The sequence below is a fragment of the Ammodytes marinus genome (genome assembly GCF_949987685.1).
Source record: "Ammodytes marinus genome assembly, chromosome: 6".
Classification (NCBI taxonomy): Eukaryota; Metazoa; Chordata; class Actinopteri; order Uranoscopiformes; family Ammodytidae; genus Ammodytes; species Ammodytes marinus.
In genome coordinates this window covers 32,201,518-32,264,679 of record NC_137235.1, presented here as the reverse complement: position 1 = coordinate 32,264,679, position 63,162 = coordinate 32,201,518, and the positions used below count along the sequence as shown (strand labels likewise).

General features: G+C 39.9%; 2 protein-coding genes across 2 annotated transcripts in view; one reads left to right on the top strand and one right to left on the bottom strand.

The window, feature by feature from the left end:
- Positions 1-11,459: 11,459 nt before the first annotated feature.
- LOC307251898 (neuronal membrane glycoprotein M6-a-like) lies at positions 11,460-47,203 on the top strand (the record flags this gene model as incomplete). Its single annotated transcript, XM_080029344.1, has 7 exons — positions 11,460-11,496; positions 29,964-30,156; positions 34,794-34,950; positions 35,772-35,925; positions 41,866-41,942; positions 42,067-42,132; positions 47,051-47,203. The coding sequence occupies 7 exons, from the start codon at positions 11,460-11,462 to the stop codon at positions 47,201-47,203; spliced, it is 837 nt and encodes a 278-aa protein (XP_079885470.1).
- An 8,714-nt stretch (positions 47,204-55,917) lies between these two features.
- The window catches only part of LOC307252428 (docking protein 1-like), a 12,736-nt gene continuing 5,491 nt past the window's right edge, over positions 55,918-63,162 (bottom strand). The window contains exons 6-7 of the mRNA XM_080030093.1: positions 62,105-62,277; positions 55,918-59,983 (exon numbers count right to left, since the gene is read on the bottom strand). Of these exons, the coding sequence (XP_079886219.1) occupies positions 59,042-59,983; positions 62,105-62,277 (1,115 nt within the window). The 3' untranslated portion in view covers positions 55,918-59,041. The remainder of the gene's footprint in view (positions 59,984-62,104; positions 62,278-63,162) is intronic.

Genomic DNA, 63,162 nt, shown 5'->3' with positions numbered 1-63,162 from the left:
ATTTAATAACTAAGAATCTACCTTCTGAGTCTGCGTATTCTGATGTTAGGTTAAAGGGAATATTCTTACTTATAAGTATGCCAACACCTCTGCTACTAGAAGTGAAGGTAGACTCAAACACCTCCCCCACCCACTGTCTCTTAAGAAATTGTATTTCCCCGGGTTTGAAATGGAGCTCTTGAAGAAAGACTATGTCAGAGGATTTTTTTTTTAACTGACCTAGAACTTTATGTTTTTTTGCACCCTCTTTTAACCCGTTAATGTTCCAGGTACAAATGGTAAATTTGTTGGGTATGGTTTCTAAAGATTTATTTAGTACCATTTCTACTTGTAATCTTACTTGTGACACATAGCTGCTTCAAAGCGAGGGGAAACCACCGTGGAGATCACAGAGCACAGACACATTTGACACAGACAATAAAAGACATATACATGAAAAAAAAGTAAAAAATACACCTACCCTTGAGGACTTCTCATCTGTAAACATGCTTTCCTGAGCTCTCCTGGGGCCTGTTGCATAAAACTAAGATAAGGGATTAACCTAGGATATTGCGGTTATCCTGGCTTGCGTTAGCCATGATCCGGTTGCATAAAAGCAGAGGGACATAAATTACCATGGAGATTTATCCTTTACGTTTAGCCTAGTCGGGACCAGGCTAAACGTAAAGGATAAACTTATTCTGTTGCCTGACTGGTTCAGTCAGCTGTCACTCCGATCTGAAATCAAGGTGTTTAACAGTTATTCCATGATCTTCTTTATACTGCTTTATTTTTATTAGCCTGTTTTAAAGTACCACATAAAGTACTACATTTAGTTAAATAGTTCTTCTTTTTTTTAACCTGGACCATTTATAATGAACTTAATTATAATTAGATTAAGATGAAATGATATAAATTATAATAATGTATGTGATAGTCTGTTCATATTGCAGGCTACGGTATATTTATACAATTGATTATCGATAGCAGTTGCAAATGTGGGTCAAATAAATCCACTTTGTAGTCTATTTATAACCATATACAGGAATCAATGAAAAGTTCCTTTTTTCTGTAGCCTAATTTAATTTGAAAAGTGAAACTTAAATATATTCTAGATTCATTACACATGAAGTGAAATGTATCTAGAATAAACATACTTTCCAGAAGGTCGACATTTCTGTAGTAGAAATCCTTTTTCTGATTGGTTCTATGTAATATTCTAATATTTTGAGAAACTGGATTTTTTATTCCATGATCAATCAATCATCCAAAAAAAAGGCCATACATATTTCACTTTGTGTAATGAATCTAGGGAAGTTTCACTTTTTGAATGGACTTTCCATGATATTCTATTTTTAAGATGCACCTGCAGACTGCTCACTGCAGACTGTCAACTATTTTATAATTAATCAATGCAGGGGCATCGAGATCATTTGGCAGAGAATACAGTTGCTCTATGAAATGAACTGACCCCTCACTTACGGGTTAAACTAGCAACTTGCATTGTGGGAAAATGGGCCGTCTTTTCCATTTTTACATCAGCAAATCTGTGTTCGATCTCTGGGTCTACTTCTGAAAGCTGTGGGCTGGCACTTAACAGAATAACTTACACCTGTCTTGACAAAGCGGCCCCTTTTCATCCTGGATTGGCATTTATGCAATTGACTAATCCAAAGTGCCCAGGCTAGACTTTGTCAAGGCTGGCTTTATCAATCATCCTGGATATCTTAATTCCACTTTTATGCAACAGGCCCCTGGTGTATAGCAATGGTCATAAAGAATAACAATGTTTTCACTTTAACAAAGTAATATTGTACCTCCTCGGCCATATCATCATATTTTGATAAATAATCCAAACAAATATTGGTATCAAGGAGAGAAGGGAAGAGGAAAGAAGAGTGGAGAAGATGCAGCAGCGGGCCTGAAAGGAGGATGCAAATTGGTTACAGAGAGGAAAGGAAAGGAGAGCAAAAAATAAAAATAAAATAAAAAAATACTATGTAGGGGAGAACGGGGTAAATTGTCACACGGGTTGGTTGTCACAATCGTTATATCTCGGAACCAGAAGGCGCTGTCTGTGAAATTTTGGTATGTAAATATCCACAATTGGGGTTAGAGGTCAACTACATAGTCTTCCTTGGAGTTAGACTGCTGAATTTGAGGTGAGAGGACTGTTTGTGTTTTTCATGTCAAATTGAAAATATTTAGCTCCTCAGTATTTTTCTTCTAGGCTTTTACACAATGGGTTTATAACAAAACACTTGTTACCCATAAAAAGTGTGAAGGGTAAACTATAGTTTAGATTGTGGTTAGCAAGCTAATTAGTAGTCAGATGGTTGTTGGCCTTGATGCTAGCAAGAAATTCAAGTTGGGGTTGGTCGTCACATTTTTTGGGGGGTTGGTTGTCACATGTTATCCAAAGGCTGCAGCCAGAAAAGGAACACAATAACGAAATAAATTGTCAAGCTGTGTCCTCACTGACACCCCAGAGAAGGAGAGAATAGAGCAGGAAAAGGCAGCTAGCATGCAAAAGAAAAAAGGGCAACAAAATCAAAATAACCCAGTGCATCCCAAACTAGACCAGCTGCCAAGGCTACAGTAAGTTATGTAGGCCTATTTGTCAACTTGACAATGCAATTACACGTTCAAATTATGTTCTGCTTTCTCGTCTTCTTTTTAAGATTATTCCCATTAAGATAACATTGTGACAAACAACCCCATAGTGTGTGACAACCGACCCCATGATGGGGTTGGTTGTCACAATGTGTAAGGGTGTCTTTGACGATTAATTTCTTCTTTATTACAATAAGATAGAAAAAGTGAGGGGTACACATTTCAAGCCAACACCTTAAGCTTCAATTTAATGTAGGAATGACTATTGAAAGATGTTTAGGTGATGAGCAAGAGTGTGCCTACTTACCCCGTAGGCTAGAGTGTGCCTACTTACCCCGTTCTCCCCTAATTCCTTCAATATTCCTCAAAGATAGGCCTACAAGAGGATGCACATAGGTTTAAAGGATAAGAGTAGAGAAAAAGAAAAAACACAACTCCCCTTATACATCATTCAAACCTCCTCGAACTAAGATTTACAAATGCCCATAGCCTCTTTTATTTCCCCACACGTTACCTCAGCGTCCTCACGCATCCGCCACGTCATCCACTCCTACACACGTTCCCATTCATACCCCTAGCACACACTTCCATCCCTACACACGTTCCCATCCACCCAGTAAACACAGCAAGAACAAATAAAGTAAATTACTCTAGACCTGAAAAACAAATAAAGCAGTTAGTCTACTTTACAATAAATTAGGCATATTTAATTAATTAATTCCACACTTTACACGCGAAAGAAAAAGAAAGGTCCAGAGTTGACTTATAGGCTTTTTACTTTACCCCACTAATTGTCTTTGAGTAATTTCTTCATCTTACGTGTAGCCTACTCTTATGAAAGAGAAGGATGTTTCTTGCGGAGCTCCAGCAGGGCCTCCTGTGGTGTAGCGTCGTTCATCGTTTTCTCACCGTCTTGCACTTGCAGAGATGAAGGGAAACGGAGTTGGGTTTTAATATCCAGTTTGTGCAATTGTTCTCACAGCAGCCAAAAGGCAGTAGCGGCCTTAGCTATGTTTCAACCCATTCAATTGAATGGGGCCCCGCCCTCTTGAGCAGGCTACCGGGCCCTAGGCCTCATAGTAACTTTTCATGTTGCATTGTCAAAGAGCTCAGTCACTCATGTCAATAACAGGGTCCAAAAAGGAATAAGCCTAAATATAAGGAAATAAATCCTTATATTTAAATGGGCCCCTCAACTAGTAGGGGAGAAATACAAAAGCATAAGAAAACAGCATTAGTAGCTCTGTCTAAGGGGCTTCATGATGAGCCTTTAGGGCCCCCACACACATACAGGAATACGATTTATATGTGTAAATTCTATGCTGTTCATAAAAAGTAGCTATCCACCCTGTATCTGTTGAAATGAGTCTCTCCATCATAGAACATGGGTCTGCAGACCAATCTGCTGTTTTTACAGTAGCAGAGTAAAGAGTGCTGCCTGATTAAGACAAATCTGAAAAATAATGTTCCTGCTGCATCTCAGGATTTGATATAGCCTCTAAATTTTCCCCTCAAAGTGCACCAGATTGATGCATTTTAATTCAAAAGGCACACATTTTCTTCCGGGGGGGATGCCCACGGACCCCCCAACAAGGACCAGGGTCCCTCCCACAGTATCCCTAAATCCTGTGAGAAAAACTGACTTCATTAATATGTTTTTACCATTAATTGTATATGTGCTGAAAAGTCAGTGTACCTGACTGGATAGGTAGGAGTGGGGGGGCCCTTTAAGAATCTGCACCCAGTGGCCCATCATCTCATAAAACTCTACAATCTGTTTTCTTTTTGCGGGAAGCATGCACAAGCATGCACAAGAAATATGTATTAAAAAAATAAATAAATAAAATTACGATTTTTTTTTCAAGAAAATACAAAAAAAGTGGGGGGCCCCACACTAGGTCTTGAATGGGGCCCCCAGATCGTTAAGGCCGCCTCTGCCAAAACGCCTCCCTTTTCTTGCGTAGTTGTGTCGAGATATCCGCGGTGATTCTGTAGTCGGTGTTGTCTAGCACAGAACTTTGTCTCCTTTCCCTCGCAGCTCTTAAAGCGGACCTATGATGCTTTTTGACTTTTATGACCTATAAACGTTGTCATGATGATTCATAGTCATGCTTAACCATACTAAATTATCAAATAATGACTTACATGCATTTCGACGTATTCCCTGCTGACCGTCTGGGGTGTCTGTGCAGAGCACTAAACACTATTCTAGCCAGTCGAGAAGTCACGTGTTCAAAGCGGTCTACCCTTTGAAAATTCGTGACGTCGCATGAAACTTCGTGACGTCACCACGCGGATGTTTCCATGTATGGTAATGCTGTCACTTCCCTGTTCGCGTCTGCCTCGCGCCCTTATAGGTCCATGCTCGTGTTGCAGGCTTACAGAAACGTAGACAGAGGCTGTACTTGCGTTGGAGTAACACTCTTTTATTTTACCGAAAACAAGAAGAATATGTTCCAATACAGTGTGCCAGCGTCCTACTCTCTCATGCTGTATGCATGGCTGCAAGCATCTACTCCGTTAACCCAAAAACTTCTTCTTCTACGACAGTAATAAAAACACATCAACAACAGAGTTTTCTTCTTCTACTCAAAACCTCCTCAGTAAATCAATAGATTCGCCTAGTGGCGGAACTTGACATTACACCTTAATAAAGAATATTAACCGGCATGAAACAGTAACACAATCATGCATTTATAGAACATATATTAAATAACTTGAGCTCTGCTTTAACTGTATAGAATGCCCACAATAACTAAATGAATACTCTTTTGACCATGTAAACCTATACCTCTACACTCGCGCTTCCCGCCACTGAAAGTGTTCCGGAAGGAAGGTAACCAATCACAACGGAGTGGGGTTTGCAGGAGGGGGGAGGGGGGAGGGGGGGAGGGGAGCGGAGATGGCCGAAGCACAGACGGAGGGAGCGGAGATGGCCGAAGCACACACACTCAAGTGTTGACAGGACGTGCTGGATCGCCAAAATAAGAGAAAGAGCTTCCCGAAAATCTACATCGTTTTTTGTGATGTGATTCGTGTCAGGTTGCTCTATAGCAGTGTAAAACAAGAAATTAAGACCAGAAAAGTAGTATAATAGGTCCTCTTTAAGATCAGTATTTTCTTCTGAAGGTGATGCAGTTTGAATATAATGGTGCGGGGGAAACGCGTCTCTCTGAAAGGGCCAAGGCGGTGTGCGCTTTCGAAATCTTTTTCCTTCAGTTTTACGTTCCACTCTCGGTCTATGAGTCTAACCAGGAAGATGTTCATTCCCAAATTATCTTCCAGCCGTTCAGGCACATTTAGAAGCCTCAGATTGTTTTGGCTCTGGCGATTTTCAAGTTGGTCAATGTAATCCATTGCGAGTTTTCAAGCTCCTTTGTTCGGCATTGCTGCGCGCCCTGATTGACCACCTGCTCGTGCATTTCTCCTGTTAACTTTTCAATTTTCCCGTCCATGGTATCAACTCTTTTTACAACCGTTGACAAAAGCGTGTTGGTAGCCGTGTGGAGGTCTAAAAGTTTGTCAAGTTTGCTTTCCAGTTCATCAAACCTTGCGTATGCTCCAGCTCAGGCCCGGCCCTGGGCATAGGCAGTATAGGCAAATGCTAGGGGCGCATCCATCCGCGGGGGGCGCCGCTAACAAAAAAAAAAAAAAAGGGCTACCAAAACTTTATTTTTATTTTTATTAATACTGTTAATACCATAATTTCAAAATATGAGTTAAGCTTAAAATATGACAACTACTGAGGATAGACAAACTATAAAAAAAAATTTAAGCGCTTATGGTTATTAGAAAGCTATTCCTGTTCCACTATAATTAATGGTTGTCAACCTTGTGTTAGTTTACATCAGTGTTAAAAGTGCATAGTGGGCTATAATAACTGTTAATATTGCATACCTGAGGCAAGTCAAGTTTATTTGTGAGGCACTTTTCAACACAAGGTAAATCAAAGTGCTGATACATAAAGCCATGAGATATCATCAGAAGGCTTGATTCTGATTTAATAAAAAGCAGGAGCAAACTTTTCCGTTTGATTGTACCTTAGCTTTCCATTAGGTACTGCTTCTCTTCACTCTGGTTGGATGCTAAACTGCATTTCATTTTAATGACAAGAGTTTAATCTTATCTCATTTCCATTTTAAAGCTTTTCACCATGTATCAATATAAATAATGTAACAACATGTATACCTCTCTTTTCTCTTCAGGTTTTCATTTGAAATACTTTGAACCACCTGTCCTGCTGACATCTTCTCCACCTTAGCACAGCCCAGTGACGCAGCATGAGGAATAAAGGCTTCACCAATAGACCCAAAGGCAAGAGTAGTCAGGCTGTAGCAAGGTGAGGTGAGCTTGTTGAGATATGAAGATGAGGTCTTAAAATCTAAATGTACACAGCTCTCTGTTGGAATCAAGTTAAATAGCAGTACAAACCAGAGGTCTCTGTCATTTAATTTTGTAATATAGCTTTTAGGGATGCACCGAAATGAAAATTCTTGGCCGAAACCGAAACCGAATAAAATGAAACAGTTGGCCGAAACCGAATACCGAAAGAGGCTTTTGCAGTTTTGTTTATTTATTTTGCCACTTCTTTCAACATTGCATACATGAACTCCCAAATGTTCTCCTCAAACACAGCCTACAATTAAAAATCAACCCTAAATAAATAAACAGTAAAACCTTAAAATCTAAGAGTAAAATTAACATTTTACTAGGAATGTGATTGTGAACCACTCATTGATTTGTACCTTGACTTATATGAGGAAGAATCTACAAAAAGATCGACTTATTGCCATTTTTTTCTTTTCTTTTTTTGCAATGCAGTGCAGGTTGAGTTGCTCTAAAAAAACTGCACCACAACTCCCACCGTAATGATCAGACTTCAGAATGTGCATCAAAGCCTAATGATCATAACAATGAGAGGCTTTAAACGATGTCCATGCTTAGGAGGTGATTGTAACTTTTTCGGCTGTAGACTGAAACTAACGGGGGGAGGCGGCTCACTGGACATATATTTAGTTACGCTGTCAGTTTGCCGAGATGGCTCTGTATTCCATGGACATATAAAGAAATGTATTCAGGCTCGAGCAATGCAATCAGATCGCAGTACCCCCCCTCTCTCCCACAGCGCTAACGGACAATATGATTATCATTTTCGCCGTCAAACCAGATTTTTTTTGCGCTGCGGCTCTCACCGGCGAGGTGTCAGTGAATGACACCGTTACCAACCGTTAGTTTCACTGGGTGAATCGCTGCTTCGCTCGCGCAAGGCTTTTGTGTTTCTAATGTGATAAAACATCAGTCTTGGACGAGCGTTTTATATTAATGCTGCTTAAAGCATTGCAATGCGCCGTGTTTCATCCAGTTTGAAAACATGCTCCCACACTGGACTCTGACATTTTCATGCACGCAGCCTACAGACTGCTCCTGCTGCGCGCTCCCGACCAGACGTGGACTCGCATACACGGTTACGTCTATCTTTACTTCCTGGTTTGCAAGCGCGCAGCTCTTTTAAAAAAATATTTCCTTATTGTCATTTAGTTTTTTTTTTTATTTTGTTCGGCCTTTTAACTGTTTCGGGCCGAAACCGAAAATGACTTATTTTGCCATTTTCGGCCGAACATTTTCGGTGGCCGAATGTTCGGTGCATCCCTAATAGCTTTTGTGTGGAATTATATTCAATGCAAAGTTATGAATTATTTAAACTATACTTGTAATAGATTATCATTTTAAATTTTAACGTCTGCATTTTTCTGTGCAAATCGTAATATTGTATTAATTTTTTAATGTTATGTCACTTGTTTTGTAATATGGTTTTTATTTTGTGGGTTATTTTCTATCTAAAATAAAATGAAATGTCAAAGACAAAGCTATACAGTTCTGTGTGAGTGTATGAACAGTGGTGGACCTGACTGCAATGCAATGGGGGGCGCCAGCTAAAATCTTGCCTAGGGCGCCAAATTGGTCAGGGCCGGCCCTGCTCCAGCTGGTATGTCGGCAGATGCGGCCTCGGCCACCTGTGATCTTGTTTGGTTTGGCATCGCGGAAGATTCCAATGGTCGCCTTTTCCTTTTCCCCTTTTCTTTCTTTTCACCACAGGTCCAGTTAATGTGGAACTTCCTCTTATACATATTTGGTACTGATGGAGTTTAATGTCTTGATTTACACTTTATTTGACCATTGCACACCACGTTGCGAGGAGACTCTAGCCCTTCCGCCCTCTCACGCCGCGCATGCTCAGGCTCATTAGTCATTTGTGACTTGCGATTCCATGAAATACTCATTTATACATCTTTTTCATTTATTTATGCCAACTGTTGTATCCTGCTGTATTAAAATTCAACTGTGAAAAGGTCTACTGTTAGACATGACCACACAGTGGCAGTAATACGCAGGCAGTAGACAATTTAGTCACAACATACAGCATAGAAACCAATGGGACCTGGGGCCAGTTTCACTAAGCAGGGTTCCTACGCAGTAGTATGGAATTTAATTTGAGTCATTTCCAGGTCTGGATAAGTATGGAAAATATAAAAGAGTATGGAAGATGATATGTGTTTCCAGACTTTTGCCCCAACTCTCCAAAAAATATTTAAAAAATACTTATCAAACCAGCCGGTCAACACTATTGGCGCTTTTCTACTGCGTGGTATCAGCTCGACTCGACTCGACTCAACTCGCATTTTTGCCGTTTCCACCGCTAAAGCATGGTACCTGGGGCCACATTTATAAAGCTTGCTGCACACAAAAACCTTGCGTAGACAGGCAGAAATGTGCGGTCAAATTTGCAGTGGCAAACGTTGGTATTTATAGAAAAGTTCTTTGCGGAGAAGTGTGCGTATTCCCACGCCAACTTTCGACCATGCGTAGAGCTCCACGCAAGGTTTTCCAGACTCGGGGAATCAGCGACACTCAATGGCATCACCACGAAATAAAGCTCAGTCATCAGAAAAACACAGACAAATGACTGTGAAATGCTTGGCACCCAATATATTTAGTCAATAAAAATGTTGGATGGAAGGATTTGGTGATTGACTGTGTTAAAAGGCAGCAGAATGGTCCAGAAGGATGGCCACAGAGGAGAGGGAAGCTGCTCTAGCAGTGTGAAGTCGCTCGGTGACAGCAAGGAGGACAGTTTCAGTTGAGTGACTAGCTGAGAAACCGGGCATCAAAAAGGTTGTTCTGGTGAAGAAAGGAAAATAGCTGATTAAAAATAGCACACTCAAGTGTTTTGGAGAGAAATGGAAGGAGAGAGACAGGTCTGTAGTTGTTTACTTCAGAAGGGTAGAGGGTGGGTTTTTGAGTGTTTCCCAAACCCTTTTTAAGAGTGTTTGGGAAACAGCCAGTTGACAAAGAAGTGTTAATAAGAAGAAGTGATAAAAAAGGAGAAAGGCGGGAGCAATAGACTAGAAAAGATGAGTATGAATGGGGTCAAGGGGGCAGGTGGTTTGTCGGGCGGAGGTGACAAGAGTAAGAACTTGATTAGGAGAAAGGGAGACAGTCTAATGGATGAAGATGTGTTTGATGGAATTTCATTTCAGAAGCTTTATTCTTTATTTGGGTCTCCATCAGCTTCCACAAAGTGGTCGCTAGTCTTCCTAGAGCAGTTAAAACAAGTCACCCTATATCAATAAAAACCCAAACAAACAATAAAACAAAACAAACTACAATAAACGACAAAATCAGCTAAATAAAATAACAGTGAATGAGCTGGGTTGGAAAACGAAGAGTGTATGTCATCTATTGTTTCTGTAAAGTAGGTGACAAAGTGGCTTGGTAGAAGAGAGGACGTAAGAGGGGGACAGTGGAGGGTCAAGGAGATTAGAGAAGATGCAGAATATTAGATATTAAATATTAAATAGAATTTTGGGGGGCTGAGAGAAGGAGGGCTGAATTTTGGTCTATAAGTAAAGAATCCACAACCAGCAGCCACAGATCAATATGAGCATTTTATTGGAATTGGGCTACTGACCAGCAAGACAAATATTGAACTTGTCAGGTGGGCATACAGTGGGTATTTAGAGCCGTTTAGTTTGAACAGCTGCAAGCCCCCGAACACTTGTACGATGACTTAAAGGACTAAACACATTTAATAAAGTTGCAGGTGTATCCTTGACAATCAGTGACCTTTAAGGGACATAGCCCAGCTATTTGATCCATTCTTGTAAATATTGACATCTACATGTCAAACGATACCACTTGATAATTTGCTATTTTCAGAAATGTTGGAAGGTGTATTTTTGGCTCGCAGGCTATTCCGAGTCATTATGCTTCATGCTAAGCTAACCGACTCGTGGCTGAATAGCTCAATCTTATCATCAATCTCTAAGCAAATAAGCATATTTTAAGAGTCACTTCACCTCATTAATAAAAGTATTTATTTATTTCCTAAGAACAGGGGGCAGAATATACAGTATTTCTTATTATGATATATTCATGCAGACAGTTTTTTCTCTCATTGTCCAGGTTTGAAAAACATCTGAAATTTGTACCGCCACAATACAGTTTGTTGTAGAGTGTCAGCCTGCATATACCTTTTGTATAATCTGATGGAATAATGATTCAAATGAAAATCAAATACGTCCTTTCCTATTATTGATCCATTCTATAGTTAAAGAAATATGTTTATAGAAATATATATCTGGAGAATGATAAGCAAAGATATGATGGTGAGAGCAGATAGGCAGAGTGAAGAGAGGGAGAAGGACTTCCCTGAGCCTCCATCATCTGCAGGGAGGGAAAAACACAGTCACATACACACAGCCTCCAACACACTCACACACACACACACACTGTGCTGAGAGCCAGCGAGGGACTTTTAACCAGCGTCACATTTAAAAAAACAGACAAAGGGACTATAAATTGCCACAATGGAGGAAAACATGGATGATTCGCAAAGCCAGAAAGGTAGGACGAGAAGAGCAATTTGTTGATTTTTATCTCTCTCCATCAGACGTGCCATTGTTCTGTTCATCCATCCTCGGTGTCATGGGATTCCTTTGTGTGTGTGTTGAAAGAAGACAGCATACATGTCCCGCGTAAAAAAAAACATTGATTTTCTTGTCCGTCTGTATGTCATTTTTTACATTTTCTTGGCCCAATTCACATTTTTCCCCTCTTTGTTCTTCCCAGCAGCGACTGAAAAGATAGGCGCAAAATTTTCATCACGCCATCTATACGTCTTATGCTTATGATAATTGCACGGATTATACAACCCCCTTTTGATGTCGCCTCGTTCGATGAATAGATTGATAAATGAGCAGATTGTTTGGGCTGATACGTGAGGGGGGAGACAGCAGACATTGGTGTTGTTTTTTGGGAGCAGGACGGACAGATGGACGGACAGATGGATGGATGGATGGAGGAGGTGGGAGTGGCAGTGGGGGGTGGGTAGTGGAGGGCGATAGAAAGAGGGAGCACAGTGCAAAAACCCCTTTGCAAATAAAGCCTAAAAAATCCAAGGGAGGAAGGCTAAGTGGGGCAGTGATTGATGCCTCCATTGGGATTTTTCTTTTGTTTAGCGTCCATTGTTGATGCTTCACGCTTGTCTGAACGGCTTTCCCTCTCTCCGCTCTCCCTCTCCTTTTTTTTTCAGCTCCCTTGCCGTTTCCCTCCATTTTCTGTATACCTCTATCGTCAGAACCTCTCTCTCTCACTCTGTGTATGTGTGTCTTTGGTTCATTCTGATTTCATATATTCCAAACTGCATTTTTTATGGATCTGTAAGTTTGTCTCTTTGCCTGTGCAGGAATCTTGTCTTTTGTTCTCCTTGTCTGTCTTATTCTCTCTCTCTCTCTCTCTCTCTCTCTCTCTCTCTCTCTCTTGTGACTGTCGCTCACCTCCAACTCACTCTGTCAATTACCGCCCTCTTGTCCCCATTCATTAACAGCATTTTTTTTTGCCTATAACTAATATTGCACATTTAATTTAAATCATAGCCAATCTCTCGCTCTTTGTTTTTCTTTGGTAGATGTTGCATACCTTTCTTTTATTGCATCCTCCCATATTATTGTTTTCGTTTGTAAAAAAAAAATGGGCGTGTCCACTTTCCTCATCCCACCTTCAGTCTGAAATCAGACATAGGCAGTGCAAAATTCAGTGCCGATCCAGAAATACAGTATGAACGACGATGGAGGTGTTTCTCATGATAAATAAACCATTATTTGCATTATTTCTATTTAAACACTGTATACAAGCATTATGGAATGGTCTTTTGTTTTCTGATAGGGTGGATTCATGTGTTTGATGTGGCAGGGACCTGTTTTTAGCAGAAGGCTGACTGGGGCAGCGTGATGTTTTCAAGCAAACAAGATCTTTCATTACAGCCATTTTTTATTTTTTTGTATTACTTTGGCTATCACCCCCACTCCTTCTGTTCATCCATTCAACTGCTCTCTAGCCCACAATATTCGTTCCATCTTCACTGCTTTCCACCCTATGTCTGCCTCTCCTTCTAGTTTTTAATAAATGGGATACACACAGTTGACACAATACAGGTGTGTGATGTGCCAGGACAGTGGGAGAAGGAGAGATGGAGTAAAATGTGAATTTATTAGACTGTAAGATGTACATGGACTTTGTTATGCAATATTTTCACAACCCCAATTCGGAAAAAAATGGGAGGTTACTGTATGTAAAACGTGACTATAACAGATTGTGATCAGTACTCTTTCCTTTTCGACGTGTATTCAATAAAAAACTGTACAAATACATCATATGTCATTTGTTTAAACTGATAAACTTCATTGTTTTTGTAAATATAAACACATTTTTACGGAAGAGTATTAGTGCCAGAAAAAGGAAAGAAAAATCATTAGGAGGAAGTTTTTTCATTTTCTTTAGGAGGAAGCCATACGACATTGGCATCAATGGCTGTGTTGATGGTTTGAGTCGCTAAGTAGTGTGGATGGTGGCCTACAAAACTAATTATGATCCCAAAGTAATAGCAGACTACTTCATCACATCCATTGTGCGCTTGGAGGGATGACTGGAGCGATTGCGCACTGACAGAGGCACAGAAAATGGGCACGTCAAACATGCTTTTCTTTATACGCAGCAACCACACAGATAGTTTTGCTGCAGTCCCGAGTTTCATCTTTTAAAGTTTCTTTACAAAAAGACAAGCATGTTTTCGACGTGCCCATTTTCTGTGCCTCTGTCAGAACTGAGGACATTAATTGTTGACATTTTGAAAGCAAAATTATTTCCCATTCTTGCTTGAAATACAACTTCAGATGGGGTCAACATTCCTGGGTCTCCATTGTGATATGTTGGGCTTCATAATGCACCACATTATTTCAATGGGAGACAGGTATGAACTGCAGACAGGCCATTCTAATACCGGCAATCTGTTCCTACGAAGCCAAGCTGTATTACGATGTGCAGAATGTGGCTCTGTATTGTCTTGCTTAAATAAGAAGGGACGTCCCTGAAATAGACATCTGGATGGCAGCATGTTGCTCCAAAAACCTGTGTGTACTTTTCAGCATGACATGGGCACTAACCCACCCCCATACCATCACAAACGCTGGCTTTTCAACTTTGTATTGGTAACAATCTGGATGGTCCTTTTCCTCTGGAGCCCGGAGGACACAACGTCCATGATTTACAAAAACTATTTGAAATGTAGACTCGTCAGACCACAGCACACTGTTCCACTTTGAGTCAGTCCATCTCAGATGAGCCCAGGCCCAGAGAAGTCTGCTGCATTGTGGATATACTGTATATGGCTTTCACTTTGCATGGTAGAGTCTACAAAGTAGCAATAAACCGACAAAGTGTTCTCTGAAGTGTTCAAGGCCCATGTAGTGATATCCTTTATAAAATCATGTTATTTTTTAAAGCAGTGCAACCTGAGGTCATTTTTTAACCTTTCTCCTTAAGGGTGGAGATTTCTCCGGATTCTCTTAATATGTTAAATATATTATAGATTGTAGATGGTTAAATCCTTACATTATTTGCAGGAATGTTGTTTTTAAACTGTTGGACTGTTTTCCTCTGCAGTTCTTCCCAAAGTGGTGAGCCTCACCCCGTTATTGATTGTGAAGACTGAACCTTTACTGGATGAATGCCCCTTTATATCCATTCATGATAATATCCCCCGTTACCAGTTAACATGTTTATGTGAGTAATGTTCAATTTTTATTTAATTTTTTTAACATTCTTTAGCAATCTTTTAAAGCCGCTGTCCCAATTTTTAATGAAACGTGTTGTTGGCATCAAATTCAGAATAAGCATATATTTACGAAAAACAATGAAATAAATAGGTTAAACATAAAATGTATTGCCTTTGTATTGTTTTCAACTTGATTGTATATGACAAAAACAATTAACAAATTATCACTTTCTCTTTTATATACATATAACATATCGTCCCAATTTTTTCGGAATTGGGATGTAATGTATTATGGATAGGATGATGAATTTTTTGAACTGCTTGTTGCAAATACTTTGGGCAATTGTCTGTTAACACTGATTGTTTTGCTGAAACAGTTCCTGGCTAATGTTATGAAGGATATTCAATTGAGCTGTGCAAAACTGCAACATTTCTAAATTCTGGATAATATTAATATTTACCATTTATTACAGTAAGCAGCATACATTCTATTATACAAGTCTAGTCACTTGAATCAGTAGAATTGATTCAATTAATGATCTTAAATTGGTTAATTGGTTACGAATGAAACACTAATCCGAGCCAGAGAATTGAATTTGTCACATGATATGGCTGATTGGTGTCGTGCAATGGAAGAGTATAGTGTGAATAATGAAAGCCAGACATTACCTCCACCTTCATACTGTCTGGATGCTGCACCATTGCTATTCCTGCGCAAAATAATTTACACATCCACATACTGGATATTTGCTGAACAACTTTTGCTAGTTGCCCAACTTTGCCCATCATGTGGTAAGAAGTGTTATCATGGAAGAAGTTTCATTGATGTTCTGATTTTAACGTTAACATAGATTGCTGAAGTAAACATTGATCTTGCAAGACGTTAAAGGTGCTTTCAGTTAGGCTAAGTAATGGGTAAATATTGAAAGGGCAGGTGGGGGAATGAAATATTAACTGTGCTGCTCTGTAGTTAAAGTCCTTTTTCCCAGCCGGAATTCTAACCATGGGGAAATGACAGGATGTAGTTTATGATAGACATGGACATTTAAAACATGGCAAAGCCAAAAGAGAAAAACACAAAGGCTGACAGTTAAGGTGAGGCACAGAGACTGAATGAGCTGCATTTGAGTCACTTCTTTCTCATTCAAAAGTCAACACAAACACACGCACACACACACACACAACACATATGGCTATCATGCAGCATGACTTCAACTTGACATGGATGTCAATATCTCTGATTCAAAATTCTCTGAATAATAATGATAACACCTTTATTTATAAAGTGCTTTTCTAAAACAAGTTACAAAGTGCTTAACATGCATTCAAAAGACAATAATAAAACAGTAACAATATTAACGCTTAAAGTTCACAGTTGTGCCTTTCTATTGCTACTTCAACTCCTTTCTAGTCCATATAGGGCTTTTTACATCTGTACTTTTAAAATCTCTGGAGGATTTTCTAATTCTTCTTCTTCTTCTTCTTCTTCTTCTTCTTCTTCTTCTTCTTCTTCTTCTTCTTCTTCTTCTTCTTCTTCTTCTTCTTTTTATTTTCTCGGTGTAAAAGTGAGTCCACAGCACAAACCGTAGGTCTGCGCGACAAACCAAGCAGGGCTAGTTCAGGCCCCTGCCCTCTCAGCATACAAAAATATTCAGACATGCTGGCCAATAACTCCCACACCAAACATCCCACAGTCAAAAATGTTACATCCCCAGATTCTGTGAAGTGAGCGGCCGTCGCCGCAGTCGACGATGCTCGGGTCCCGAGTTGCGTTGGAGGCATGGCCCCCGTTCATAACTGCTTGCAGTTCTAGTTATTATTATTATTTATTATTTGAAATCTACTTTCATGTGCAATATTTCTTCAGTGCAATAATTTTACTGTACACATCACTAATTATTACATCGCTGTTTCAGTAGTATTGATATGATGCCAACATATCTCATTAACATAAAGTTATTTCCATTACTTACACTGTATCACTTTTCTGATCTAAGTATTGTACATATTACATTTCTAATATACTTCAGTTACTTCCAGTACTTGCATTTGAACATATTGTATAATAATGTTCATACTAACTTTCTTATTTACAACGTATTCTTGTGTTATATTGTTAGATTTCTATTGTTGGTTTAACCTAGTGGCCTTGAGCACATATTCTTTACACTTATTTATTTTACATGTTTCTATTCTACAACCCCAATTCCGAAAAAGTCGGGACGTTATGTATAACGTATATATAACAGAATGTTATAATTTGTTAATCCTTTTCACATACAATTAGTTGTAAACAATACAAAGGCAACATATTGTACGTGTTACTATCTATTTCATTATTTTTTCTAAATATATGCTTATTCTGAATTTGATGCCAGCAACACATTTCAAAAAAAGTTAAAAAAAGTTAAAAAAAATACTTGTTTGGAACATTACACACATAAACATGTTGACTGGTAACAGGTGATATTATCGTATAGTATATAACGGAGCATCCCGTAAAGGTTCAGTCTTCACAAGCAGTAATGGGGTGAGGCTCAACACTTTTGTGAAGAACTGCAGAGGAAAACTGTCCAACAGTTTAAAGACAACATTCCTGCAAATAATTTAAGGTTTACACCATCTACAATCCATTATATAATTTAAATATTTAGAGAATCTGGAGAAATCTCTGCACATAAGGGGCAAGCTCAAATGTAATGCCCATGACCTCAGGTGGCACTGCACTAAAAAAGAACATGATTTTATAAAGTTATCACTACATGGGTCATGGAACACTTCAGAAAACCATTGTCAGTAAACACAGTTCATCACTACATCCACAAATGCAAGATAAGACTCCACCATGCAAAGTGAAAGCCATTTATCAACAACATCCACAAATGCAGCAGACTTCTCTGGGCCTGGGCTCATCTGAGATGGACTGACTCAAAGTGGAACAGTGTGCTGTGGTCTGACGACTCTACATTTCAATGTTCTTTTGTAAATTATGGACTTTTTGTCCTCTGGGCTCCAGAGGAAAAGGACCAGCCAAATTGTTACCAATATAACGTTTAAAAGCAAGCGCTGGTGATGGTATGGGGGTGGGTTAGTGCCCATGGCATGGGTAACTCTCACATCTATGAAGGCACATTAATGCTGAAAAGTACACACAGGTTCAGACAACGTCTACTTCAGGGACGTCCCTTCTTATTGAAGCAAGACAATACAGAGCCACATTCTGCACGTCTTAATACAGCTTGGCTTCATAGGAACACAGTGCAAGTACTAGACTGGCCTGTCTGCAGTCCATACCTGTCTCCCATTGAAAAAAATGTGGTGCATTATGAAGCTTAAAATATCACAATGGAGACCCAGGAATGTTGAGCAACTAAAATTATATTTCAAGAAAGAATGCGAAATAATTTTGCTTTCAAAATGTCAACAATTAATATCCTCAGTTCCCAAACGCTTACTCATAGTTTTTAAACAAAAGGGTGATGTAAAACAATGGTAAACATGACCTATATCCCAACTTTTTTGGAACTTGTTGCATGCACCAAAACAAATCAGTTTAAACAAATACATGATGTTTTTGTGTTGTTTTTTATTGAATACACGTCAAAAGGGATTAGGATATTATCACATTCTGTTTCATTCACATTTTACATAACGTCCCAACTTTTTTCGGAATTGGGGTTGTAAATTGGAGCAACTGTAACAAATGGAATTTACCCAGGGATCAATACAATATTCCTGATTCTGATGATGCACTGCCCTCTGGGGCTTGTGTGTATGAATATATTAACCACAGAGTGTAGCCTACCGTTGCTCAACTGTCTGTTAGCCTAATAAAAACATAAAGTAAAAAAATGATGTGCCGCCCTGAAAAGAAGTAGAAAACCACTGACCCCGGCCCCTATATGTCCATGGTTTTTAATTAGGTATAATTTAAAACCGCCAGCGAAAATCCTGCTTTCTGTTAGCGCGTCAATCACGTTTCCATTTTCCATTCATAAGTTAGCATTAAGCTAGCAGACTTTTTTTCTTCTTTTTTTAGCACTCGTTATTTGGCATGTGATTGTAGTAGTTAAGATAGCTATGCAGGGCATTATTTTGGCTTCTATGACACTGTATTGTGCAAATATTTATGAACTGAAATAGGCTATGGGTTTCTTATTTGGGATGTCTGGTTCATCCGACTGAGCAACGGAGGCTATTCACATATAGCTAGAGGGTCAGGGGTCACTGATTGATGACACTGATTCGTTTTGGAGGCGGAGCCGACGCACTTTGTCCTTACTCAAAAGTAGATCCATCCTGAGCGCGGCTCGGCATGGCTCGGTTCAGTCAAAGTGGTTATAGAAAACTGATTTTGTTTCAAGCCAGTGTGGGAACGAGATAATTATGCCGTGTCCACACATTTTCTTTGCTTGGCAAAAGAAAATGCAAGATAGCCAGGTAATCGGAATGTTAAAATCATCCCACTTCCACCGGAGAAATAAATCGGATTTCGGATTTGATCAAAATTACACTTCTGAAAAATACAAATATTGATGGAATTCTATGATCAGTGGGATGTGTAGTTCTGTTAGTACTTGCTGCAATAACAAACACCAAAAGTGGCCACAGAGATCATTAAAGTTTCATGTTCTGTATTGATTCTAATCTCAAAATGTGAAACACACACACTGAGAAATTTGGATGGGTTTTTTCTGTAGCAGTTCAGAGGATTTGAAGGGTTACACTGGAAATCCCAGGTTCTTTATCTATAGTATATCAGAATGTTTGTTTGGTTGAGGTTTCCACTGTAAACTTCAGATTGTCCGTCTATATTTCTTTAGTCCAGTGCTTCTCAAACGGTGGGGTTTGAGTTGTCAGGGGGGGGGGTGGCCTTGATTTCCAACTGACCAAAAAATATATATATAATAAAAAAATTAAAAATAAATACAATGTTGTGCTAGCGAGCGCGATGTGTGCTTGTGTATGGTCATAACCGCGGGAAAGGCCGCGATTTGCAGTAAATACATGTCCACATGTGTCTCCAAGTGTCTCTGTAGGCTATTTAAAAAGAAATCAAGCAAGTACACTAATAATTACATTAATGAATTATAGGTTATCACATCACAAAAGGCATATTGGCCTATAATAATAATAAAACACCACCTTCACTATGTTTACAGTTTAAAAATGTTTTGAATGAAATGCAAACCTCAGTTAATCATTTGCTCTTGTTTCTCTGTCCTGAGATTCACACAGACTGAGCAGTCTTGTTTAAATGTTACAAATTGAGCTAATAAACTGAACTTTGAATTTGTTTTAAGTTGCTGCAGAAGTTATCTCAGCTAATTTTATAATCTAACTTTTATTTTGATAATAAGGTGACTGTATGCAGAATGCTCATGCCAGAAACTCATACAGTGGGTTTGTACAGATAAGTAAATAAATAAATATTAGCATGTTCTCAACAGTATTTCAATTTAGGGGGGGGGGGGCGCAAAAAAAATCTGTCCCCTAGGGGAGGCATGACAGAAAATAATTGAGAACCACTGCTCTAGTCAATGATTTGGTCTCGAGTCATTTTCATTAGTACAGTGTTTACGTTTACATGCACAGCAATACTCCGCTATTAACCCATTAAGGTCATATCCAGAATAAGACATTGCCATGTAAATATCAGTTCCTCTCACCTTAATCAGAATAAACTCATAGTCAGAATAAACCATAATCGGAATAACTCACATGGAGTATTTCAATCTTAATCCCATTATTGTGGAATGTACACACCTTAATCTGATAAACATTCCAACCTGAGCATTTGCCGCAGTTCATGACCCATGCCCTGGTTTATGGCTGTTAAGCTAGAGTTTGTAACCAAGCAACAAGGCACATTAAAAGAAGCAGTGTCTTTTTTGGCTGACAAAACAATGCACAACAACGATAATGACATTAAGAATGTTCATTTTCCTTGGATGGGACGGGAATTGTTACCGGAAAAATATGCGCTGACGTCATGCAGCTTCTACCATGTCACTGGCTTATTCCAAATATGCTGATTGACATGTAAACAGCAATATCCCCACAACTGCTGACCATGGAAACACCTTTTATGGAATATTGTCTTAACATGAGTATGCACCTTATTCAGAATATGCTGTGCATGTAAATGCAGTCAGTGAGTGCTAATCAGTAGTTTAGCTTCAGCAAGGTCGGCTGTAGTTGTTCATTGTTTTCTGATGACGACAGATAGGGTTGTGTCATTTATGTAAAAACTGTCTTCACAGCCCAAATCACTTGGATAGTAGCCAAAGTCCTGACCTCACACTGCTAATAACCATTCACTTTTGAATGGTAATTGCTCCTTAAACAATGTATCACTTAAAGAAGGTATACTGTCTGTTTATAGACCCAGGTGAACAGACTTCAGCATCAATCTGCTCATCATTTACATCATGTATTTGTTCTTTTAGATTTCAGAATCCATCACAATGATGCTTTGATGAATATGAATTTGACTCCATGTTGACTGTGGAGAGTTGACTATGACGTTGTCATAACTCTAAAGTCAAATGCAACTCAGAATGAGGAGTAGAAGAATGCTTTTTTTATTGCAGTAACATGGTAATTGTTCTGTAAAGGCATCATTTTTTTTTGCTTCATAATAATGCTGCTGTTGAGCTCGGAGTTAGTACATATTTGTTTATGTTATGACACTATAATTATGCTAGATGTTTGTGTTATTAAACCTTTAGGTTACGCTGTAATCACAAAAGAACATTCTCGTTCAGTCATTCTCATGTGTGAGTGAAGAAAGTAAATACAGGGTCGGTTGATATTTACATGTCATTGTTACCGGCCTCCTCGTGGAAAACAATCTATAGGTGAACCAATCACACAAACTTACCTGAAAAAGGCAATTCAACCTCCATTCATAGTTTTTTGTCTAACAATGGATGGATGGCATTAACGTCAGCTGTCTGTATAAGAAGGGGGCCTCGGCTTTTCCACCATGCTGGTAGAGATATATCCTTGAATAAATAAAACTTGTAACAATTAACACTTAGGATACATTAATGAACTGTTAATAAATACTTAGTTTGTACCAATAATGGTTAGTTAATGCTTATTAAGCATCAACTAAATCTTAATACTTAGTTATAAGCGGCTATTTAATGATTATTTAGGCATGAACTATGCTTAGTTAACTAATGCTTAGCTAAGCATTAACTAAGCATATCAGTTAGTTCATGTTTACCGAAGCATTTATTAACGGTTGGTTAATGACGAGTTAGTTTAGTATACATTTAGTAAGCGTTAACTAACAGTTCATTAACTCCATATTATAAAGTGTTACTATCAAACACGTCCGTCTTATAAGATATAAATTCTATATACCACCCTACAAACTGTAAGAAATGGCCTGATGCTGAACACAGTGGATAGACTGAATATGTGGTGCACGCATGAAAGTTTACCATTTAGACCTCACTTAAGATTCCAAAGATACTCTCACAGATACCTAATGGCTTGTGACAGGGGGAGAATGATCGCAAAAATATTGGTTATTGAACATGCAAAAACATTTAAAAGTACTTTGAGAACAAACAGAAGAAACACAATCCTTTAGAACCATGTGCTGGTGTCTGTAAGTCATTTGTTTAAACTGTTGTTCCTTTTTATTTTTTGTTTGTCAGATATTAGTTTGAAGTTCTCTATTCTCTTCTCTTGTCCAAACAAGGTGCACATCACTGATGCTAGTTATCCATCCATTGCTTAATTTATCTTAAATTAACCAAATAGGGGAAAAACACCTTGCCTCATAATTATTTCAAGGAAGACCTTTTGCAGTTATGTTTACGTCTCGTAGTAGCGGTGTTTTTAGTTGGTCCCTGGCCTCTGACGTAAGCTGTTCGCAGTTCCAGACCAGCTCAAAACTGGAGCCACTCTGAACCAGTTTTTCAGCCCAGGAACCGGCTCTCTGGTTCCTCACCAGTTCTTCCCGACTGGACACCAGCTCCGAACCAGTCCCGATTTTGCATCGGTGGGAAAGGGGATAATGGAAAAGCAATGATGCATGTGCTCATCATGGTGGTGTATCTAAGGATACCTTATGTAGCTACTTCCTAAACCTGCAGAGAAAGGCTATAATTACTTGCTGAGGACAATTAGAAAAAGTAATTTCTAATGTATTTGAGCCAATGGGTAAACTGACGGGAGTCATACAGCTGTAAGAGGACCTTTTGTATATGCCTCATAGCCATTTTATTATTATGACCACTAATAGAAAGGAACTTAATGGAGTGAGGAATAAGTCAATATAAATTGATTTAGCAGGTCCACAGCGGAGGGAAAGCAGCAGCAGAGGAGGGAGCCTTTGAGATGGAGGATTCTCCTTCTATCCTCTCTGTAGGTCTGTAGGTAATGTCATTACCTTTCAAATCCAAGCTGAGCACAAGGTCAATTCTGCTACATTACATTTAGCTGATGCTTTTATCCAAAAGAGACTTGAAATAAGTGTATTCAACCATGTGGCTTCAACCTAAGAGTTGCAAGAATCATGCAAGTACATGAGTTTCTGCTTATTTTGAAACATTAAAGAGATTTTTTCTTTTCTCTCCATTTGTATTGTCATCATGGGCCAAGGTGAGGTCTGATGAGATAAGGTTTCCTTCTGTGACAGAGATATGTAGAGTTCCTGCTGGCCTGATGGTCAGAGACGGAGCGTTGGCTCCGCCTCATAGTCAGGTCTGATCTTGTGAGCTTCGTATTATTTGTTTCTTTCCCAGCGATCAGCCTGGACAGAAGACTGGACCGATCAGAGCCTATGTTCAGATGTCACGTTCGTACCTCAGTGGAAGGAAGCTTCTGATTGGTTCATGTAGTTGTTGATGGCAGGTCGCAGGAAGCTAAAATGAACAGCTACTGTATATGAACCAATCAGGGGCTGTCAACTAAAAGACCAACATGAGGTCTAAACACCCTTTTGACTGGGCTCCTCCTAGAATGGAGAAAGTCCAGACTGATCTGCGGGAGATAAACAAATGTAAAGCTGGGGAGATCAAGCTGGTCTCACCAGGTTAGTAGTGAGGAAGCAGCAAGGTGTTCATCTGTAGCGGAGCACAGTGAATGTGTGAGAGGCAGGTTGAAGGCCATCTGGGCTCCTGCTTTCGGGACATTCAGTATTTAAGATGCTCAAATGGACCTTATTTATGGTTAAATTGTAGCGTATGTTGGCCGATTTTCGTCAAAAGGATCCGGGAGAGCTTTTTTCATTGCAACCTGTTTAAAAAATTAATTATAAAAGGAAAAAAAAATCTATATAATATCTCTTTGCTTTAAACAAACATATGCATTTCAATCAGACCTACTTCTACGCTGTTAGTACAGAGGTTTTCAATTGTAGTCTAGACACAACATCACAACATGAATTACTCTGCCAACCACCTGTGATCCAGATATTAGCAGTTTCTTGACAGGCTGACATGATATCATATTTGGAACAATGTCAGCCCCAAAAGTTGCACTAAAAGACATGTTAAAATCTACTGTCCACATTCAAGCTCCCCAGAGAATGAACATGTTCTATATTGAATGCCCAGTGACTTTTTTCTCCCAGTAGCACCCTCAAGTCAGAGTATGATCTTTGTGCATTTCAAAATCTGATAAACAGATATGCTGAGCATGTTCATCTTTCAAATGGGATGAACATGGGATGAACCTTTTGTATTGTAGTGATTGCATGGCCCTACTATTAGCACTGTGTTGGAATGGCTCAATAGCTGTTTCTACAGCGAAAAAAAGTCCAAGTTATGAGGCATTGTTCCATGTAGGATGGGAGATGACAAGAATGTTCATCCCAGGCTGGCTGCATGTGGTTTGCTTTTTTAAGATGATCTTTTTTTAGACATTCTTAATTATTTATCAAAGCACAGAGGAACATGCACTCCATAATCACCAACACAAATATCAAGGTGTGGTCGAGGGACACTCTCTATAGACAGTAGATGTGACACATTAGCGGTTGTATACAGTATATGGGCTCTCTGTGTATTGGATGTTGACTTATTTTACATGTGTAAATCTAAAAATCCCTCATCACAGAAATGTCACAGAGGCTAATGTTATGGAGTCATGGCAGCGTTTCCATTTTCCACTGTGTATGGTGCGGCACCAGTATCAGACTCTAGATGACATCATCACTACGGTCTGTCTTTCAGCTCAAGCCCCTATCTCACTGGGCTGCGACAGTTTCCGACAAGTTGGAGACATAAAATTGCGAGAAAATATGCGAATGAGCGACAATTTTCACTTGCAGTCTCACTGAGTTGGTTCCTCACGACGCGTTTGCGAATGTCCCTGCCCAAACTTGCCAGGAGCTCGCATTTATGTCTTGCGAACGTCTGGCGAGCATCGCACCAAAGGAATGTCAGTCTCATTTTTGCCTCAAATCAGTCGCCATTTAGTTTCATATGTCGCCAAACCGTCGCAAAGTTTTCTCACATTTCTCACACTTTCTGACTCGCGCAAACTAAATTGAGAAGGGTTTGCGGCGCGTTCGAGAAACCTGCAACGACTCTTCGACTATTTTGAGAGAAGATTTGTCACAAACATTTTTTGAACATGTTCAAAAATCAAGCGACAGGATTGCGAGGCTCTGCGACTCATGCGAGGAAAGTGAGACCCCCGCAAAAGTTTCAAGACAGTTTAGAGACTCCCTCGCGAATGCCAGTGAGATAGGGGCTTTAGGGAGGGACTGGTTCATATTCTCAATTTACCTAAAATAATATTTTTGTAGGTTTTGTTTTCTCTTAACTGAATTAACTATAAATATCATATAATGAATCCTTGGTCTAATGGGCTTTTGTGTTTTATATCGGTGGTGTTGAATTGGTGTGATTAAAGAGCTGTTTAATTGGAAGCTGTCAGTGTTCTGTCGTGGTCTAAAATTGGCCAGAAGCTTTTCCGCCTGCTAGAGTGCTGGTCTGCAGAGGATTTTTTAATGTTAGTTAAAACAAGAACGGAAAATACAAATAAATACAAAAAAAAAACCCCGGTGTGTATATTTGGCTCATGAAGTTGGCGTCTGTACATTGCAATGGGATTCTATTGGAATTGTTTATGCATGCCAACTTCATTATTGACAAATATTGTGCACTTAACATTTTGGTGCACAATTTGTTGCATTTAACAATTTTAACTATATCAGAACGCCAAACACACAACACAAACGTAATCATACTCCAAACTTCTCTTAGTTAAAAAAGGAAAATTGGGATTTGAATTTAAATCAAACACTGTAAGCTTATTTCATAACATATTTAGTCAACGCCTGAACTATAGAAGAAAATCATCTGACTCCCGGTAACAAGGCAAACACTTAGATATCCTCAAATGACTGACTAGTTAGCACTTTGGCTTTAATAAATATAGAATATAGAAGTAATAAAGTTAAAGATGCAGTATCTGTCTGTGTGGCATCCCATTACTGGAACTCAGCTCAGGGACTCTGGGAGGATAGGAGGGATGTATGGATGAACTGACAATTTGACTGGCGGCTAGAGGAATCAGAGGCGTCTACGCTTAACTGTGTGTGGGTGTGTGTGTGTGTGTGTGTGTGTGTGTGCTTGCGTGTTTCACAAAGAACCCAATCTAATTCATGTGAAAAAGGATCTTCTGTAAATCTGCTTCAGAACAAAACAAAGGGCATCTGCACCTTGTTTTAAATCAATACAACCTGAAAAGATATCATTGATTCCCCTCACTGTACCGATACATTTGATTGAATCTGGGTTATTCTCCACTGTCCTGGACTGCATGTTGTTCTAAATGGTGCAGTAGGGCTGAACTTGTCATTTCCCATTAGAAGAGGGTTTTTGACTATTGAGTGCATCTTCAGGCCACTGAGTATCTGAGTGTCTCTCTCTCTGTCTCTCTCTGTCTCTCTCTCTCTCTGTGTCTCTCTGTATGGACGTGCCTGTGTGAGAGATCCTCTGTAATCCTCACAGTGATCCAGACACACAAACACGCATTCAGCAGCAGCTATGTTGTCTGCTAGAGACAATCTGGCTAAATGAAACCATCCAAATTGCTGCCTAATGAGCAGCCAGACCTTTTGTCAAAGTATGACGCTGTGTTTGTGTGTGTGTGTGTGTGTGTGTGTCCCAGTCATAAATCGCACAGATACACAAACATATGTATGTATGTAAGTACAAATACAAATATGTATTTGGATGACTAAAATCCAAAAGATGTATCCACTTGAATGCACTCTGACAGTCTCATCACAATGGGATGTTCGTGTGAATATATACGGTAATTTGTATATCCTACTAGATTAGAGTTTGAACTAGAACAACAACCATGAAAACAAATGTATCATCATTCATAATTAACTTATTGTATATAATGTTTACCAAATTTGATCAAGACATGGACTTACAATAAACTTTAAAAAAAGATTATTGTCTTATATTTTATTTTCCATTATTTAGGATACCTATGCCCTTTTACGGGAAGGCTATATTTTAAACATTTCCAAATATAATGAAGTATAATGTGTACACCTCACCTCTGCTAATATTATTTCCTTATAGACAAAGAAAACAAGCACACATACACAGCCGTTTGTGTTCAGCCTGTCCCTGTTTCTGCCAGGTCACTGGGTCTTTCCTGCATTTAAAGCCTAAATATGGAAATATTACAAGGATTATAACATGGCTGACATCCAGGACAAACACACACAGACATTTGCACATGCACAATGTCAGAAATACAACTGCACGGTCATACACATTCAGGTATTTGCAAATATGAAAACATTTTGAGACAAGACCCTGCATAGAAAGCCTCTCTCAGAAACACCTTCACACATGCTCATCACACATTTATGTCAGACTTCTCTCTGTGCCTGTCCATCTGCTTCAGAGCTGTCATATGTGGTCTGAATCTTACGCTTATGTGAGGGCCCAATGGATGTGTCATGTGTGTATAAATAACTAAAATGAGCATATAGCACATTAGCGTAGAACCTTTTATTGTAGTTAGTCAGTGAAACATGGCACTACATAGCAGCCATTTTTGTTTCTTCTGTTACTAGCTCATATTTGGCTGAGAAACACATCAAGAGTGTGCGTTGATCATGTCCACAAACTAAGGCAATAATGAGCATGAGAACAAGCTTTGTGTCTATGCAAATGGCTGATGCGGGTGAGGGTTACTGTTGAGTGTGTGTGTGTGTGTGTGTGTGTGTGTGTGTGTGTGTGTGTGTGTGTGTGTGTGTGTGTGTGTGTGTGTGTGTGTGTGTGTGTGTGTGTGTGTGTGTGTGTGTGTGTGTGTGTGTGTGTGAAAATGTGCATTAATGTGGCTGTAGCCCTCGCAGAGCGCGCTGTTGCCTTGACAACGCTACAGGCAAAGTGGGTCACCAGGCTCCTGCCACACCCCTGTTGGCATGGCAACAATGCTGGTCAATTAAACCTGAGCACCAGGAGGACTCACACACACACACACACACACACACACACACACACACACACACACACACACACACACACACACACACACACACACACAAACACACACACACACACACACACACACACACACACACACACACACAAACAAACTTTCCGTTGAGCACGGAGGTGAACAAGGGTAGTGATGTGTGTGATTCTCTTCAGCTCTCTCTCTCTTGCTCTCTGTAGGAGTGTTGCTCTGTCTGCATGTAGGCATCAGTAACTCAATGTGGTTGGGTGTGTGTGTGTGTGTGTGTGTGTGTGTGTGTGTGTGTGTGTGTGTGTGTGTGTGTGTGTGTGTGTGTGTGTGTGTTTGCGTGCGTGCGTGTGGGCGTGTTAGGCTGCTAGAATTGAAGTCCAAATGCAAACTATAAACTGCTGGAGTTATTATTTTATTTTATTATAGTTTTTCAGAAAGATGATGGTTGTTTATTTCTCCCACTTTGGGAGTCTCTAGACATACCAGAGGCCTGTTTCAGGTAGCTGGTTTTGAGGCAACCCAGAGTTTGTTCGCTCTGAGTTAGTGGAAACTCTCGGTTTGCCGTTTCAAGAAGCAGGTTCAGCGCAACCGAGAGTCAGATACTGCGGCAACATACGCCGTGGGTCTAACCTGTTGGATAGGTGGTTAGACCTACCCTGAGTTTGTTTTCACTTTACGCTGCAGCTCCGACTGAAGAAAGAGTCACTGTCACAACGCGACCCTGTACAGTTTAAAGCAAAATCACTCCGTTTTAATCAATTCCTGATGATTTTACGTTTGATTCCTTGCATGTTTGTTTCTCCTGTTTCCATGGTGAATCATGTTATCAGCGATCCATTGACGATGGCTTTTACGCACGCGATCAACCCAGAGTGAACACGCTCAGAGCTGATTGACCCAACGCTGATCCACTGTTCTAAAACCGAAAACCCAGAGTTGCTCGTCAACCCTGTTGACCAACTCAGAGCGCAGGATTAAACTCAGAGTATGTAAAACCAGCTACCTGAAACAGGCCTCTGGGCCCTGAGCCTGTACTCACAATATTGTCATTTTTCTGTTACATATTCAGGTCTGCAAGCCACATCAAGAAATGCAAAAATGTATGATATGACAATCCACACTAAATATGATTTTTTTTCTTACTGCGCGCCTATTTGCACTATTCCAGTTATACTAGAGACAAAGGTAAAGTGTGCTTATGTTTAATAATGGATGTGCAGGAGGAAAATATTTGCATCTCTCTGTACCCTGTCCATTTAAGATGTTAGTGTTACCTGGCCATTGATGGGTTTCACATTGAGGAACACATTGTCAGGCAGAGCGCTGTGTATTGTTTTCCCCCACGATGGGCGTGGCCTCCGATTATGACGCGTTCCGCACTGTCTCTATGGCTCCCGTTCAGAGAAGCAACAGAAATTCTTCATGAACATTCCAACTGGTAGTTCTGATGGACACAGTGTGGCCAACTGTTCCATTCTGTGCTTCTCTAGACCTGATGGCATTCCAACTATGACGCTTCCAAAATGGTGGCGCCAATTCCTTGATCAATGGTATGGAGAAAGGGAAAAAAAAAATTCAGCTATTATGCACTAAATTAAACTTACTTGTGGATATTATAATTATTTTCTACCAAGTCTGCTATGAAAAAAAGAATCTACACACTGCAGGTTTAACCATTTTCCCTTCAGCTTTCTGAGTAGGACAGGAACATTCTGTTGACTATCACCATGCTGAATATGTTAAAGATACCGTCTCAGCACTAAAGTTGTGTCTATGTGTTTGTGTGCAGGCTGTAAAGAGTGCTGTGAGCGCTGTGTGGGCAGCCTGCCCTGGGCCTCCCTCATAGCCACCGTCCTGCTGTACATGGGCGTGGCCTTGTTCTGTGGCTGTGGCCATGAGGCGCTGAGTGGCACCGTCACCATCCTACAGAACTACTTTGAAGTCATCAGAGCCCCGGGAGAAACACTGGACGTATTCACCATGTGAGTCACTGCTTTTCACTGTCGTTTTTCACAAAGATTAACAGATCGATCGATCTATCTATCTATCTATCTATCTATCTATCTATCTATCTATCTATCTATCTATCTATCTATCTATCTATCTATCTATCTATCTATCTATCTATCTATCTATCTATCTATCTCAATATGTCCATCCATCCATCTATCCATCTACCTATCGGTAACACTTTATATTTAAAGCTCCCATATTATACACTTTTCGGTACTATTATACACCATATTATATGGTCTTAGTGGTCCCTAATACGTTTTTCTTTAATTGTTTGCTGAAAAAAACTTTCAGATAATTTATTATACTATGCTGATGTCAGCTAATCTCACAATGGCCTATTTTTTAAAAAGAGCTGCAGCTCCCCTCGTAAATATACAATCTTTGAGCTCCCCCCGCCACCTGTCCGGAAGCGAAGCCAGATACGCTTCGCTCTCTGTCTGTCAGGGCCGTGGACCAATAAGAAATAGGGGTGTGGGCTGCACAGTGGAAGCTTCTGGCTTTCCAGTTTGTGAGGTCAGAAACGAGGAGAATTCTGACTGGAGTATATTGGGGGGTGGGGTGGGGGTTTCAGAAAGGGGGAGAGTGAGAAAAGGAGTGATTGTTATTTTTATATTTTGGCAGTCTCTAGGCACACCGTGGACCCATGGATATGTTAGAACACATTTAAAAAGTGCATTTAGCATAATATGTGACCTTTAAGTCCTTGTAATAAGCATTAGTTAATAGATAATAAGTCCCTTAATATATGCTTATTAACATTCATTTGTGTTAATAAGACTATCTATAAGTGTTAATTATAACATAATAAACTCATTATTGTGAGATTACAAACCATGTATAAGCACTTATTGATTGCTTACTAACATAAATAAAAGTCTTATTAGTTTCCTATACTTCCTCCTCCTGGGCGGGGAATAAGGGTGGCTGGTAGCCCAGAGAGCACTCGAAAGGGGACATGCCGGTGGGTGCACAGGACATAGAGTTGTGAGCGTACTCTATCCACGCAAGATGGTCGCTCCAAGACGAGGGGTTGCGCGCAGCCACGCAGCGCAGTGCGGTTCCCAGGTCCTGGTTCGCCCTCTCAGCCTGCCCATTGGTCTGAGGGTGGTAACCCGACGACAGACTGACCGAGGCTCCCAGCGCCCGGCAGAAAGCCTTCCACACTTGGGAAATGAACTGCGGACCCCGGTCCGAGACGAGGTCAGTGGGAATCCCACGGAGGCGCACCACATGAAGAACGAGCTGCTGGGCAGTTTCGGTGGCAGAGGGGAGCTTGGGGAGAGCAATGAAGTGCACTGCCTTAGAGAACCTGTCCACGATGGTGAGGATGACTGTGTGGCCATTGGAGAGGGGAAGACCAGTCACAAAGTCAAGGCCAATGTGAGACCAGGGCCGGCCAGGAACAGGCAGGGGGCGAAGCAGGCCAGCAGAGGGTTGATGGGAGGACTTGGCCCGAGCACAAACCGTGCAGGCAAGAACGAATGCCCGGGTGTCAGCGTCCATAGTAGGCCACCAAAAATGCCTCATCAGGAGTGACAGGGTGCGACCCACTCCAGGGTGACAGGCAAAGCGCGATGTGTGGACCCACACCAGCACATGAGAGCGCACCGAACTGGGGACAAAAAGGCGGTTGGGATGGCCGTTTCCCGGGTCCGGTTCGATGGCTTGGGCCTCCCGGACGAAGGACTCTATCTCCCAGGTGACAGCAGCCACCCTGAGGCAGGAAGGAGAGAGGATAGTGTCAGGGGGGGCCGGAGTGTTCATAGTGGTAAACTGACGAGAGAGGACATAAGGCTTAACATTACGGGACCCGGGACGGTAAGTGAGGGTGAAATTGAAACGTCCAAAAAACAAGGCCCACCGGGCCTGACGGGAATTTAGGCGCTTGGCCGTCTGAATGTAAGACAAATTCTTGTGGTCGGTCCAAACCACGAACGGCTGTTCTGACCCCTCAAGCCAGTGCCGCCATTCCTCCAACGCCAGTTTCACAGCCAGCAGCTCTCTGTTACCCACATCATAGTTCCGCTCAGCAGGAACCAGCCGGCGAGAGAAAAAAGCGCAGGGGTGAATCTTCTCATCAGTGGCAGAGCGCTGGGACAGGACCGCCCCCATCCCAGTGTCAGATGCATCAACCTCCACAAGGAACTTCCTGGAGGGATCCGGTTGGATAAGAATGGGGGCAGACGAGAAAAGCCTTTTAAGCCCAGAGAAGGCAGCGTCCGCCTCAGGCGTCCAGGCAAATGGGCGGGCAGGAGAGGTGAGACGGGTGAGAGGGGCTGCAACCCTACTGTAATCCCGGATGAATCTCCGGTAAAAATTGGCAAACCCCAGAAACTGCTGCAGTTTCTTGCGGGAATCGGGGATGGGCCAGTCAGTCACTGCACTGACCTTCTCGGGGCAGGTCTTCACTTGCCCGCTCTCAATGATGAACCCCAGGAAGGATACAGAGGTGACACTGAACTCACACTTCTCGGCCTTCACATATAATTTGTTCTCCAACAGCCGCTGAAGAACTTGCCGGACATGCTGAATGTGTTCCTCCTGGTTGCGGGAAAAAATCAGGATGTCGTCTAAATAGACAAAAACTGAGCGGCTGAGAAAGTCCCGGAGGACGTCGTTAACCAGGTTCTGGAACACAGCAGGGGCATTAGTGAGGCCGAAAGGCATGACGAGGTACTCAAAATGGCCGAGGGGGGTGTTATAGGCCGTCTTCCACTCATCGCCTTCACAGATGCGCACCAGATGGTAGGCATTGCGTAGGTCCAATTTAGAGAAGACTGTGGCGCCCTGCAGTGGCTCGAATGTGGAACTGATGAGGGGCAAGGTATACTTGTTCTTCACTGTAATGTTATTAAGTCCCCTGAAATCAATACATGGATGCAGTGACTTGTCCTTTTTGGCCACAAAAAAGAAACCTGCACCAACAGGAGAAGAGGAGGGTCTCATGAGGCCAGCCGAAAGAGAATCCTTAATGTACTTCTCCATGGCCTCCCTCTCAGGACGGGACAAGTTATAAAGGCGACTACTCGGCAAAGGGGCGCCGGGGAGGAGATCAATGGCACAGTCATAGGGGCGATGAGGAGGCAGGGTGATGCTGGAGAGCGTGGTCCGGGTAACACGGTGAGGAGTAGTACGATCTGGCGACGACAGCAGGGAAGCCAGAGGTGAAGTAGGTGAGTTGATTGGTAATGCAGACCAGGTGTGAGGCAGACAGGAGGAGTGGGAGTGGCAGAAGGAGGAGGAGGAACGCACAGCAGCCAGCTGATCACAACATTTTTTGTTGCTTTATTATTAATTTATCAGCAGTAAACTATGTACTTATTAAACTGCTAATTATGCATTTTGCAGGTACCTGATCTAAAGCAGGAACATGCTCATTAAGGTTACTAAATCCTTCATTATACACTTATTAATGAACAGTTAATAAGTACTTTATGTGGTCAAGGTTAATAAAATGTGAATTTAAAACTACTTTACAATGTTTTAGCTGTGATGCATTAATGGAATAGTTACATGTTAAGCTTTTTGCCTCACTCTCTAAATGTTTTTGTAAAACCATTGTAAATCATGGACGTTGTGTCCTCCGGGCTCCAGAGGAAAAGGACCATCCCGATTGTTAACAAAACAATACAAAGTTGAAAAGCCATGAAGCTCATTTATTTTATTCTATAGTTTGAATTTGAAGTTAAAAATGTTACCCTAGTCACCTGCAGTGCCTTGCCTCCATTACAATAGCCTTTATTTTAAAGGGGGATAACCACCAAAAAGCTACCAATATAAAAGGTCTATCACATCAGAACATCTTCTAGGGATGTATAGGACTAGAATGTGCCCACCCAGATGGTACTGATACAGTATCTGATCTGGTCCATTAACTATATAAATTACCCCAACTTTCAGCAACCCACATGGATTTTGAATTTCAACTTTTTAAGATGTGTTACCTTTACAAACACATTGGTGAAGAAAGCTAGTGATAAGGAATGTATTCACAGATTATTACAATATGCCCTCACCATAGGGGGGATGTGGCTTAACCCGTGGAGACTGGACCTAATGGACCAGTCAGTGCACCTGACTGTATGGCAGCCCCATCATTCTCACTCCTCTCCAGAACAACTGCATGAGTGGAAGTAGAAGATATTTTTTCTCACCGTGTCACAGTGCAAGTTGGAGAAGAGAAGGAGAGCCCCTGCTCTTTCCCTGTTTTATTTAACACATAAAAACCTTAATAATGTGTTTGTTTATCCAGTTTAATGGGCTTTTTAATGTGGTTTCTGTCCGATTCGCTCGCGGTGAGTGGAAAAAATAGAGCAGACGCCGAAATGATAGCCGCAGCTCGTCTGGTGTGCCCGGACAGGTGTGTCAAGAGATCTGAAAAGTCAAACCAGATGCTTCAGGGCGCTTCCACGTCCAGTGTGTTTGAGGCGTTCGGTTTACAAGAGACTGTCTAGCATGGAAATAAACAAATAGTAATTAATCTCTGACACTGTGGGTGTGTTGATGTGACTCACTTTATTGCTCCTAGCGCATTGTGTCGCATTGCGTGTGAGAAATGTTCTATAGAAAATAAAGTTTGATTTGATTTGTTTTCTTTTCCTAGTATTGACATTCTGAAGTACATCATCTATGGCCTGGCAGCTGGGTTCTTTGTGTTTGGAGTGCTGCTGCTGGTGGAAGGCTTTTTCACCACAGGAGCTATCAGGGATCTCTACGGAGAGTTCAAGATCTCCGCCTGTGGACGCTGCCTCACTGCATTCGTAAGAACATTTAACATGACTTGTTACACTTTTGGATCAATAGAGTTCTTGAAGTGAAAATGTGTTTGGGGTAGGTAACTGTTTGTGTAGTTCTAGGATAACTTTACACAATATGCATTTGTGAATCTAAATTCAGTAATGGAGCTCTATAAAACATCCTCCTGCGCTGGGGAATTACCGGTATTTGATTTGACACAAATTGAAGTGTTTCTTATGCATAAAGTAAGCAAAACTTGACAAATTTTGGTCCGCTATTAATGTGTAAATATTATTATCTGTTGAGGAGGTGACATGCTAATGATTAGAGTAATGCTGGTAACATATGAGTTATTTATGAGTTATAAGTGTAATCCCTTCACTGATTGTAAATAATTATTTTGAAGTTAAACTTAACCCTTGTGCATCCCAAAGAGAAAGATCCTAATTGCCTAAATACCTTATTCATAATTTTTTTTTAAATATTGTTTAAGGATTCCTCCAGGTTTTTTTTGCTTTTTTTGTTTTTATTGAGATATTTGCAATTAACTTAAATCAGTCATAAAACAAATATAGTGCTCAGAATGATTATGGAAAGTTTAGTTGATGTAACTGCTTTAGAGGTTGAGATTTTTGGTTCTGAGCATTTAAAAAAACTAATGTTGAAAAATGTTGAAAAATATACTGGTCCATGCAAACAGACAAGGTTGAGTCAAATAAACATCTAAATGTACACACACACACAAACACACACTACAACACAAATGGACCCGTTATTTGAAGTATTTTTTTAAGGTGGTTTAATGGTCTGTGTCAATATTATTTTCTTCTGTGTGTCTCTACAGCTGATGTTCTTGGCCTACCTGTTCTTCCTAGTTTGGCTGGGCGTGACAGCCTTCACCAGCCTGCCTGTCTTCATGTACTTCAACGTCTGGTCCATGTGTCAGAACACCAGCCTGGTGGAGGGGGCCAACCTCTGCCTCGACCTGCGCCAGTTTGGTACGTGGCCGGATAAAGTGGATGGATGGATGTGTCTTTTCTATTATTATCTTCTATGTAGTGACTTTACCATCTCTGCATTATCTGGTGTGTGTGTGTGTGTGTGTTATGTTCTCAACGTTTCTGGAAACCTGGTCTAAAATAGTAAAAATCAATACACTATACTATTTAATATCAAATTGGATGTCTCAATAAATGTTCATAAACATCATAAATAAATAAAACTGCTTTTTTTACTGTCTAGATCGATTGACAGGACTGTGTGGGCGACTTGGCCGTTTCAAACTGTCTCCAAGGCCACAGTTATTGTTCTATACAATGATCTGGTAGAGAACTCCTGTGATTGGTTTAAAATACTTATAGAACCAGAGCATAGCCCACCTCATCTAAACCAAATGTATGTAAAGTTGATCAAACTTAAATGACAATCTCTTTGCTTTTGGATTGATAAATAAGCTTAACTCTTTTCAGATGTTCACTATCATGAATCTAATTCCCTAAATGACTCCCTTATTTGTGCTCTTTAAATCAAGATACTCATAATCCTCGACATCAAATGTTCCGCACAATTCCTGACACAACACATAATGCATGTGTCTTTCAGCTTAGTGCCGGCAAGTTTTATATAAATGGCAACTCACCCAAATGCCAACCTGGCACACACCATGGAAAAAGCTGTGTGTGTGTGACAAAAATACAGGTAGAAGGCCCACAGTGTACCATGTGCCACCATGAATCTTTCACCTAAAAGGGACCAATTGGTCTGAACTGATGCGGACTTTATTAGTCATTTAATAAGAGAAAATCATTAACTTCATAGAATGCAGTCGTTTATGGTGCACTTTATTGTCCCCTGACAACATATTACATAAACCATCTGATTAGAGTTATTCTACATATCCACCTTTATACAGGCTGACAATACATGCAGTAATTCAACCAGATATTGTCATTATTGTACATGATGCAGTTACAGCTCTGTCCAACATGTTGCTGCCCACATCTACACACACTAAAGGGCATTTTGGACAGTGTCTTACAGCACTGCCCTCTACTGTTCAAATTGCAAACAGGCCTGCTGTCAGCAAGGTAATCACTGTATATCTACTGAACATTTCACAATGGGAATAGTTACAAGGTGAGACACTGCAGGTGAATAGGCTGATTTCTTGCATTAAAACAATTCTAGTTAGAACTCTTTACGCTTTAACCACTGTCTTTAAAAACATTACAATAATACTGTAGTAGGTATGGGACTGATCAAATATCTGTATCGGGTCCGATATGGCTGAAATCTACTCATCGGATATCAGACTGACAACTCTGATCCAGAATCTGTTTTTACGTTTTTTTTTAATAGAAATTACATTTTACTTTGTGATATAGCACACGTTAAAAATAATTTAGCAATTAAAAAGTTGAGGTCTGATGTTCCTCTGTTTTCAAGCTGTTCAAAGCTGTTCAGATAAACCTTTATGCATTTTTGTATATACGTATTTTGCTCTTTTTGTTGTGTTGCTTAAGCCTTCCTACCCAGGTAAAAAAGTAATATACTTTAAAGTACTAAAAATGTACTTAATTTTTTGAAAGTACATTTCTAGCACATTTTCACTTTATGTGTTAAAATAAAGTAAACCAAAAATATATTATAAATGTATTAATTACAAATATATTATTTCCTCAGTAGTACTTTAGTTTACTTAGATAAAGTACACTATTTATTAATTCATATTAAGTATATTCATATAAAATATACCAACACTGAAATATATATAAGTGTTTGATTAGTATATTTATTTAAAATGTACTTCGAATGTGTTAAATATAAGTTTAATGTCAGTGTATTTGCATCTACTTTTATCAAGTGCACTTTTAGCACCCTTTCAATAAGTTCACTTTTATAACACTTTTTTTCATATCATTGTTAGCACAGCAGTGTTAAAGTGCACTTAAAATAAGTATATTAATAATTGAATACTACTTCAGTGGTAAATTAGTGTATTCTTCATAAGTACACTATAAACCAGAACAAATTCATCAGTATGTAGCCATCCCAGGCGAAAAAAACGTATACTTTAACATACTAAATTTAAGCACACTTAGTGTACTTCATAAGCACAACATTATTATACTCAAAGTGTGTTATTTTCGAGTACTAAAAACGTACTTAGTATACTAATGATATATCATTATTGCTACTTAAGATATACTAAAATACATCTTAGTGTACTTGACTGTACTATTTTGAGACACCATTAAGATTAACTTAAATATACTTAAGTACACTTTTCTCTACTAATACTGTACTTATTTATAATGTTCTTAAGTTCGATTTAAAGTATACTTAAATCCACTTTTCAGATTACTATTAATACATTTAGAATATACTGGAAATGTATTTCTAATTTAATCTGAACAGCAACAACAGAGCACCTTTCAATTGACCATGTGCTTTTATTTAATGCAGCAGTCACCAGTATTTCTAATAAAAAAACAGTACAACCTTGTGTATTTCTTATCATCACATGGAAAGTATTCTAAAGCTTGGATTGTTTCACTTACATTTGACAGCAATCAGAAAACATATTAGACTTATGAACATATTAAGATGTGTAGATAACAGGAAATTTACTTTGCTGCTTTACAGAAAAATGAATCTTTGATTAATGCACAAGTGCTTCAGTCTTCTTATCAGAAGTGGGATTTTTGAAGCATATTTTTCTTATATATTTTAAGTATATTTTTATTAAAGCATATTAATTCATTTAAACTTCATTATACTATACTGTAGGTATAATCCGAGCAGGTGTAGTTTCACAAAGTGCACTCCTATTTTATAAATTTAAATATATATATATATATATATATATATATATATATATATATATATATATATATATATATATATATATATATATATATATATATATATATATATATATATATATATTATACATCTCAGACTATACTAATGTAACTTTTAATAAAAAAATTCTGATTTTTTTGTACTTATAAAATGTATATTAGCAATGTAAATTATAGTGTAGGCCTACTTATTACAACAACAACAAAAAAATCTCAATAGTTCATTACAACACTATACCAAATAGGCCAATTTTTTTAAACGTAGGCTACCCCCTTTAATCTAACGTGTAAACATTGTTTTAAATGGCTTTAGCTTTACATGTAGGTTCTGTTCTGAATGAATAGCAGCGGTGCACTTCCACAGGTGACATGGTGACTCTTCACCTCACCGAACCAAAAAAAAACAGCCAGTCATCGCAGTGCATTTAATTCGACCAATCACAGTCCACGTTTCCGAATCAAATGTGCATACTGGCCAATCGGGGGCCAGTCACCGAGTCACGTGACACACAAGGTTTGCTTTGCTTTATGCTTCGGACATCGGCAGGTGGACTGCTCAGAAATAATAAAAGGGGAACAAAGAAGAACGGAATATCAGTCAGCTCTGTTCAGCAACCGTGATGAACTTCACCGTGAAGAGGGCCAGTCATGGCCGAATCCGACATGGAAAAACAAAAATACTGCCAGCCAAACTACTTCTTCTTGAAGGTAAGTTTTTCGGCAGACAACACAGTTGGTTAATCTACTATTATATGGGCATCCCCTGAGTTTATAAAATATTTTGCAAGCTGGATAATGTTGGTGTGGAATTCTAACCGTTAGCAACAACGTTATAGCATACTAAATGTCTAAGCTCAGCTAGCAAGGCAGGGACACATGTCCACATTGTGAAATAACCCAGTAACAACATTTTAGAATACATTCATCACTGAAATAACAAATTCTCAATTCATCCACAACTTTCCATTATATTCTAGTAAGAAAAAAAAAATAGGTTTTTAAATAGTGAGTGCATATTTAATCATGCACATTACAGTTAACCATAGGTTTTTACAGGTTTAGCTATATAGCATGGATGAACAAGAGGATCAAAATGGAAACCGAAAAGATGACAATTAAAGCCTTTTTTGCTAACTATATTTAATTTTTGTCCCTTTCAAAGACACCGCGAAGAAGAAGTTTCCAAACAACACTGCCGGAAGTGCAAGCCCTCATTTGCAGAAGAATTTGCTGACCAGGCCTACTCAAAGGAAACCACTCCACTGGAAAGATGAAGATGGGAGAATGTAATGTTTAATTTCAGTTTGTGTTTTAGTTTGCAAAAAAAGCATTTTATTATTGTGCAGGACATTTCAATGCGGAGCATGCCTCTAAGATAATCATTCTTGTTGTGCTTTATATAATGGGATATTCATTTCTGTACATTTTGCTTCTTTAAATATGCTCTGCCATACCAGAATATTTGCATTTAATTTTGGTCAAGATATAATACTGTACTTGCTTTGTACTCTTGCCTCCACCCCTCCCTTACCCGCCACACTGCAACTCTCTCCTCCTCGGACTACCTCACAAATCCCTCCATAAACTTCAACTGGTTCAGAATTCAGTTTCCATTATCATAACTCGAACCCCCTCCATCCACCACATCACTGGCTCCCGGTCCAGATCCCTATCCAATTCAAAATCCTACTGAATACATACAAGGCCATCCCCATATTTGTCTGATCTCCTCCAGATTCCCACTGGCTCCCATTCTCTCAGATCATCTTCCTCTAAACACCTGTCTGTCCACTCCGCCCGTCTCACCTCCACGGGGACTACCACCCCAATTCAGAAACATTGGTTCATTCCCCCATTTCAAGTTTAATTTCTATTTCCTTTTCATTATTGTTTTTTAGTTAACTTGTTAAAGAGTATGACTAAAAATAATTCTCTGGGGTCAGATGATCCAAATTTGAATAAAAATGTTACGATGAAGAGAAACTGTTTGAAAATGTTGTTTAAGAAGTTGTTAATGTATTTAAATGTACTTTATTATGCACATTTTCCCTGTAATGCCGTGCATGTTAAAAATAAACTTTTTTTCTACCTCAAGTATGTTCTAAATATGTTTTATGTTTACTTAAAAGTAATTTGAAATTCAAATTAATTATAGAAAAAATGTACTTTCTGTGTACTGTTGAAGTGTACTTTAATGAAATACATCTAGTATACTTTCTGCACACATAATTAGTGTACTCACAGTATATTATTTTCAATGTGCTAACAATATACTTAGTATACTAATGATATATCCTGAGTGCTACTTTAGACATACTAAAGTACAACTTAGTGTACTTATCTGTACTATTTTGAGACAAGATTAAGATGAACTATAATATGCTTAAGTAGAACTTTTTAATTTTTATTTATGTTTTGTAAATATATTTAAAATACAATGGCAATACATAAAGATTAAATTAGAAATACATTTCCAGTATATTCTGAATGTATTAATAGTAATCTGAAAAGTGGATTTAAGTGTAATTTAAATCGAACTAAAGAACATTATAAATAAGTACAGTATTAGTAGAGAAAAGTGTACTTAAGTATATTTAAGTTAATCTTAAGTGTCTCCCAAAATAGTATAGTCAAGTACACTAAGATGTATTTTAGTATATCTTAAGTAGCAATAATGATATATCATTAGTATACTAAGTACGTTTTTAGTACTTGAAAATAACACAATTTTTAGTACAATAATTTTGTGCTTATGAAGTACACTAAGTGTGCTTAAATTTAGTATGTTAAAGTATACTTTTTTTTCGCCTGGGTAACCTTACACATAATAACATCACTTCCGCAGTCAAATACATTTATAATAAGTATGTTGTATCGGCCGATATCCAAAACCCAGATATCAGAATCGGATAGTACTGAAAAATCTTGGATCGGTGCATCTCTACAAAATAGTACTGAGCCTCTTTCAGTGCATTCGTTCAGGGGGTCCTTTGGTTCTGCTCTCAGGATTCAGTTTAAACTTGAAGTAGGCCGGCAGACTAATGAACTTGTGTTCTGAATGTTTGTGTGGATCAGGAGCTGTGACCATCTCTGAGGAGAGGAAGGTGTGCACAGGATCTGAGAAGTTCTTAAAGATGTGTGAATCCAATGAGGTGAGAGGAAACATGGCTATTTTTTTAATCTCTTTTATAGTTGTAGTTTTATATTTGAAGTGACCTGAACCAAAGCAACAAGCAGAGAAATCTGAAAAATGATATCTGTGTTTTTGTGTTACAGCTGGACTTGACCTTCCATCTGTTTGTGTGTGCGCTGGCCGGAGCAGGAGCTGCTGTCATCGCCATGGTGAGGAGCATTATCCTCATATCTGATGAACTACTTGAGAGTTCTAATATTAGTATTGATTGGTATGACCTCGTACCCATGGGTCAACTTTACCATATGAACCAAAGTTGAAACATGCAGTAGCTCTCACCAGAAGGGTGTGCTACGAAGCAAACTCAACAGAACCTTGGCTCTCTTTTCTTCATCTGGTTCTCCAAAACTTAAAGGTGCACTATGCCGTTTCAGAAGAGGGGGATTTGTTTGCATTCACAGAGCCTGCAGTTACTTCACAAAAAAATTCTCATTTATTTCTCTACATCTAATTCTTATTATTGAATAATTCTATCATCATAAATTAAAAGTCAATTATTTTGAGACACCTGAGGGGTATACTACAAAGCAAACTCAACAGAGCCCGGCTCTCTTTTTTTGATCTGGTTCAACATAACACATACCCTCGCTCAGAGCTAACCGGTATCACGAAGGCAGTTATCAACCTCTTATGTTGAACGAGGGTTTCAGCTTCAGGCTCTGTGCGCGTCCCCATGAGAGGAGGCGTTTGACCGTCATTTGACTCTGCTTCCGCACAGACTGGACTGATCTTTTGCCGCTAACTTTACACAAACGGACTGATTGTGAGCAGCTGAGTAAAACAAAAGTGTGTCGCCAACTTCATTCAAGAGGAAGAGTTTTACAGCAGAAAACAGAGAGCCGAAAAAAACTCTTACTGCAAATAAGGAGAGTGGAATGCTGCCAGCATTGAAATTATTTATTTATCTTGCCGATCGTTCTCGCAGTGCGTAACGTGACATTATAAAACACTGAAACGTTGAACTCGGATTTAAACACTATACCATTTAGCCTAATATATATATAGGCTACTTTGCTATATTTATAGCACTACGCCTATAGTCCCACACTTAAGAATGTAATTTAAGTCTGACACTGTCCCCAAATGAATAGCCTATGGAAAATCATTTAGTTTTGGGCCACATCATAATGAATACAATTTTGATTTAGACTATTAGCCTTTTATTTGAATCTTACAAATACCAATAGGCCTACATTAAAAAACCTGTAGTCTGGATTTTTCGGACAAATATGAATCTACTGTGAGAAGCTTAACCTGCGAGTCTGCAACGATGTCCGAACTGTGACAGCTGTCAGCTGTCACGTCCCAACTGTAATCGCTACGGATGAAAAGAAAGAAGCCTACAGTGAAATATTGTTGCAACCTGTGATTTTATAGAACGCTTTATTAAGAGCCAGTGTGTGTATATCGCCAGGTAAAATCATTTGAGAGGAGAGCATAGAGTGGCGCTGCATACAGTATAGGTGTGGGCTATTTTACATTTTCAATAACTGTATGCATGTGGCAAAAAGCCCCAGCGCGATGTTACAGTTCACTCTGTAAGCCTAATGTCACGGCTTCGTTTCGTTCATTAACTTACTGATCAATAAGTTTAGATGTAACAGTTTCCTCAGTGAGAATGTAGCGCTCAGACAATATAGTCAGGTCCGCGGGATTTCTAAATGTGTAGTTTCCTTGAAGGGCAGCGCTCTAAGAGCCGAATTTAAGCTCAAACTCTGAAACAAAAACTGGTCTGAGCAGGTTAGCCGTGCAGCCTCTGTTACCACGGTGATCTAGCCAGGTAAAAAGAAAGCCACCTTTCGTGATACTGAAAACTCTGGCTTTAGACCGCTTTAAGCTGGGAACACACCGCACTGGCCGCGCGGCGAGATTACATTCAAAGTCAATGTACTAGCGCGTGGCCGCGCGTCCACCCAATAATCGGCGTCCAGCGGCCGGCGGCGGGGGCTTGCGCGGCGCGTGGCCGCGCCTCATGAGAGGCGCGTGAATCGGGAGCGCGGCCATTAGCGGCGCATAGAAATTGTGTCATCGAAGGAGCGTGAATCGAAGGCTTGTGCGGCGAGCACGGCGCCGCAGAAAAAGATGAAATTTTTCATCTTTTTCTGCAGCGCCGCCGGGCACCGCGCCTCCACAGCCAATCAGCGTTGAGATTGCCCGGTGGCGGTGGTCTGCAAGACGAGGTGGGCGTGTGGAGTGAGGACATCGGGCTTCCAATACATTCTGCAAATATGTGTAGGCTATTTTGCATCTGTTTAGCTGTTGGTTGTACTTTAGCCAAGGTAGCGCCGGTTAGCATAGTGAAACTCACCCAGCTGTGTGCTGCTCCTGAGGATAATATACCCAAACTTGACGGCGGTGTCCGTGTGGAATTCCAATATAGTGCAGCGAAGAACCGGTGTTGTCCTCCGTCAGCCGGCACACTTTCACTTTCAGGTAGGCTGATGTTTGCCTTTATTTTAGCCGCTGAGCACACACTGCTGTTGTTATTGTGTTTAGTATGTTGCTGAATTGCTGTTAATGTGTGTGTATTTGAGATCGGGGTGCGTGTTCAGGCTGTTTTAATGATATTTGTGACAAGACTGCCGCTGGTTACACAGTGAACCTACATCTGTATTTTTTGGCACAGCTGGACCATGTTATTGTTGTTGTTGCACCGTAAGTGTGACGGGTCTGATCTCGGCGTCGGCGTCAGGAATATATGGCCCAATATGATCAAGCGGCGAGCCTCCTGCTGTCACGCGGCCAACCGCTGCCTACGATGAGGCGGCGGTTGGCCGCGGCGGCGACTGCGGTGAACATGGCCCAATATGACCAAGCGGCGAACCTCCTGCATTCACGCGGCCAACCGCCGCAGGCGGCCAATGCGGTGTGTTCCCAGCTTTAGACTCAACAGACCTCGCTCAGCCCTTAATCTCGCTTCGTAGTATACCCCTCTGGAACCAAACTAGAATATGGTTGTAAACCAAACTGTGGGCCCTACTGCTGTAAACAACTACAACAACAACAACAACAACAACAACAACAGTGAAACAGTAACTTTTCAAGTAGCTTTCTTACTTTAAACAGTGTTTCCAGGGATCACATTTTCCTGTGAGGAACGTTTGTTTATTCAGTTATGAGAATATACCGTAGAAAATTATTTCTCTGACACACCCAAATTTACATAGTGCTCCATTAACTGAAAAGCAGTGAATGAGGATCTGAATGTAAATATTCCCACATGCCTCCTGTCTACACACCTTCTGCTTCAGTACGCTTCATCCAAGCTCTACCTTATCTTATTCCATGCACAGGTATCCATTTTTGACCAAGGTGTATCTATCTTGGGGTATGTCCTTGGGCTAGACCCACCTTGCCTGAGGGGTATACTACGAAACAAACTCAACAGAGCCCGGCTCTCTTTTTTTGATCTGGTTCAACATAACACATGCCCTCGCTCAGAGCTAACCGGTATCACGAAGGAAGTTATCAACCTCTTATGTTGAACGAGGGTTTCGGCTTCAGGCTCTGTGCGCGTCCCCATGAAAGGGGGCGTTTGACCCGTCATTTGACTCTGCATCCGCACAAAATGGACTGATCTTGTGCCGCTAACTTTACACAAACGGACTGATTGCGAGCAGCTGAGTAAAACAAAAGTGTGTCGCCAACTTAATTCAAAAGGAAAAGTTTGTCAGTCAGCAGAAAACAGAGAGCCGAAAAAAACTCTTACTGCAAATAAGGAGAGTGGAATGCTGCCAGCATGGAAATGATTTATTTATCTTGCCGATCGTTCTCGCAGTGCGTAACGTGACATTATAAAACAATGAAATGTTGAACTCGGATTTAAACTATACCATTTAGCCTAATATAGGCTACTTTGCTATATGTATAACACTACGCCTATAGTCCCACACTTAAGAATGCAATTTAAGTCTGACACTGTCCCCAAATGAATAGCCTATGGAAAATCACTTTAGTTTTGGGCCACATCATAATGAATACAATTTTGATTTAGACTATTAGCCTTTTATTTGAATCTTACAATTACCAATAGGCCTACATTAAAAAACCTGTAGTCTGTATTTTTTGGACAAATATGAATCTACTGTGAGAAGCTTAACCTGCGAGTCTGCAACGATGTCCGAACTGTGACAGCTGACAGCTGTCACCTGTCACGTCCCAACTGTAATCGCTACTGATGAAAAGAAAGAAGCCCACAGTGACATAATGTTGCAACCTGTGATTTTTTTATAGAACGCTTCATTAAGAGCCAGTGTGTGTAGATCGGCAGGTAAAATCATTTGAGGTGAGAGAGCATAGAGTGGCGCTGCATACAGTAGGTCTAGGCTATTTAACATTTTCTGCAGTTCACTCTGCTGTAAGCCTTATGTCACGGCTTCGTTTCGTTCATTATATTACTGATCAATAAGTTTACTTATTTAACGAGTTTCCTCAGTGAGAATTTATCGCTCAGACACTATAGGCAGGTCCGCGGGATTTCCAAATGTGTAGTTTCCTTAAAGGGCAGCGCTCTAAGACCTGAATTTAAGCTCAAACTCTGAAACAAAAACTGGTCTGAGCAGGTTAGCCGTGCAGCCTCTGTTACCACGGTGATCTAGCCAGGTAAAAAGAGAGCCACCTTTTGTGATAGTGAAAACTCTGGCTTCAGACTCAACAGACCTCGCTCAGCCCTTAATCTCGCTTTGTAGTATACCCCTCAGGTGTGAATGTGTATGACTGGTGTATGTTTGAGGTGGTGGTCGGAGGGGCCGTAGGCGCTGAATGGCAGCCACGCTTCCGTCAGTCTGCCCCAGGGCAGTTGTGGCTACTACCGTAGTTTACCACCACCAGTATGACTGTGTGTGAATGAATGGAACCTGGATCCCTGGATCCCAAGCCCCATCAACTTTACATTTTCCTTTTGTTTGTTTACTGTTGTGCTCCTTTGTAAAGCGCTTTGAGTGTGAGAAAAGCGCTATATACGTAAATTAAATATATTATTGTTATTATTATTATTATCTGTCTGTCATTGACGTACCATGTTGACTATGTACCTGATAAAGCTGGGCTCTCTCTCTCCTCACTCAGGTGCACTTCCTCATGGCGCTAGCTGCTAACTGGGGCTACCTGAAGGACGCCAGCAGGATCCAGAAGTACGAAGACATCAAGTCAAAGGAGGAGCAGGAGCTGCATGACATCCACTCTACACGCTCCAAAGAACGCCTGAATGCATATACATAAATACACACCAAATGACACACGCACACACACACACACACACACACACACACACACACACAAACGCACACAAACACACACACACACACACACACACACACATAGGATGATACATGCACAAACACATACAGGGCCTGACACATCCCTAATGATATCAGAAACAACACAAACTTACATTCAAAGATACATATGACGTAGGCAATTAGTTGATATCGAAAAACAAAATGATAAAAACATGGACACCATCGTCATCCTCATGTCTGCTTTAGATGATTAGCATAGGTGGTCTATGCAAACACTTCTCATTCCCTTTGTTGGTTTGCTCCATACATGTTTTTGAGTGACAGGAAAACTCATTGTTAGAAAGCTAAATACATGATTGTTTAGGTAAAAAAAGAGCCAACAAATGAATCTGGCTGACTGGAGGCAGTAATGGACCAGGGCTGACCTCACCCTTTTGGTTGCTCTAAGCCCTCCTCTGTGCCCTTTGACCCCACTGCCCCGAAGTAGCTTTGCAGTGTATGAATGAGCAGAAGAATCTACTACCAGTGGCTTGAAATCACAGAAATAAACTAAAATAACCATGGAAAAAGTTACAATGTATAGTGCATGTCTAACATACATAACAACAAGATATTAGCACTTACAGAAATACCAAAAAAATGTAATTGAATAAAGAACAGAGAACCCAAAGAAATGTTTTATTTCACACGTTTGTGGCCCCATGTTGGCCTTAAACATTTACTTTTTTTGACATTTCATTAGTCAGCTATGCTTTTCCTCTCCTTTTTTAAAACGTTTGCCGTCACTCATCTTGCTAATCTGCTGTATGGATCATCCCAGCTAGCATCCCTATAGTTGCAGAAGCGCTATCATCTGTTGGCACAGCACACTGGAGCCAACAATCTACAGCAGACACATGGATGAGTTTGGTGTCTATTAGCTCATCATTTAGTGTGTGTGTTGGGGGGGGGGGGGGATTCAACAGGACAATGTCACTGTATCACCCCTCCCCCCAGTACCTGCAGTACACACATCACACGCCATTCATCCACACAAACACTTTCACACATACATAGATGTGGTGGCTGAATGGTCGGTGTTGTGCAAACAGTGTCGTATGGTGGTTACATGCTGTGTCGTGTCGTATCGCCACATTGTAATGACTGGTATTGCAGACAAATATGGTCCAAGAGGAAGTTTGTACCTGGAGCCCAGTTTCACTAGTTGTTCTAAACATTCTTGTTACACATATTGACTGGTATGTCTCACAAGTGGTCGTTTGCAGTTTAAAACTTAATATGTTAATAGGTCATCTTAATAATAATAATGAAACCATATACGGTTTTATATAATATGCAGATTAATTAATGTCATAAATAATTTTCCAAATGCCCCTAATATTGATTTATTTATACTGTAGCTATATCACATAATGAGCAGTGTAAGCTCCTTTTAAGTGGGGATTTCATAGAGGCCTGTTAAAGACAAATAGTAAAACTGGGCTGTGTCCTTCCGCTTCTCATCCCCAGTTTGTATAAACTTGTGATTTGTCCTCCGAAACAGCACATCTTAGCAGCACAAACTCTTTTTAACTTGTGTCATGTTCTCATCAGTCTGATATAAAAAAAATGTTTTTTCACACTTTTTGGAATTTTACCACATTTTTTATCAGTATTATTTATGTGTAATTTTAGCATTGGGGAATTGAAATGGAGTAGGTGTGTGTGTGTGGGGGGTCGGGGGGGGGTCACATTTTCATGTCACGTTTATGTATTTCAGTGGTTCTGCATACAAACAAATACACACAAACACACATGCGTACACACCAATCATGCCGGGAGTTTCAACACTCTCATTGCCATGTTTTTTTTTTTAAATATTTTTCTCTCATCAAACCCGAATGTGACCAAAATTGCTGTTAATTTCTAAGTTGAATTTCAAATATCACTGATAGGCATGAACATATGATTACTGTGAATCCATGGGTGGAGTCTTAAGTTGTACAGGAGTGGCCTCATTGAAGGTTTTGAAGGCAGAGCTAATTCTTTTTTGGTTTGAGCAGGATGTGTTTGAAGATGGAGGATCAGTTTCCTCCAAAACATTTTAGGGTGCAGGTATTTGTAACATCTTAAGAAAGAGTTTGTAAAGTGTTTGTGAATAGGATGGGTTGGAATGGTGTAAGACAAAAAGGAAAGATGTCCAAGCATGATAAGTTCATGGTGTGGAATGATTAGTTTTACTGGATAGGTTTGTTGATTTTAAAAGCTGTCCCTAGCTTCTATTTACCGTTTCCATTCTCTCCTCAGGTGCTTCTACATCAGATGCTGTATACTGTATTCATTTTTGATCAGCAGATTACTGGGATCTTAAAGTAATCTGCTTGGGTTGGATCCTAAAATGAGGGTTTTCCACAAAAGATCAACTGAAATGGCATTGTTCTGATCTACATTTACGTTTTTAAATCCAATTCCTTACCTACATTTTACTTGCTGCTACTTTTTTTTATTAGGCCTGTTCAATTTTTCTTAGTTCAAATTCCAGTGACCTACCTAAGCTATGAGCGGTAACAACTTGAGACTTGAACTTGATCTGTATTGTCTTGTTCTTACAGCTATACAGCACCTCAGATTTAGAAGAGGGAGATTTGAAAATCAAAATAGTTACATTTTCTGTGTGGGGGCTGTAATGTTTTGTATTATATGCTAAGACATCAGAATAGCCAGCAGAATAAGAAGATTGTATGTTGATTCTCTATCTGCCAGTAGAGATGAATTCAGTTGGCTTTCAGAAGTACTGCTGCTGACAATGGAGATGTTTTTTTATAATGGAAGTCAATGAAGGGTTTGATTTGAAAAGATTACCAGCCCGCCCACACACACAAACACAAACACACACACACTCCAGCACCGCCAATCATTCTGAGCCATAATTCTTTGCTCTGTTTTTCTTCACCAATAACATTTCACCATTTTATTATCAACTTCTCATTCTTGAAACTTTTTAAATGTGAAATCATTTCATTAGAAAAAAAGAAATGTGTTTTTGGACAGTATTAAGCACTGTACCTATGTTTACTCTGTATAAATATATACATATATGTGAAACAGTGGAGGTGAGCAGCTGGGAGAATGATTTCCTATTGGGTGATAGAGTCTGGTGGGGATGGTTCAGTCCCAATGTCCTGAGCTTCTACTCCCTATATGAGAGCTGCATTTACACACACGTCAAAGACAGGTTATTTTCCAAGTCTTTGCAACACAAAGCTTATCCGTAATTGGACAAAAATATATGGTTACATGAGACACGGATTTGTGGCAAAATTCTGTTACATTCGTGTTGCTGTAAGATGATTCTCCCATGATTGTCGGTATAGTAGCTTATTTTAAGGTAATAAAAACCTTGAAATATCTTAAATTAATGCTGTACCTTAGAATTTGTTTGGCAAGATTTCTAGTAAAAAAAGGGGATGCCTGTTTGGTCCTTTCAAAGGTCACAAGAAGGCATCTGATGAAAAAAAAAATAGTTTTTGTTTTTCATATTGACCATATGTAATCAATGAGTGTCATAAAAAACGATATGATATTTGGGCTGTTTGATACATTGATTGTAAAAATCTAATTTCTTGGAGATTCTATTGGTTAAACGGAGTTGGGATCTGACTTTTTGTGTTGTGTAAATGCATCTGAATTTGACAAATATGTTAAACGTGTATACCACCCGCGTGGATGAAAGGGAGACTCAACCAGACTCATACCCTGTTCAGGTGTGTCTCGGCTGCATACAGTCAGTATTTTTAAGGGTCTAGTTTTACAGTAACAGTATTCTATCATTTCATTGCCTGACAATGGATGTCTTGTCAGTGTTTTTAACCTCAGATAAAAAAGAAAAAATAGTTTTTTGTGCACTTATTGACCATTGTGAGCTCTCTCTCTCTCTCTCTCTCTCTCTCTCTCTCTCTCTCTCTCTCTCTCTCTCTCTCTCTCTCTCTCTCTCTCTCTCTTATTGTTGGTGTGTAAGTGCATTGAGATCCCCCATCGTGGGACCTGTGTATAGTCTTGCAGCATTGGTTATATCCTGAAGAAATAACAATGAGGAAAATGAATGAATTCCTAATAATTAAGATAATCTTATACTAGGTAAAAAAAAAAGAAAAAAAAGACAGTGAATCTAGTTGTTGTTTGTGGCATGGTTATGCATTCAATGGTCATCATTTTAAAGATTAAAACAATACAAAAAAAATTGAAATATCATTCTTTTTCACCGGCGCTGTTCTGCTGTTTTTGTTTTCCACTTTTTTCAATGTGCAGTGTTGCAGTTTTCTGTTGCTAATGGTGTTGCTAATAGCTTGCTTGCTCAGTTGTTTACCACCAGAGCAATATATTGTTGCAGCTTGACAAAGAAATCCATACTTTTCCTGCATACCAAGTGCATGAATCTATGATTGCAAGTCTTAATGGATATGATCATGGTGTTCTTTATTGTTTATCCTAATAAAGCAGATTTGCAGATGTGGTGTAATGTATTGCTCTGGTCACCAATTCTCCTGCACCTATCTCGGCTCAAATCCTCTTCCTCATTCTTCTTGTTTAGGCTACGATTGCCCTGGATGTCCAATTCAGTTTTGTATAACCATTTTTTCAATGTTAAAGTGACACGTCTCTAATTTTCTGTGTACTTCACTTCAAACAACCTGCGTGAGTAGGCCTAACACAAGAGTCACTGATGCATAAGTAAAGCTCCATGTTACCTAGCAACAGGCACAGTCTGTTCATCACATGCAGCCAAATCACCATCTGTCAGGAGGACAACATAATAATTGAGCCTATACTTCCAAGTATATTTAAAGCTGCAAAGTCACTCTTTCAGGTGATGAACAATATAATAGAATAAAGCCAGTTACTGAACACTGGCAGAAATTGCATCCTTCCAGAACTGGATCATAGTAATATGCACAAATGCCTTTGCCAAAATTAATCTGAAAACATCTAGTTTTATTTAATCAAAAAAAGTAATCAGCCAGGTGAAGATGTGGCTTCTGCTGTAATGAGGAAGAGGATGTGAGTGGCTTTGCTCTTAATTTGTTTTAGGTCTTCTTATTTTACTCTCTAACACACACACACACACACACACACACACACACACACACACACACACACACACACACACACACACACACACACACACACACACACACACGTCTGCCTGTAAAGATGAATGTGTGTTTTGTACACTCGGCTGATCCTGCGTCCTCTTTGTCTGCCCACACTGACCACCAGGGCTGACTCACTTTGACCAATTCCATGATCCCGACCGCATGCATTCGTGACAGGATATCAGGGAAACAAGACCGTGCAGCAGAATAAAGCAGGAATTATAATAACAACAACCAATGTGATTCCTAATCCTCCATGAGAAAGACCTGATGTGTATTTTGACTCTAAACCCCTCAGCTCTGTATCATGTCGATAGATCACAGATCCTCTGTGCCTGGACTAAACCACATCTAAAAAAGCTTAAAGCGATCATCATAGCGTGTGTGTCAGATCCATGCATTATGTCAAGGACAGACATGTTGGACGTAGGGAGTCGTTTTTCCTTTTTTCTGTTTCTCCATAGTATTGTAGACCTTTTTGTACTTCAATCTGGTTGCTTAGTAGCAGGCTTTATCTGATTCACTTCTTCCATTTTTGTAAGTATCTTTTGCCAACAGCTTGGGCAGGCAGTGGCTTTTTTTTATTTTGTAAGGGCATAAACTTGCTTGCATACTATATAAATAAAATGAAATAACACTTGTGTACTTGTTGATGAGGAAATATTCTGTGTTTGCGTTTTCATTTCACAGAATAATGATATGATATTATATATTGCAATTCTACTGATTGGTAATTGGTAAATATCAGATAGTACTTCTAACTCGTAAAGTGTATTTGGGTACCTTGATAAGCTCTTTATAAAATAAATGTATTGTTATTATCATTATTATTTCTATTATTACTTTCCTTCTAGGTTTCAAGATTGGCTTTGGATCCACATTATGAGCGCAATGAACAGAACCGTTTTTTTTTTGTGGTGCTCAAGTTTACGTAGAGGCAACATAATCAACGACATTCGTGGGAGATTTTAATATAAATTTTGGAGTTTCCATTGGAGCCAAGTGAAGCTTAAATCATGAAAAACAAATATAAAAACATATATCCCAAAGCAGAGCAGGTACAAATCCTTCCCAATGTCTGTTTTGATAGTTTTTATCATGTTTACACACTTATGGATCTGAGATGATGCTAGATAACTCGCTGCTTGATGACCGCAGTGCATTAATGTGGTGACGTGGGGACGAGGGAGGGGTATGCTAACTGCAGTCACTGACAGGAAGTTAGCTAAACTGACCATTCCGCTTTACTGAACCTTTAATACAGTTGTAACAGTGGTAACCGGAACAAGATGTCCACAGCAGAGTGAAAAGAGGCCACTTTCTGAAAGAGGTTTATTAAAAATACTCCAATTCTCCAGTCTGTCAGCAAACACAGCTAGTGTTACCATTATGAGCAGAAGATTATGTATCCCTGCCAATTCACCTAAAATACACACAATTTCTTTTTACATTAACTGCCCCATCTGGTGGACATTTTAAAACAATTTTCATTCAAATAGATCATAATGGCTCATTGAATTATTTACATGAATTTGACTAGACAAACATGTGTTGCAACCTAACTAGTTCACTGGTTTAACTATGTAGTGGTTTTTCACTTCCTGTTAATGTACTGCATCATGTAGAAAATGCAACCTGCTCACTGAAAAGTCACGTGACAAACAGATGGCAGGTGAGGTATTGCAAATGAACTGATAAGTGTCACCTTATCACAGTGTGCACAGAAACTCTAAAGGGCAGGGGCAGAGGGAACACGCAAAAAAAGGGCACCACATGCATGTGAACACATGTTGGGCCTAACTGGGATCAGATGGCCACTGCGTTTATACTGACAGGCCCCAGATATTGGGGTGAGTGAATATAAAAGCTGGCTGAATTAGTTGACAAATTCACAAACAGCCACTCAAAGGCCCATCTGATGTAACCTTGCGAGGACTCCCCTTCATATGAAAAATAAATAAATGTAGGTGCTCGTGCTCGTGCTACAAGGGTGATAAGATGAGATAGATAAGAAAAACTAGATTTTCTGTGACAGAAATGTGTCTTTTGACAGGGCAGGTTCAAATCACAGAGACAGTCCAAAACAATGACAATAAATGAGTGCAAAAGAATGCAGGAAGTGCAAAGGGGTGACTGAGTGGAGTGAGATAGGTTGCCTATTTGTGACTGTTCAGTGTGGGGATGGCAGTGGGGATAAAAGATTTTTTGTAGGTGTTTTTACGTGCCAACGGAACCCTGTAGCGTCGACCTGATGGCAGTAAGTCAAAGGATTGGTGGAGGGGGTGGGCGGTGTGAGAAAATGTTGGGTCTTTAGTTGTAATATTAATGGTAAAGATTAATAGTTCATATATGCCTATCTTGTGTGTCTGTCTCTCTGACTCTAGGTCAGCCTGGTAGCCTGTTAGGAGACACTTAGGCCAGCTGTATAAAGACTCCAGAATGTTATGGTTCACTTTGTTCAGCTCTGACCCAAAACATTGGTACGCTTGGTGCCCGAGCCAGGGAGATGTTAGAGATAGCATGAGGTTAATACACAGCTCTCAGGATGTGTCTGTCAGAATTGAAGTGCAAGTCACCCGAGTTGCAGTCCGGTTCTTCTTGGCCAAGTCTGTAATAAATATCGCTTCATAATTCATCCAAGTCTCCTGAAATATTCTTCCACCTTGAAGAGTTGACCTCCAACCTTGAAATAACTTCCTTCACAGGTGGGGTCCTGTGTGATTGTATAGGCTTTCCTGAGTACTGACCAGGTGTACAGCTGTGGTAGGGGGGTTCGGGGAGAGAAAATTATTTTGCCGGCCTAATTTACTATCCGGTCAAGTTTTGTTTTGTCCTTGATGGTGAGGGTGTTGTACCAGGCTGAGATATTGAAAGTGAGTATGGATTCAATGAGTGAGCAGTAAACCACAGTTAAAATGTCCTTGCTGACATTAAAAGCTCTGAGCTTCCTCAGCAGGTGGAGGCGCTTCACTTTCTTGTACACAGATTCAGCATGCTGTGAGAAGGACAGAGATGTGTCCAGCTCTGTACCAAGGTATTTAAAAACCTCAACCTGTTCAACTGGCTGACCGTTGATGCTGAGCGGTTGAAACATTTCCTGTGAGCTCAGTGTTCCCCTGCTCCAACAGCACAGCTCCTTGGTTTTGTCAATTTGGTAGATAAAAAGGCCCAGGGTAAAACCAAAGGGGCGCTTGAGCTGCTAAAATGCCCATTGTATGACCTCAGGGCAAGTGTGGAAGCCCAATCAGCCGACAGGTTAAATACACTCGTCTGAATAAAGATTTTAGGAAATGAACTTAGGTAAACAGAACAAAATGGGCAGGGGCGATTGCCTCCCCCAGCAAACAAAGCCATGTTCATGCACTGCACAGACACCCCAGCATATAGATAGTTTTATACCTTCTATAAAGGCATCCCAGAGTGCACTTCATCACAATTTGTGTCGGGCAAGCAGAGAGAGCACTTTATCATGTTTTTTCATTATAATGTTTTATATGGCTATCGAAGAGGGCACCCTTTCAGATGTTTGACATATTGACATATTTTGTGGGAATAGACATACAGTAGTACCAATCTATAAATAGATCATAATTTGTTTCAGCATAAGCTATTGACAAACTATTAAATTCAATTCTTAATCTGAAAATACCTTTGGTATTTGTGTCACATACAGATAAGCAATGATGACATGCAGTGCTGAGTAATATGTTTGTTGTCATCCAATGAATTACAAGTTTGATTAATATATATTTTTACTGATAACTGTGAAACAGTTGAAATCCCAGAGGCAAACACCTGGCCACCTAGCTTCAATGCAGCAGTTGGGCTGGCATTAGAATCAGTACACACCTGTCAAGAAGCAGGTCGGCTTACGTTTGAGGATAGTAAATCAGATATGACATTAATCTTATAATCTTAACATATGCTTGGATATAAATATCAAGTTTTACATACATGATTGCAGATTTACTAGGCTAAAAGTTGGGTAAGTCATGATAGCTAGCAGGTGCATTTGCATATCAAAAATTCAGTTTACATTCAAGTTGTTCATAAAAACAATCACAATAACAAAAGAAACATTTTCCTTTTAAGGTAAAACATATAATACTGTGCCGTCAAAGAAACAGACATAGCATAATATGAATAAAATATTTGTATATCACATGGAAAATATAATTACATGGAAAAAGCCTGTGAAAATGATGGCAAAGAACTGTTTTTATTTCTCAATAACTAGAATTTTTTTATTATCATTAATATAGTTTTTGGTAAACTTGTAAAAATACTTGCATACTTGCAATAGTCAAAACTCAAGCATAAGTTAAGTGGAGTCAATGAATTAGTGAAATCAGTGACTGACTTAGAAATATAACACTGCAGTATTTGTGTGGTTTACAAATTAGCTAACATTAGCCACCATTAGCTACTCGTCATACCATACCAAGCATGTTAACCCATCGTATTGAATTGACCAACATTTCATTTGTTTCATTTTCACTCAGTTATACACTATAAGCTAAAATGGTTTGGTTTATTTGTAGGGGTGTAACGGTACACTAAAGTCACGGTTCGGTACGTACCTCGGTTTAGAAGTCACGGTACGGTACAGTACGGTTCATAGTTAACGGAGAATGAACAGCTTTAGCTGTCAGTAACTAGCTGACAGTATGTAACATACAAATAAAATGCATAACAAATATAAAAATACTGCTGCAATTCTCCAATAAATAAAATACATACGGACCACGGTCCACCTCTGTAACACCAAATACGTGCCTGTACCGTCACGGTACGGTACAAATACGTGTATCGTTACACCCCTAGTTATTTGAAATCATTTAGACCCACTCAGCGGCTATGTGTTACTGGTAAAAAAATAAAAAATTTGAGTAATACTCTATGAAAGGGACGGACACTAAAGTAATATTCACCATTTATACAGAACTATTAACAGAAAAACAATCAAAATCTAAAACTATCTGACATAAATGGAAATATCTATAGGACATTTTCATTGTTCACACTCATATCTGAGTTATTCAACCGAATAACCTCATACCAAAAACAAACAATGGTGAAAGTACATTGGTGGTAGTCAATGCTTTAAAGAAGGTAAAGCTCCTCAGAAGCTACAATATGGTACAAAGTCACTGAGACCTTACAATATGTAAGGTAGCTGTAATCTTTGAACTTTGACCTCTAAAATGTACACAGACATCTCCAAGCTTCATGCTATTTGCAAGTTTACTAAAGAAATAAAAAAAATATTGTTTAATTTGCAGCAGTCGTAGTTTAAAAAAATAATTGTTTAATTTGCAGCAGTCGTAGTTTTGTGAATGCTTGGTTTGGATGTATTTGCAGACTCAAAGTGTGAATTGGTGTCAACTTTGGTGAAATCCCTCAAAGCGTTCATGAGATTATTGCATACATGAGGAATCTCAAAAATGTAATCAATTCATATTTGAGTCATTGACATTTGTGCAAAATTTGAATAAAATCCCTCAAACAGATATTGTATTCAGAATATGCGAGGTGTGTCCAAAGGCATGCTGTTCAAATGTTCAGCTCATTAACATATTATAACCCCCATGTGTAGAAGATCATATGCATACTGCTATAGTCAACAGAAAGCACATCCATGTGGTGTGTGGTGTTTTTTGCCCCCAACGCAGCCTTCAAGGCAGCGCTGGTTAAGGTTAAGGTTAGGGTTAAAGCCACTACGAGTAACATGGCACGTTGGCGTCACCTTTGGACAAAAGCAGTAGTATTTTTACGACGCCCGCTGTCGCAAAGCTGTTTTCTAGCTCGTGCCAGGCGTGTGAGTGTGAACTGAGAAGGGCATATCCGTGTGTTGAAAAGTGTGAGGACTCTTTTCGGCTCTGTGAGAGTGGTTTTGACACTGCATCAACTAATGCCAGTCAGTGCTACACACACCTGATTGCAATGAGTTGATGCAGCAGCGTCACCTAACTACTCTCTCTCACGGAGCTGAAAGATTACGTGTCCTCACAGAAAGCGAATGAACGAGAGACGGCAATTAGTATGGATCACGATGAGGTAATGTGTTTGTGTTGTTGATGTAAATAATGATGGAGTAAACACTGCAGTCTAGTTTCGCTCTTGTGAAATTGTATACACGTTGCTTGGCAACGCCCTCGTCCCGCCCGTAGCCTATAATCACTCTCCCTTTTAGCTTTTCTTCATTGCATTCTCTTTTTTTTCTTTGATGATTCAGCCCCGTCATCAGTCATTATGACGACAAATAACTGTCTCAAACAAGGCTCCCGCTCCCCTTCCCTCACCTGGAGGGATAGGCTTCTCAAATCGCGTTGCAGCGCCACACTGAAATCTGCGACCAATACGGATATGTGACCATAGAGCCTGCACGACCGAACCGAAAATCGGACTGGGTGTGCGACCAGACCAAAAGCAGTAATAAAACTATATAAAAACGTCTTTCTTTGCACTGATGGTCTCGTTTGCTGTTAAACGAGGAAACATGAGGCTGTTTAAAAGATATTTAAATGTTACTCGTAGCCGCTTTAAGGTTAGGGGTTAGGGCCTTCAAGGCAGCGCTGCTTTAAAGGCTCTGTTGGTGGCACAAAACACCATTGTGCAGGAGAAATTAAAGTGTATAGTTGTCATTATAAACAACTGCATACATTAGGCTACACTTGACAACTGAACTAAATGAAGCCCAGGTTTTCATAGATGACCTCATCAAGAGCATTGTCTGTGGCTTCAGTTGTGCTTATGCTGGCAGTCACACAGTCAGATGAGCAGAGAGGGATGGTGTTGGACGACGAAGAAGACGGACTGACTCTTGTTTTGCAAACTTGAGCATAAAGGTGGGCAAAAGGGTCTGGCTTGCTTCCTTTTTCATGAGACACTTCCTCCTCTGGCATGGGCTCGGCGTAAATGACCTCATCGTCGGCAAAACACTTTCTTTTCCCTTTACTCTGAGTGACAGTCTGTTCGTTCTGTTCCACGGGACTGAGTTTGTCATACACCTCTGAGTAGACGGCATCCGGGTGATCAATGTCTAAGCAGGGATTCAGAGTGGAAGAGTTAGGAGGGGCAGTGACTGGTTGTCTTGCACTGGTGGGGGGTTTGAGCGGGAGATAATCTGCAGGGTCTGCGTACAGAGCAGTGGTTGCTTGCAGTAGTTTGGGTACAGATTTGATGCAATCTGCTGGATCTGCATACACAGCCTCTGATTGGCCACCAAGAAGAAGTCCTCCGGAGGGTTGGCTGTCATGTGTGGGGACCAGTGGGAGAGGCATAAGGGTGATATGAGTTGGCTGCGCTGATACACACTCAGAAGAACCGACCAAATTTTCTGGAGAACGAGCACTTTCCTCTAAAGCAGCAGATTGACTGTCCTGTGTCCTCAGTTTGTTCTCCAGAATGTCAGCCACACTGTTCACGTCAGGTATGTCAGGGAGAGGGGAGGAAGCCTGCATCCTTTTCTCACTATCTTGGTTGGGAATACCTAAGGTAACGGGTGAAGTCTTCTGTTTGATTGTACTCTGAATCAAGGAGAAGATTTTCTCAGCCTGCTGTGTCTCAAAGGTGAATGTCCCAGGACCAGAGTCACAGCGTCTGCCTGCTTCAATGGTTAAGGCCATCTGGAGAGTACACACAAAGGGGGACAAAAGAATGTTCATGTAAATGGCACATCTCTGTATGGAAAACAATCCAATGCACCACCCCTGCAACAATTGTGAAATGTGTATAGTTCAGTTTTTATACCGTATCAATCAATCAAAGTTCATTTATATAGCACCTTTCATATAAGTGACCAATAAGTAATAATCAAAATATATGAGTTATTAAAATGACAAAATAATTATAAATAGTCACTGAAAACAACAATCACAAATTATGACATAATAATAATGATAGGGGAGAGAGGGGTGAGATGTGCCACTTTTTACTCAAAGAGACTTTAAAGTGAGGCCTTGACAGTTATGTCTCCAACTCAAATATGTACATATATTTCAGGGTGTTGTGCATCCCTGGCAATAAAAACTTTGGATCTGGAATAAACTGTTGAAGAAACATAGCTTTCGGAAAAAAAGTTGTCTTGTGGCATAACGGTGTGGTGTAAGTGCCGTTGGAGAGAATACCATGGGGTAAATTGTGCCATTGATATATATCTCATAAACTGTAATGCAAGACAAATCCATTAGACAATCACTTATTTAAGGTTTATTTAAAGTAAATAAAGTAAATATTTCACAAAGATTGAAGGACAATTTTCTTAAACAAGGCCTAGCAGATCTAATGGTTTTACCTGCAAAGCTCACAATGACAAAGTCACCATCATCATCTTTCTGGCCATTTGAATTCTCATCAGTGGTGTCGTTAAGTGGAATGGAGATGTCACTCTTCTGAGCTACTGTAGACAATCACTTTCTTTTGGTGACCAGCGTATACGTACAGCCATGCCAATGGCACAACTCTCAGAAATTTACTTTGCACTAGCTGCTCCGCCCTTGTAGAACCAACTGCCATCTGGCATATGTGATCTCCATTTCTGCCTTTAAATCAAGGCTCAAAACCCATCTGTACACCCTGGTTTTTCCTCCCCATTAATTATCTTACCTCTGCACTACTATCTTTGTTTATATGTGGATGTCTGGGCTTTATTGTTATTTTACCTTAAAGCTCCCATATTATACACTTTTCGGTTCTATTATACACCATATTATATGGTCTTAGTGGTCCCTAATACGTTTTTCTTTAATTGTTTGCTGAAAAAAACTTTCAGATAATTTATTGTACTATGCTGATGTTCAGCTAATCTCACAATGGCCTATTTTTAAAAAAAGAGCTGCAGCTCCCCTCGTAAATATACAATCTTTGAGCTCCCCCCGCCCCCTGTCCGGAAGCGAAGCCAGATACGCCTCGCCCTCTGTCTGTCAGGGCCATGGACCAATAAGAAATAGGGGTGTGGGCTGCACAGTGGAAGCTTCTGGCTTTCCAGTTTGTGAGGTCAGAAAAGGGGAGAATTCTGACTGGAGTATATTGGGTGGGGGAGGGGTGGTGGTTTCAGAAAGGGGGAGAGTGAGAAAAGGAGAGTGTTATTTTTTTAAATATTTTGGCAGTCTCTAGGCACACCGTGGACCCATGGATATGTTAGAACACATTTAAAAAGTGCATTTAGCATAATATGTGACCTTTCATTTTTTACCTACTGAATGCACTATGTTCAGCACTTTGGACAGTGCAAACTGTTATAAATGTGCTTTTATAAATACATTTTACTTACTTGATTACTTATAACTCACCCCAGGCCCTCTGGCACAAATCACCCCAACCCCAGAATTTTGGATAATAAGCATGATGCGGCAGTTTAGGGCTGACATTGAGCTAACTATATAGACACAAAGTGTAGCACACTAAAGCACTAAAACATGTGTCAAATGTTTTCAAACGTGTCAATAATTGTTCAGACACAATAATCAAAAAACCTTGATAATGGAAATATTACTTTGAAAGGCAAAAACAATGTTTAGAGCTTAAATGTGCTTATATCTTATTCCATGTTTCTCCCTTCTTTACAGGATGAGTTAAATGGATGTCTCTTCTTAAATATGTGGTCACATTTCCAATTTCTTCTATGGTGTTCTAGAAACAAGGGGTGGCACAACTTCCCCACCGGCACAACTCAGGCCACTCTCCCCTACTAACAATAATAAAATGTGTTATTGAGTGTGTGTTGGGAAGATTTAGATACACCTTACCTTATCTCTTCCATATCGTCTCAGCAGTTCGTATGGCCATTCCCTAACGATGTTTCTCTTCCGTGTCTCTCTCAGTAACAGTGTCTCTCGCCCCACCTGAAGCCAGTAGGACCCCTGCAGGCCACATCGTGTTGCTGCCTCAGTCCTCTGAACCACCACCCAATACTCTGAAGCTGGATGGAAGAAAAATAATATCTTTAGTTCTTCATTAATATTCAAATAATAATGCAACTTGCCGGTTGGTAAAGTTGTACCTGTAAGGTTAACTGTCTATGACATATAGTGACAGACACAGAGCAAAACTTTCTTACATTAATATGGGTCTCCATGACCCCATGACTCCCTCCTGCATTCCAAATCACATACTCTTTCTTTTTACTACACTACATACTAAAGTACTGAAGAGTTTTAGGGCCACAGGAGAGAGAAAAAAATCAGATAAGGAAGATTTTTTTTCATTATGTTGAGAAATGTCAAGAATAAAGAGGAATACTCCAAAATGCTATTGGAGTTAGTGGGGCATTTATGTATTTTCAGCATACTACAATTGACTTGCATGTATTGGGACATCCTAAATCTTTTTCTGGCATACTAAATCGTATGGAAGTATGAGGTTTGGAACGCAGGGCCTGTTGGAGCCATTATGCCAGGGGTGGCCACTAGGTCGATCGCGATCGACCGGTCGATCGCGAGGGTAGTGTGGGTCGATCGCGTGGCATTCTTAAAAAAAAAAAATATATATATATATATTTAATAATTTATTTATTTATTTTTACTATGAAAGAGCGAACGAGCCGTGCGAGCATGCGCCGACGTTCGGTGGAGGGAGAAAGGACACCACTTTCTAATTTGACAGTGAGCTAACCAAAGCTAATCCAAGTCAAGGAAGTGGAGAGGCTTCTGCACTGTGACAAATTCTACTATGTAAAATACAGCCAGAGAGAGGAAGACTGTTCACACAAACAGACCACCACATATTCTAGTGCAGGGGTGTCCAAACTACTAAACTTTTTTGCATTTCTTAGTTAACCCACTAGTGCAGGGGTGTCAAAACTGAT